The sequence below is a fragment of the Rhinatrema bivittatum genome, chromosome 19 (genome assembly GCF_901001135.1).
Source record: "Rhinatrema bivittatum chromosome 19, aRhiBiv1.1, whole genome shotgun sequence".
Classification (NCBI taxonomy): Eukaryota; Metazoa; Chordata; class Amphibia; order Gymnophiona; family Rhinatrematidae; genus Rhinatrema; species Rhinatrema bivittatum.
In genome coordinates, this window is record NC_042633.1 from 35,766,605 (window position 1) to 35,835,904 (window position 69,300).

Genomic DNA, 69,300 nt, shown 5'->3' on the forward strand with positions numbered 1-69,300 from the left:
TGCTGCTCCTACCTACCATGCCCTGCCTCTAGTGCCTGGAGGTCAGAACTGCAGCTAAGAAGGGTCATGCTGCTTCTACCTACCATGCCCTGCCTCTAGTGCCTGGAGGTCAGAACTGCAGCTGAGAAGGGTCATGCTGCTCCTACCTACCATGCCCTGCCTCTAGTACCTGGAGGTCAGAACTGCAGCTAAGAAGGGTCATGCTGCTCCTACCTACCATGCCCTGCCTCTAGTGCCTGGAGGTCAGAACTGCAGCTGAGAAGGGTCATGCTGCTTCTACCTACCATGCCCTGCCTCTAGTGCCTGGAGGTCAGAACTGCAGCTGAGAAGGGTCATGCTGCTCCTACCTACCACGCCCTGCCTCTAGTGCCTGGAGGTCAGAACTGCAGCTGAGAAGGGTCATGCTGCTCCTACCTACCACGCCCTGCCTCTAGTGCCTGGAGGTCAGAACTGCAGCTGAGAAGGGTCATTCTGCTCCTACCTACCACGCCCTGCCTCTAGTGTCTGGAGGTCAGAACTGCGGCTGAGAAGGGTCATTCTGCTCCTACCTACCACGCCCTGCCTCTAGTGCCTAGAGGTCAGAACTGCAGCTGAGAAGGGTCATGCTGCTCCTACCTACCACGCCCTGCCTCTAGTGCCTGGAGGTCAGAACTGCAGCTAAGAAGGGTCATGAGGCTCCTACCTACCATGCCCTGCCTCTAGTGCTTGAAGGTCAGAATTGCAGCTGAGAAGATGAGATGGCTGCTAGTGACTGCGTCCTCCTCCTAGCTATCGCATTTGCGGGCTGGTGATATGGCCAAGTCTATGAAGTCTGAATGCTCGAGTACAGAAAAGCACACCAGATCATGTGTATTAAGGTTAAAATGATGAGACTTGCCAGCATTAAAATCTGTCTCCCATGCCCTTGTGCTTTCCCATTTTGACTATTGTAATGCCTTGTATTTGGGGCTTCCCTTGAAATGAATACAGAACCCCACAGCACGTATCGTCCCAGGCAGCCCTAGACCTCTGATATGGGACCTGTGTCTGAACGGTGCAAATTTAAAAACTTGCTATTGGCATTTAGGATATTGCAGGGCTCGCGTCCCCCGCATTTGGAAGGAAGACCTAAGTGGTAAGAGGTGGGCAGGAGCTTGCGGCCTGTAAGGAAACATCTTTCGCAGACCCCCATCGTTAAGGCCTTTCATTATCTCAGGCTGTAAAATAGGTTCTTCCCTACTGCTGTTCTAGGACCAGCTCAGACCCACAGGGCCACATGTGTCAATATTTGGTAATGATGCGGCCCTGTTATTCCAAGAAACATAAGCATGCTTTTGTGATTTGGGTGGCGGGTCATGGGGGTGAATGGGTGGAGATCACGGCTGCCTAATTTACTGCACAGAATCGGGTCACCTAGCTTCCGGCTGCTGAAACTCCTGTCTCTCACTTTCCCTCCCCTTCTCCCTCTCCCAGTGTACCACATGAAAGAAGACGGCTGGATCAAGGTCAGTAAAGATGATGTCAGTGCGCTGCTGTACAAGTACACGGAGGAGAAACTGTAGAGGGAAGCCGAGGACACACCCAGCGCAGAGGCTCAAGACGGGAGTGCAGCAATGCAGGCTGATTCCTGACATCTGTGTGGAACCTGCTCACATCTGTACGCCGTGCAACTGATAAAAGCGTAATCACTCATGTAATTAAGCGGAGTAAAGTTTCAAAGGTTCTGTGTGCTAAAGCCACTTTTAACATTTGAAAAAATAAACTGAATGGTTGAAGTAGCACATTTTGTTTTCATATCTTATTGTTGCTAGAATGACAGCCTAGTGCTGACTGCACAGAGCTGTGACACCTGCACACCCAGGCTCCAATCCCACAGCTGACACCAACTCTCCCTGTGTGACAGTCATAAGAACATGCCATACTGGGCCCAGCCCAGCATCCGGTTTCCAACAGTGGCCAAACCAGGCCACAAGTACCTGGCAGAATTTCAGACAGTAAATAAATCCCATGCTACTAATGCTGATAATAAGTAGTGGCTATAAGTCTACTAGTTAACAGCGGCTCATGTACTTCTCCTCCAGGAACTTGTCCAAATGTTTTTAAATCCAGTTATGCTAACTGCCTTAATCACATCCTCCGGTAAGGAATTCCAGAGCCTAACTGAACTGAGTGAGAGAGAACTTTTTTCCAATTTGTTTTAAATGTGTTACGTGCTAACTTCATGGCATGCCCCCTAATCCTTCTATTATCTGAAGGAGTAAATAACTGATTCACATTTACCTGTTCTAGACCTCTCATGATTTTAAACACCTCTATCATATCCCCCCTCAGTCATTTCTTCTCCAAGCTGAACAGCCCCAACCTCTTTAGCCTTTCCTCATAGGGGAGCTGTTCCATCCCCTTTTATCATTTCTGTTACCCTCCTCTGTACCTTTTCCAGTACATATCTTTTTTGAGATGTGATGAGCTGAACTGCACATAGTACTCAAGGTGCGGCCTCACCATGGAGAAACACAGAGGTATTATGACATGGTGCTCACAGTACTCCTGCACACCCAGGCTCCAATCCCACCACTGCCATTAACTTTCCCTGTGTGACAGCCTCATGCCTGTAGGCTCTAACCCCACCTCTGCCACCAGCTCTCACTGTGGGTCAGCTTAATGGGGAAAGCAGTTTTCTTATGGTTATAAGAATGAGCAAAGATAGCCAAAAATAACTTTTATTAGAAAATTTAAAAGAGAAACATCAGCACTACTATTTTGCCCGGTTGCTTATCTACAATTAGTGGAAAGTTCAGACCTGCGCTGCCCATAAATTTTTTTTTCAAAGCCATAAAATGAAGCAATAGGATCCGATAGCCCACAACTGTGCAAAAACAGAAATGTTTGGCTTCCCTGTGTCAGTTCCATTTCCATGAGTTCTCCAACAGTCTGGACACAGAAACGTGACGGCAGAAACCCTACAGTCCATCCAGTACTCCCATCCACACCAACTATTCAGCTTTACAATCCCCAGCGCTCCCCCGGAGCTCCCCTGGGCTCGCCCCATGCTTTCCTGAATTCCCCATCCCCAGGGGGAGGCTGTTGCATGCATCCACCACAAGGTAAGGGGAGGGCTGCTCCTCCAGGCTGGTTCCAGAGAGCTCACAGAAGGGGAACCGACACTGGTAACCGCCTCCACCCGTCTGAACACGTGGGACTCCTCTGTGGCTCAGGCCATGCAAAGGGGATGCACATGGCATTGTGCAAGCCTCTGAAATCAAAAGGCCATTCTCCCCACCTCGGATAATGCACCCTAGAAGGATCCGTGCTGATTGGCTCCTGCAATCCCTTTACTTTTCATTCATGTGTTTGTGAGTGGGGGCAGCTGACAACGGAAGCCGGAGTGCCTCAGGAAGGCCAGGACGTATTAGGAGGGCTGCCCTTACGTGGAGCAGGGGACGAGGATAAACTGGGGTGATTGCCCCCCGGTCACGCTCTTCCGTCTGATGTCGCTTGGGAGTGGCGACCCCCGGTGAGGAAGTATCAGCGCCGAGCCAGGCCGTATCCTCCCTCCTTCCCTCCCCCACTCTTCAGACTTTGCCTGCTGAGTCACCCCACCTCCCACATCCCCTCTGGGATTAGCCTTGCAGATAAGGGACCATAAGGCCCATCTTGGCTGCCCAGTCTACTCTATTTGATCCCTGGCTTCCCTATTTCTTGGCAAGTAGGCATCCTTAAAGTCGTCTTCTAAAAGTCTCTACGGGTCCATGGGGAGCAATCAGATAGCAATAATTTGATTATTTCCTGAACTAAAAGCAGCGTGTGTGCAGCAAACTGTGCTGAGCCTCCGAGCACAGGGCGCTCTCTAAAGCATGAAAAGCATCAAAAAGGCTTCTCTACCAGAACCTGGACAGTCAGGAACCCCTGCAATAAATTACTATCAGAGGAGGGTTCAGAGTCACCGAGCAGGTTCCTTGAGGGTTTGTTTCATCTCACCCACCTTCACACAACAAAGACAGACCCACAGACAAGTGCCTATCCCTGAAATGCAAGTCATCTCCCTACACACACCTCAGGGCTACAGGCACATAGGGACGCACCTAGGTAAGTGTATCTATCTGCTCACACCACCCCCGACCTTGCTAACCCGCCAATGGAGATCGTGAGGCCATCTGAAAAATATACAGTGCCAGGGCAGTTGGACAAGAGGAGGTCTGTCGGCCCTGGGAGATCAGCAGCACAATAATCACCTTTGCCTGTGTCTTCCTTGCTCAGCACTGTTCTCTCTAGAATTATGAAATGTTTTGTCCCCAAGCCACCTTCAGCCTGTGACGAACAACCAAAGCGAACTGCAGATTTTACACCTGGAATCTCAGCAGATCCGAGTTGGGACAAACACATCTCAGGCTTTGCATGTCAGGTTCACTCTGCAGTATCAGAATGCACAACAAAAATGACTTTTAAGTGTCTGGAGGCTAGGAGAGAGGAGTCCCAGCACACGCCTCTCCCTTCCTCATTCTTCTCCTTTGGCAGGGTCTCGCTGGAAGCCCTGCTCGTGTTTCTGCACCATGCGGCTGTAGCTTCCCTTCTTCTCCAGCAGCTCCTGGTGCGTCCCCTCCTCTGTGACCTGCCCTCCCTCCAGCACCAGGATCCGGTCTGCCCTCTCCGCCGTGCTGAGCCGGTGAGCGATCACCAGCACCGTCCTGTGCCGGAAGCCGTTATAAACCGCCGTCTGCACCTGTGAAGGAGAACTCAGCATAAGAACTGTAGCACTAATAGTAATTACATGTACTCGAGTCTGGCACTGCTGGGGAGAACTACATCTCCCATAAATCCTGTGAAACTCCACCACAGTACGGGGGGGGGGGGGGGTTAAAAACACAGCTATGACTCTCCTTTACTCCGGATTGGCTGAGAGTAGTCATGTGATGAGTAGGAACACCATCCACCCTTCTCAGAGGAAAACATTACTAAATGTATTTCAACCAATAGGATTTCAGTTTGCAAACTGCATCATTCCACTGGCTCCTAAGACATTTTAAGTCCAGACCTCTGACATCATAAAGCCATTGTCATTCCTGACTTCTAATTGGTCCGAGAGGGTAACAGAGCTTGCCTGGGAAGCAGTGATGTCACCAGCCCCAGCAGGGTCACAGTAACATCCACATCTGTCTCCCAAACACATGGCACTTTTTTGGGGTGGTGGGGGGCAGTTTCCCCCTGCTCCTTTGGGTTTCCAGCTCTAGCAGAACTGGCCAAAGCAGCTTCCATGTGTAACTACCCGGGGTTTTATCCCACATTCTCTAATTCCCCCCCCCCCACCCCTCCAACTGAGGCATCACAGACCTTAAGTGGGGGCCACAAACTGGAGCTCCTTCTGGAACCCGGATAACATGGACCTTAAGTCCAGCCCCTAGCGTCACCATTGTGCAATGACTGGGACTTCCTGCACCCCCTCCCCCCCAGGTTTCTGACCGCTGCCCCCAAAGCACCCCAGTCCAGGCTGGCCCGGGAATCAAACTGCACTTAACTGCTAAGCCACCAGGTTGGCCCAGATGTGCCACTTCCATAGAGCTGGAACCCCAAATACAGTCCTGGAGTACCCTCCAACAGGACTGGTTTCCAGGATAACCCATGTATTCAAATTATCCTGGTACACAGACCAAATGCATGCAGATCTATCTCATGCATATTCAGTGTGGATATTCTGAAAACCTGACTGGCTGGGTGGTCCCCAAAAACTGAGCCATATCACAGATCGCATGGAGCTAACTGCATGAGGCTAGCGCGGAGCCCCGCTCCACTGTAACCTTTGCCTGCCCTCCTGTGACCACGGATGCTGCTGGTCACACCCTCACCTGCCCTCTTGAGGTCACACTCACCAGATGTTCAGTCTCCATATCCAGGGAGCTGGTAGCATCATCCAGGATGAGGATCTGAGGGTCCCGCAGCAGCGCACGGGCGATGGCCACCCTCTGCTTCTGCCCCACGGAGAGCTGTCCCCCCTTCTCGCCAGCATCTATGGGGAGGGGAAAATTCAACCCAAGTGGTTAGTGGGACAGTTTTATTAAGCACCACAGATCCGTGGAGCCCCCACCTCTGCACAGAGGCTCCCAGGGCAGCCAGAACACAGCTGGAGAGCTGGGTAAAGGATTTGAAACAGGGTAGTAAAGGGACCAGCTTGGCACGGGTAGAGAGGTGAAGGAAGTTACTAGCCAAATCATTTCCAGGGGGAGCTGTCTGGTCACACGGGGGAGGCTTCACCTGTCTGGTAGCCCTTATTCAGGTCAGAGATGAAGCCGTCAGCACTGGCGCATTTCGCCGCTGCCTTCACATCCTCCAGGGGCACCTCTCCCAGCCCGTAGGAGATGTTCTCCTGCACGGAGCGGGCAAACAGGACCGGTTCCTGGCTCACCAGGGCCACCTGCAAGCAGAAGGCATGCCCAGATCACAGGGGGTTCTGACGAGGAAGACGCAAGAATCGGAGAATATATATGTGATTTATTCGCAGCCCAAGCCCACTCCGTTTATTCAAGAACCTGTCCCCCAAATCTCTCCCATTCTTTTGCCTGTATCAGTCACACTGCAGTGCAGATAAGATACCTGTGTAATCAGGACATGCACCAAATCCAAGTATCTCTGTCACAGGAGGGTTTAAATAGCAGATTAGACAAACCTGCCAGGGATGGATTCGGCACAGCAGGGATCCTGCTTGGAGGCAAGGGATGGCCTAGAGTAGATAATCTCCTGAGGTCCCTTCCAGTCCCATCTCTCTAATTCTGTGGTAATAGGGTAATTTTGATATTGCTGTGTGGCTTTTGTTTTAAGGTCAGCAGAGCGGTGCCAGGGAAGGGGGAGATCTGTCTGTGCTGAAGGTGGGCGGGAGGACAAATATCATCGCAGGGGTATACGCCTCAACATTCATTGGTTTGCAGAAGTGGGGGGGGGGGGGGCGGTTAAAACTTGTATTTATTGATGGAATAAACCCAGATTTCAGAGAATGTTATGTCTGCTGTGGATTCCAGCATCACGAGTTCATTCTTTGGAAATTATCTTTGGTAGTCTGGATACAGAAACTCCCCTGTCCCTTTTGTGGGGACCTTTGTACTAAGGACAAGATCTGGGGGTCCTGCAATCTATAGCACTTGTAAACTGGACTGTGAAGGGTTTGTCTGTTCGGAAGATGACAGCAGCTCACGCTTTCATCCGTATTCAGAATTAAACTTGACAGAAATAACAGCTGGACCCTGAGCCGAGTCTCCTCCTCCTTGCAGCATGCCGGTGCGGGATAGGCAGGGGAGGGCCTGGATTTAGACCCCCCCCCGACCCATGTGATATAGAAAGGCTGGATGATCTCTCGTCGCTCCCCTCGCCCCCCTACCTTGCTGTGGAAATACTTCTGCTCGTACTCCCAAATCGATTTTCCGTCCAGTAAGATCCTTCCCTCCTGCGGCTGGTAGAACCGCTCCAGGAGCCAGACGCAAGTGGATTTCCCTGCGGCAGAGGGGCCCACCAGGGCGGTGACCTCACCGGGCCTCAGCTGGAAGGAGACGTCCTGCAGGAGTGAGGGGAGAGAGAGATAAGACAGAGACTGGAGGAGAGCAGAACGTGAATGACTACGGAAGACAAAGAAGACAAGATGAAGCTATTGGATGTCCTTCACCCCTGCCCTCTGTCCTTCACAGCTGACCCCCAGAAAGCCCGTCAGACCCTGCAGGACTGAGCCGTGTTACAGGCAGACTTACTCCAGGAAGGATGGGGGTGGGGAGGGGGTGTCTGCACTCACAACACGACACTGCGCCTCCCGCACCGATCCCTGCCATACCTTCAGCACCGGGGTGCCCGGGCGGCTGGGGTAGGAGAAGGACACGTTCTGGAAGGTCACGTGGCCTTCCAGGGTCTCCGGCGCCAGGCTCCCTGTGGCTGCGATCCTGGGACTCCTGTGCATGTACTCAAAGATCTTCTCTGAGGCTCCCACTGCCTTCTTCACGTCGGGGTACATCCTGAGCAGCACCTGAGAGAGACACACAGGCCGATACAGTAAAAATCGCGGGAGAGCACGCGCACAGGCCACTCTCCTGTGTGCGCGATTCAGTAAATAAAAATATTCAAATTAGGGCCCGCGGTAAAAAGAGGCGCTAGGGACACTAGTGCGTCCCTAGAGCCTCTTTTTTGACAGGAGCTGCGGCTGTCAGCGGGTTTGACAGCCGACGCTCAATTTTGCCGGTGTTGGTTCTCAAATCCGCTGACAGCCACGGGTTCGGAAACCAGACGCTGGCAAAATTGAGCGTCCGGTTTTCAACCCAGGAGCCGCAGGTCGATTTTAAATTTATTATTTTTTAAATTTTTTATTATTTTTAACTTTTGGGACCTCCGACTTAATATCACCATGATATTAAGTCAGAGAGTGTACAGAAAAGAAGTTTTTACTGCTTTTCTGTGCACTTCCCCGGCACCGGCAGAAATTAACGCCAGCTTTGGGTAGGCGCTAATTTCTGAAAGTAAAATGTGCGGCTTGGCTGCACATTTTACTTTCTGTATCGTGCGGGAATGACTAATAGGGCCATCAATATGCATTTGCATGTTGCGGGCGCTATTAGTTTCGGAAAGGTTGGCCGCGCGTTTTCGACGCGCTATTACCCCTCCACACCCTTTAACACCGACAACGAACTGCGCTCTCAGGCACCAAGATTGTAAAGCAGAATTAGATGGTGTGGATGGGCAGACAAGACAGGCCGCGTGGTCTTCTTCTGCCATCACTTTTCAATGTTTCTAAGAGAGGGAGATCCTCAGGGACTGGATACGGTCTCACTACCGAAGGCAAGGAGGATTAAACCGCAGCGCAATCAGATATGTACATTCACATTTCATTACAGAAATTCCCCTTAACCCTGCTCTGAAGGATGGGGAGGCGGGCTTCCATATCCCCTCGGCTTTTTTCCCCTCTCTTGCTCTGTTCTGGTGAGAAGGAAGGGAGGGCTCTGGGTTCTTATGCCCCCCACCTCAGTTCTTGCCCCTCTCTGCCCGGCTCTTGCAGTGAAAGGCTGCAGGTTCCAGCGGATGACGAAGCCTCGTCAGTGTGTCCGAGGTCTCGGGGTGCACTTACCTCCATCGCGGGGGTGAACTGCAGCTCATACAGAACAAATGCCACCAGGTCTCCGCTGCTGACGTAGCCGGCGGTCACCAGGCGGCCCCCATAGTACAGGATCCCCACTTTCAGAGCCAGCCCGGAGAGCTAGAGGCAGTGAGAGGCAGAAGAGGCTGTCACATTACATCCCTGATATACAGAGCCAGCCCGGGCAGCTGGAGTCAGTGAGAGGCAGAAGAGGCTGTCACATTACATCCCTGATATACAGAGCCAGCCCGGAGAGCTAGAGGCAGTGAGAGGCAGAAGAGGCTGTCACATTACATCCCTGATATACAGAGCCAGCCCGGGCAGCTGGAGTCAGTGAGAGGCAGAAGAGGCTGTCACATTACATCCCTGATATACAGAGCCAGCCCGGAGAGCTAGAGGCAGTGAGAGGCAGAAGAGGCTGTCACGTTACATAAGAACATAAGAACATAAGAAAATGCCATACTGGGTCAGACCAAGGGTCCATCAAGCCCAGCATCCTGTTTCCAACAGTGGCCAATCCAGGCCATAAGAACCTGGCAAGTACCCAAAAACTAAGTCTATTCCATGTAACCATTGCTAATGGCAGTGGCTATTCTCTAAGTGAACCTAATAGCAGGTAATGGACTTCTCCTCCAAGAACTTATCCAATCCTTTTTTAAACACAGCTATACTACCTGCACGAACCACATTCTCTGGCAACAAATTCCAGAGTTTAATTGTGCGTTGAGTAAAAAAGAACTTTCTCCGATTAGTTTTAAATGTGCCCCATGCTAACTTCATGGAGTGTCCCCTAGTCCTTCTACTATCTGAAAGAGTAAATAACCGATTCACATCTACCCATTCTAGACCTCTCATGATTTTAAACACCTCTATCATATCCCCCCTCAGTCGTCTCTTCTCCAAGCTGAAAAGTCCTAATCTCTTTAGTCTTTCCTCATAGGGGAGTTGTTCCATTCCCCTTATCATTTTGGTAGCCCTTCTCTGTACATCCCTGATATACAGAGCCAGCCCGGAGAGCTGGAGTCAGTGAGAGGCAGAAGAGGCTGTCACGTTACATCCCTGATATACAGAGCCAGCCCGGGCAGCTGGAGTCAGTGAGAGGCAGAAGAGGCTGTCACGTTACATCCCTGATATACAGAGCCAGCCCGGAGAGCTAGAGGCAGTGAGAGGCAGAAGAGGCTGTCACGTTACATCCCTGATATACAGAGCCAGCCCGGAGAGCTAGAGGCAGTGAGAGGCAGAAGAGGCTGTCACATTACATCCCTGATATACAGAGTCAGCCCGGAGAGCTGGAGCCAGTGAGAGGCAGAAGAGGCTGTCACGTTACATCCCTGATATACAGAGCCAGCCCGGAGAGCTGGAGTCAGTGAGAGGCAGAAGAGGCCGTCACGTTACATCCCTGATATACAGAGCCAGCCCGGAGAGCTAGAGGCAGTGAGAGGCAGAAAAGGCTGTCACATTACATCCCTGATATACAGAGCCAGCCTGGAGAGCTGGAGGCAGCGAGAGGCAGAAGAGGCTGTCACATTACATCCCTGATATACAGAGCCAGCCCGGAGAGCTGGAGTCAGTGAGAGGCAGAAGAGGCTGTCACGTTACATCCCTGATATACAGAGCCAGCCCGGGCAGCTGGAGTCAGTGAGAGGCAGAAGAGGCTGTCACGTTACATCCCTGATATACAGAGCCAGCCCGGAGAGCTAGAGGCAGTGAGAGGCAGAAGAGGCTGTCACGTTACATCCCTGATATACAGAGCCAGCCCGGAGAGCTAGAGGCAGTGAGAGGCAGAAGAGGCTGTCACATTACATCCCTGATATACAGAGCCAGCCCGGGCAGCTGGAGTCAGTGAGAGGCAGAAGAGGCTGTCACGTTACATCCCTGATATACAGAGCCAGCCCGGAGAGCTAGAGGCAGTGAGAGGCAGAAGAGGCTGTCACGTTACATCCCTGATATACAGAGCCAGCCCGGAGAGCTAGAGGCAGTGAGAGGCAGAAGAGGCTGTCACATTACATCCCTGATATACAGAGTCAGCCCGGAGAGCTGGAGCCAGTGAGAGGCAGAAGAGGCTGTCACGTTACATCCCTGATATACAGAGCCAGCCCGGAGAGCTGGAGTCAGTGAGAGGCAGAAGAGGCCGTCACGTTACATCCCTGATATACAGAGCCAGCCCAGAGAGCTAGAGGCAGTGAGAGGCAGAAAAGGCTGTCACATTACATCCCTGATATACAGAGCCAGCCTGGAGAGCTGGAGGCAGCGAGAGGCAGAAGAGGCTGTCACATTACATCCCTGATATACAGAGCCAGCCCGGAGAGCTGGAGTCAGTGAGAGGCAGAAGAGGCTGTCACGTTACATCCCTGATATACAGAGCCAGCCCGGAGAGCTAGAGGCAGTGAGAGGCAGAAGAGGCTGTCACGTTACATCCCTGATATACAGAGCCAGCCCGGAGAGCTAGAGGCAGTGAGAGGCAGAAGAGGCTGTCACATTACATCCCTGATATACAGAGCCAGCCCGGGCAGCTGGAGTCAGTGAGAGGCAGAAGAGCCATCACATTACATCCCTGATATACAGAGCCAGCCCGGAGAGCTAGAGGCAGTGAGAGGCAGAAGAGGCTGTCACGTTACATCCCTGATATACAGAGCCAGCCCGGAGAGCTGGAGTCAGTGAGAGGCAGAAGAGGCTGTCACGTTACATCCCTGATATACAGAGGCAGCCCGGAGAGCTAGAGGCAGTGAGAGGCAGAAGAGGCTGTCACGTTACATCCCTGATATACAGAGCCAGCCCGGAGAGCTAGAGGCAGTGAGAGGCAGAAGAGGCTGTCACGTTACATCCCTGATATACAGAGCCAGCCCGGAGAGCTAGAGGCAGTGAGAGGCAGAAGAGGCTGTCATGTTACATCCCTGATATACAGAGCCAGCCCGGAGAGCTGGAGCCAGTGAGAGGCAGAAGAGGCTGTCACATTACATCCCTGATATACAGAGTCAGCCCGGAGAGCTGGAGCCAGTGAGAGGCAGAAGAGGCTGTCACATTACATCCCTGATATACAGAGCCAGCCCGGAGAGCTAGAGGCAGTGAGAGGCAGAAGAGGCTGTCACATTACATCCCTGATATACAGAGTCAGCCCGGAGAGCTGGAGCCAGTGAGAGGCAGAAGAGGCTGTCACATTACATCCCTGATATACAGAGCCAGCCCGGAGAGCTAGAGGCAGTGAGAGGCAGAAGAGGCTGTCACGTTACATCCCTGATATACAGAGCCAGCCCGGGCAGCTGGAGGCAGTGAGAGGCAGAAGAGGCTGTCACGTTACATCCCTGATATACAGAGCCAGCCCGGAGAGCTAGAGGCAGTGAGAGGCAGAAAAGGCTGTCACATTACATCCCTGATATACAGAGCCAGCCCGGAGAGCTAGAGGCAGTGAGAGGCAGAAGAGGCTGTCACATTACATCCCTGATATACAGAGTCAGCCCGGAGAGCTGGAGCCAGTGAGAGGCAGAAAGAGGCCGTCACGTTACATCCCTGATATACAGAGCCAGCCCGGAGAGCTGGAGTCAGTGAGAGGCAGAAGAGGCCGTCACGTTACATCCCTGATATACAGAGCCAGCCCGGAGAGCTAGAGGCAGTGAGAGGCAGAAGAGGCTGTCACATTACATCCCTGATATACAGAGCCAGCCCGGAGAGCTAGAGGCAGTGAGAGGCAGAAGAGACTGTCACATTACATCCCTGATATACAGAGGCAGCCCGGAGAGCTAGAGGCAGTGAGAGGCAGAAGAGGCTGTCACGTTACATCCCTGATATACAGAGCCAGCCCGGAGAGCTAGAGGCAGTGAGAGGCAGAAGAGGCTGTCACGTTACATCCCTGATATACAGAGGCAGCCCGGAGAGCTGGAGTCAGTGAGAGGCAGAAGAGGCTGTCACGTTACATCCCTGATATACAGAGCCAGCCCGGAGAGCTAGAGGCAGTGAGAGGCAGAAGAGGCTGTCACGTTACATCCCTGATATACAGAGGCAGCCCGGAGAGCTAGAGGCAGTGAGAGGCAGAAGAGGCTGTCACGTTACATCCCTGATATACAGAGGCAGCCCGGAGAGCTAGAGGCAGTGAGAGGCAGAAGAGGCTGTCACATTACATCCCTGATATACAGAGCCAGCCCGGAGAGCTAGAGGCAGTGAGAGGCAGAAGAGGCTGTCACGTTACATCCCTGATATACAGAGCCAGCCCGGAGAGCTAGAGGCAGTGAGAGGCAGAAGAGGCTGTCACATTACATCCCTGATATACAGAGCCTCCAGCTGGAGCAGTGGGAGAATCAAGAAGCTGTCAGATTACAAGGCCTTTATCTCTGGGATACAGTACAGGGGGTGAGGATTTCTAAGCAGGAGCAAAGGCTGGGCACCTTCCAGCTTCCCTCTCTAAGAAAAATCATTAGTCGCTTGGGATCCACAGGTCACAAGCAAGGAGACCCTTGACAGAATCAGCCTGCAGTCCATGCTGGAAATGTGTCGGCTTTGCCTCAGGATCAACGGCTGAAGGCTGTGCTTTACGGCCAATTTAAGGACCCGGCCGGGACACAGAGGCAGGTTAGAGCTCAGAGACAGCCACCGTTTCAAGCATGGTCTGCAGACATTCAGCTTTCCCACTGGTAACTGGGAGAACACTGCCCACGACCGTTCAGGGCTCAGAAGCTGGGTCAAGGCTGGGCCAGGACAGTAATGTTTCACATTTCGGGAAGATCTGTGGCCAGCGGTAGAATGCAGCTCTCTGTAGAGGCACTTCCACTGCTCGACCACTAGGTGTCACTGTGCGAGCAGCTTGGTCCCTTCCTTCTCTCCCCGGGACTGGGCGCCTAATCGTATCATTATTATGGTTAGTTAAAGTTAAAGTCTCACACTGTTGGTCCACATAAAGCCGGCGTAGGCCGCGGCCTCCTTCTTGTTCAGCAGGTACGTCTCGCTCAGTCTCTCGCTGTAGCGCTCGGCCTCCTCCTCCTCGGCCGCGAAGCTCCGGACCGTCTTCATGTTGGCCAGGGTCTCCGAGGCCGCCTGGTTAGCCCGGGCTAGAGACGCCTGCACGTGGATGGCCAGTTCCTGGGGGAGGGGGGAGAGGAGCAGATCAAGAAACCCATCACACTCGGATTAAAAACTCCCGGCGCAGAGGCCTTTAGCGAGGTCTCGTCGGAGACTCCGGCGATGCAAATCCATCCAGAGAGGCAAACAGCAGAGAGCCTGCAGCCTGCTCGGTCCCCCATAACCAGGGAGCGTCACGGCCACTGCAGAACGGAAAGACGTGTACAGCGTGTGAACCTCCTCACGAATACAGCGGGTCGAGGGGTGCGGCAGACGGAGGGAGGCTGTCTGTATTATACACATGGGATTTAGAGGGGGGGTCACTAAGAGCTGGGAAATGTGAGGGGGATAAGAGGAGATGAGAGGTGCGACAGCACTGGAGGTGAGGGGTGATAGCTTCATAATGGGGGGGTCACTAAGAGATGAGGGGGAGCTGGGAAATGTGAGGGGGATAAGAGGAGATGAGAGGTGCGACAGCCATATACTGGAGGTGAGGGGTGATAGCTTCATAATGGGGGGGGGGGTCACTAAGAGATGAGGGGAGCTGGGAGATGGCATCGTTCTGCTCTTTGAAGCCTTTTTCTGCTCATGCTCTACACCTCCTTCTCTTTGTAATGCTTTTGTACAGTGCTGAGTACACTGACAGCCTGTTATAATTACACCCTGTGGCTTTCTTTGCCATTAATGTTATCTTGCTCTGGTGACCTTTTCAGGGTGTGGCTGGGACTCCAGGAGCCCAGGTTAGGGCCCCCCCCCCCCCCCCGAGACCTGCACTCGTGAGATTGATGGCGATTATACCTGGTAGAAGGTTCCAGAGAGTTTGGGGATGACCATGATGACCGGGAGCCCGAGGAGGGTGAAGAGGGAGAGTTTCCAGGACAGCCACAGCATGGAGGCGAAGAGAAAGACGGCCCTCATCAGGTACCACATGACAAGGCTCAGCTTACTGCTCAGAGACTCGCTCATCTCCTGCGTGTCTGCCGTGATGCGCGAAGTGATGTCACCTGGGGACGCAAGAGAAAGGCAGAGACGGGAGTCACAACTAGAGAAACCAGAGCCGTCGCTGGGGGTTCCGGAGTCACAACCAGAGCAACCAGAGCCGTCGCTGGGGGTCCCGGAGCCACAACCAGAGCAACCGGAGCCGTCGCTGGGGGTTCCGGAGTCACAACCAGAGCAACCGGAGCCGTCGCTGGGGGTTCCGGAGTCACAACCAGAGAAACCGGAGCCGTCGCTGGGGGTTCCGGAGTCACAACCAGAGCAACCGGAGCCGTCGCTGGGGTTCCGGAGCCACAACCAGAAAAAACAGAGCCGTCGCTGGGGGTTCCGGAGCCACAACCAGAGCAACCAGAGCCATCACTGGGGGTTCTGGAGCCACAACCAGAGAAACCGGAGCCGTCACTGGAGGCTCCAGAGACACAAACAGCGGTACTGGAACCTTCACCGGAGATACCGGAGACAAAACCAGAGATACTGGAACCGTTAATGAAAGATACCAGAGCCAACACTCGAGATCCATTATCTGAATTCAAGAATGCATGGAACGAGCACAAGGATTGTAGAGTTGAACAGTTGCGTGGATGGGCAGATTAAGGCTGTATGGTCTTTTTCTGCTGTCATATTTCTATGTTTCTATACTGGAGTCATAACCAGAAGTACTGGAGCCACCATCAGAGATACTGGAGATGCCAGAGAAGCAAACAAAGATACCAGAACCATCATCAGAGATACCAGAGTCACCACCAGAGATACTGGAGATGTCAGAGAAGCAAACAAAGATACCAGAACCATCATCAGAGATACCAGTGATACTAGTCCCATTAATGAAAGATACCAGTACCATCAGTGGCGATAACGGAGCCACTACCAGAGATACCAGAGTCACCACCAGAGATACCAGAGCCACCATCAGAGACACTGGAACCATCACCAAAGATATCAGAGTGATAATCATAGATACTGAAGCCATCACTAGAGCTACTGGAACTATTAGTGAAAGATACCAGTCACCAGCAGAGATACCAGAGTCTTACTGGAGCTATCACCAGAGATATTTTTTGTAATTTATACAGTATTCCTGAACTATATTTTGTATATTGGTGGTCTATGACCAAGGTGCTATTTTTATGTATATTATGCTGTGCTTTTTATTATATTCATCACTTTGGTTTGAATCCTGGGAATCTAAAAGCTGCTGTATAAAAATTTAAATAAATGAAATAGAATGAAATTCCAGGGACACTATCAGAGATACCGGAGCCATCACTGGAGATACCAGAGTCATAGCCAGAAATACCTGAAGCACTTGACGAGATACTAGAACCATTAATAAAAGATACTGGAGACATCATCAGAGATACTGGAAGTCCTTACCAGGGATACTTAAGATCTGCTCGGAGATCCCACAGTTCACTGCCCTCCACCCCCCCTGGGTCTGACACTATGACCTCTGGGTCAGACCTTTGCCTCCCCGTGTGTTGTGCATGCACCACCGGGTCGACAAGGATGTTTCAGCCTGCAGGAAGTGGAGATATGAACTGTTGGGCAAATGAGTGACGTTTTGACGATCCCACGCAGGGCAAGTCGCCTTGGAGACGAGCAACGCATGCGGTGGGGGGGGTCACCTGTCTGTATGGTGTCGAAAAAAGCCAACTCCTGCCGCAGCACGGACTGGAAGACCCGGCTCTGGATGCCCATGTGGACGAGGCTCATGGTGATGTTGTAGAGGCAGTCACAGATGAACTCCGTCACGGCGCTGAGGAGAGATACAGAGACAACCCCACCGCACCCCAAAACAAGGTTATTTTACTAGGAGAATGACCCCCACCTCACTGTAACCCCCTTCCCTCACCTCCCCAAGCTGCATTAAGTCCTCCTGCATGAATATTGTTACCTGTATTTATTCATCTAGGAAATATCCAAGCTAAATCCATAGAAAAAAACCCAGCTAAAGGAGAGAGCGAGCGAGCGAGCCCCTGAAAGATCCACTCTGGTGGGGAGAGGAGGGAGGCCTGGGGGTGGCTGAGGCACCACGCTGACGGGGAGGGGGAGGGGAAGGTGTGTCCGAACAGGAGGGCTTCTTACCTTCCAATGGTGAGGAGGGACATTATCAGTATGGCGGTGCCGAACGCCAAGGGGTTCTCCTCGTTCAGGATCCAGTCCGTCATGCACCCCGTGTAATGAGGGATGGCCATCTCGCCTGCAACAGGGAGGTGGACCTCAGTAAATGTACGTCGGAATGGCAGGGGGGGGGGGAGCGAGGGAATCGGCGGAGGGAGGGAGAGCAATTTCCATGATCTCATCCCGGGCCGCCTCTCTGATAAAAGCCATTACCCCAGGGGCACACAACGGAGTGACCGTGCAGCCAGCCGTGAAAAAATCCCCAAAACCTAGCAATTTATTACATTCACACTGGCAATCTCTCTGTGGGCACAGCCAAGCTCACGGCGCAGTGACAGCACAGGATGATTTAGGGTGCCTGTTTGTTCCCATTTTGTAACGATGGGATAAAAGTTTAGCGTGTCTGGCCCTAAGTGATTTCCTGAAAGCCGCATGACGAGGTGGCAGCGGTGGAACTGGAACTCGGGTCTGCAGGTGTCACAGCCTCTGTGCTCTCAGCAGGAGGCTGCCACACGGTGACAGCTGGTGGCAGTAGTGGGATTGGAACCTGGGTCTTTCCCACCAAGACCACATTGCCAGCCCACTTAACCTCTCTGTGTCGCACATTGTACCGAAAAGTGCTGTGTATGGAACTTACCCAAGGATGACACCACCACCAGAACAGCCACGACCAGAAAGCGGCCAGCATAGGGGCTGATGCAGGACAGAAGCTTGCCCAGAGAAGCTGAGGACTGCTCCTTCGTCTCACTCTCACGCTCAAAGGGAGAAAAGTGGTGCCACAATACAGCCGCGACCACGGTGATGAGATAGGTGAATGCCAATACATCCCACCGGCCCCATCCACAGAGGAGCTCTGCCGTGGCCTGAGGATCAATGAAAGAGATCAGAGTGGCATAGCAGGGGAGCAGCAGGGAGAGGAGAGTCAGGCACAGGAGCAGCACCTGCCGCTGTAACCGGGCAGGAAGCCCCCAGGCCGCGCACACAGCCTGCGCAGTAACAGCCAGGAGGCCCAGGCGGGCTAGTGAGGAGATCCAGGTAATAGCCAGAGGTTCCTGCAGCTGCAGGAGAGGACAGAGCAGCAGGAGTAGCTGAACAGCTGCAAAGTCCAGAGCCGGGAGCAACCACAGGGCCAGTGCTGGCTTCATCCTCCCAGACTGCAGAAGGGTCCAGCCAAGAGACCTAAGAACGAAACACACAGACAGTCAGAGCCCAGAAACACAGAGCAGGCACAGGCAATTAGTACACAAGCAACACCCAGAGACAGAGGCCAGTAACAGCATGCAGAGACATTACACAGAGGCAAAGCATACACAGAGACAGTCAGCACCCACAGAGAGACATCACAAAGTGACAGACAGAAGCCAGTGACAGAGACAGTACAGAGGCAAAGCCCACACAGAGACAGTCAGCGCCCAGAGAGAGACATCACACAGTGACAGACAGAAGCCAGTGACAGAGACAGTACAGCGACAAAGCGCACACAGATTCAGTCAGTGCCCAGAGACATCACGCAGTGACAGAGAGCAGGCAGAGACAGTAAACAGAGACAGAAGGAGCAGCATCCCGTTACAGCAGAGAGATCCAAGAGAAGCTCACACTTAAGGATGAATTTATACGGAAACAAAATCCGATTACTGCAGAGACCGTGTTATAGGCACAGGGATGCTGAGGGGAGGGGGGCGGTTCTTAACCTGTGAGGGATAATCACCCCATCCCCTATAGACCGAGGGTGATTTATCTCTATACATGGCTCCGAATCTGCCAGATGTTTATTGGCACCCGGACAGATGTTCGGCTGTCCTGCCAGCCCAGGATCGGGGGGACGGGACTGAGCCCTTAGTGCCACGGTACCGGCAGACTGCGGTCAGAGCGTATACCGTCGCGCTTGGTAGATGAGTCCTAAGCCCCGTCCGATCCCTGCTCGCCCAGGATCCTTCTCACCTCCTCCTGCCCTCCCTCGCCCCGAGTCAGAGAAGGAGAACGGTGCAGACCCCGCCGGTGTCCGTCTTTCCCGGGAGATTCCCCCGCAGCAGAGTGAAAGCGAAGGCTGCCGGTGTCCGCCCCGCCCCCTCCCCCGCCGCAGGTGTCAGTCTGGCCGTCCGCCCCTCCTCGGATTTCCCCCGCTCTCGGGGCAGTTACGGGAAAGTGAAAGTAAAAGCGAAAATGCGGAGGGAGTCGGGGGCGCCCTCTGGCGGGGACTCGGCGGGGGCTCAGTGCGAGAGGAGCGGCGATCGGCGGCGGCAGCTTCCTGGCGAGGCTCTGCCGGGCTCACCCCCGCATTGGACCCCGAACCCGTTCCGAGAGGCCCGAAAAACTGATCTCCCGGCCCGTGCTTCAGCCTGGCTTTTGCATGTAAGTGGGGGGAGGGCTGGGGCAGGAGGGATAAGGAGTGAAGTGGATAAAGTGACTGGGGGGATTGTGCTTTTTGTATACAGATGCAGACAGATAAACCTCTCTTGCATTCAGCAGTCTCAGGCGAGTCTAGTGCAGAGAAATGCATCAGACTGATGCCCACCCCTAACCTGCACGTTTTTATTAATGTCATACATACTTAATGCCAGAGGATGTGGTTAGTGCAGTTAGTATAGCTGTGTTTAAAAAAGGATTGGATAAGTTCTTGGAGGAGAAGTCCATTACCTGCTATTAAGGTCACTTAGAGAATAGCCACTGCCATTAGCAATGGTTACATGGAATAGACTTAGTTTTTGGGTACTTGCCAGGTTCTTATGGCCTGGATTGGCCTCTGTTGGAAACAGGATGCTGGGCTTGATGGACCCTTGGTCTGACCCAGTATGGCATTTTCTTATGTTCTTATGTTCTCCATGCCAGGCGCCCTGACTCCTTCCTTGTGATGACGAAGATGAAGATGATGAAGGCCGCCCCTCTCCTCCTGGCGCTCTTCCTCCTGGATGCCACCCTCACCTCCCTCCTGACCTGGCTGTGCCTGCGCTTTTATCCCTTCTCGCTCCTCAGTGCCACCTGGGCCCTGGCACTCCTGCGACTGGCGCTGCTCTGCGGGGCGGCACGGACGCTGCCTCCGGCCCTGGGGCGCCCGCCGCCCCGGCGCGTGTTCCTGCACCTGCTGGTCCTCACCCTCGCGTCTCCTGCCTGTGACACGGCCCGCTTCCTCCTCCTCCGGGAGCCCGTGGACCTGCGCTCCGGGGTGGCCTGCGCCCTGCTGCCCCTGCACGCAGCCTGCCTGCTCGCCGGCCTCTTCTGGGAGCTCCTCGTACCCTGGCGCCCGGGGAAGGACAGCGGCGGAGCCGGGACGGAGGGGAACGGCAGGAGGAAGGCCCGGGAAGCTCTGGGGCGGCTCTGGGTTTACTCCAAGCCTGACAAAGTGCCTCTGTCCGGGGCCTTCATCTTCCTCACCCTCGCAGTTATATGTAAGTGTCTCTGTCCGTGTATGTGTCAGCCTCGGGTCTCCGGATGCGTTTGATCTCCTCATTCTGTAACAGAAGGAACCCCACACTCATTACCTCTCCGGGTCGCCAATGCCTGCCAATGTTACTGTGTACAATTCTGGTCGCCGCATCTCAAAAAAGATATAATTGCGATGGAGAAGGTACAGAGAAGGGCGACCAAAATGATAAAGGAGATGGAACAACTCCCCTATGAGGAAAGGCTAAAGAGGTTAGGACTTTTCAGCTTGGAGAAGAGACGGCTGAGGGGGGATATGATAGAGGTGTTTAAAATCATGAGAGGTCTAGAACGGGTAGATGTGAATCGGTTATTTACTCTTTCAGATAGTAGAAGGACTAGGGGGCACTCCATGAAGTTAGCATGGGGCACATTTAAAACTAATCGGAGAAAGTTCTTTTTTACTCAACGCACAATTAAACTCTGGAATTTGTTGCCAGAGGATGTGGTTAGTGCTGTTAGCATAACTGGGTTTAAAAAGGATTGGATAAGTTCTTGGAGGAGAAGTCCATTACCTGCTATTAAGTTCACTTAGAGAATAGCCACTGCCATTAGCAATGGGAACATGGAATAGACTTAGTTTTTGGGTACTTGCCAGGTTCTTATGGCCTGGATTGGCCACTGTTGGAAACAGGATGCTGGGCTTGATGGACCCTTGGTCTGACCCAGTATGGCATTTTCTTATGTTCTTAACTCATGCATGTTCAGTTGTGGATATCCTGAAAACCCGACTGACTTGGGACAGGTTTGGGAAGCCCATGGTCCCCGGTGATCACAGCTCCTTCATTCCTTGCACTTCTCCCAGGGTCGTGGTCCCAGTGCTCTTCTGGCAGTTTCCAGTGGATGGGCCTTGTTGTGCCTGTCTGCATTCAGCCCCTCTGACCTCAGCACGTCCCAGGCATGAGGTGGGGCACAGCCTCCAGTTCTGTGCACAGAATCTGCACTTGTTGCTGGCTTTTTTTTTTCTTTCTATACTGGCTGTGACCCAACCTGTCCATAACCCACTGTCCTGTGACTCTCATCTTTAGGTTCAAGTGCACTTCTCCTTAGCCATTCCTGCATCAGGTTTTGTTCTGCCGGTGATTGCTGAAGTCACTTTAGTTTTTCCCATTGTCGTTTCTGCATTTGCCGCTTGTTTGTCTTTTTTCTGATCCCAACTGTTTAAAGAGGGGTTTTTTTTTTTCACCTGGAACATTTACATCATGGCAGTGACGTAATTCTCTAACCGCAGCAGATAAAGGCCATTTTATGCCCAATTCTCTCTTTCCTTTGGGATGATTCATTTGCCTTGTTCCTGCTCATTCTGTGAAAGCAATGTCTTTGAGACCCTAAATCCTCTTTATTTACACCCTCCTCTTCTTCCAGGTGAGATGTTTATCCCTTATTACACGGGGAAGGTGATTGATATTCTGGGATCCCGGTACAGAGAGGCCAAATTCTACACCGCCATCTCACTCATGGCTCTGTTCTCCATGGCAAGGTCAGTACACAGGGGGACCCCCAAAATCAAGAGGGGGGAGTGTACCCCAGGGTTGCATCTCTTTCATGGCTGTGTACTCCATGGCAGAAGCAGTGGTCATGGATGACTTACAGGGGATTGGGAGGAACTCACCGTAGAAGGTAGAAAAATGTCTCCTTTTGATAAGGTAACTTCATCTAAAAAGAGAAATTCTCCTACAACTGAATCATCTTCTTCTTCCAGATTTTATGCTCCTATAAAATATCTCCTGCTCTGTCGGCCTGGCATGGTTATTAAGTTTATAATATGATGTCTGTGTTATCAGTGCTATGTTTGGGCTTCTCCAGTCCTAGCACATCTGTATTCACCTCTGTACCTTCTCCCCACCAGCTCCTTGTCCGCTGGCTGCAGAGGTGGCCTATTCACGCTCACCATAGTCCGGCTTACTCAGCGACTCCGGGTCCTACTCTTTCGGGCCGTGGTACAGCAAGAAATCGGATTCTTTGAATCCACCAAAACAGGTAACCAACACAGCTGATGGTTGTGATGTAATAGGTTAAGATTGCGATTGAGTTCTGGGGTCCACACTTCAAGAAACCTGTTGGGAAATCAAGTCCAGAGGAGGCCTGAATAGGGCCTATGAGGAAAGTGTGAACGAATCAGGTTTATTAGGCTGGAGGAGAGAGGACTGAGGGCTTTGTCTCTTTTCAAATCTGTGGACAGCCCTGAGGGGGCAGACAGGATGAGAAGTGAAGTAAGAAAGCTCGAGGGGTGGTGAAATGCTTACCAGCTAAGATTCAATGCAAAATACTGCAGAGTCCTGTATTTGAGGTGCAGAAGTCCAGAGGAGCACTACACAATGAGGGGGGCGAGATGCTGCTGGGTACCAACCAGGAGACGGACCTCAGGGTGATCATGCTGCCAGATAAGGTAGCATGGCACCTGATATCTGCACGATGGGATTTGTAGTGAGAGTTGTCACAAATTACATCACATGCATACTGGATCCCAGTCAGTCCAGACATGTGGGTTATGTCCCTCTCTACCAGCAGATGGAGACAGAGAGAAAAAGCTCAAGGCAGACCTCACCTCCCCTCCCCATATAGAGGTCTGGTACTGCCTTCAGCTCTTCAATATCCTATGTCAAAGCTATTGTTTGCTTTGGTTTCCAAATCAACATCGCAACCAGAAGCTGATGCAGCTAAGAAATTTCACTCCCTGGTCATTAATAATGCACCGGAAGCAAACCTTTTCCAGTGGAAAGAAAGCTGTAGAACTTGGGGTCATGATATGAGAGTGCACTGGGGTAGACTCAGGAATGACGCGAGCTGCTTTTTCAAGGAAAGGGTGGTGGATGCCTGGAATGTCCTCCCGGAGGAGGTAGTGGAGACTCAGTAACTATCTAACCCCCAAAAGGCAGGGGATAAACACAGAGCATCCCTAGTGGCAAGAGGATTGTAATCAAGCACTGGGGTAACCTGCACGGAGCGGCAGTTACTGCCCCAAGCACCTTGCTGGGCAGACTGGAAGGACCATTTGAGTCTTTGTCTGCCATCATCTACTGTGTTACTATGACCATTATGTCCACTGGGAGCTGGTCTCGGGTCTCCCATCGAACAGAATAGCAATCTGCTGCTGCCCCTTGCAACTTCCTGACATGGTGGATTCTGTCGCAGGTGAGATCACCTCCCGCCTGGCCACCGACACGGCGCTCATGAGTCGCTCCATTGCACTGAACGTGAACGTTTTCCTGCGCAGCCTGATGAAGGCGGTGGGGATCTACTGCTTCATGCTGAACCTCTCCTGGCAGCTCACGCTGTTCACGCTCATCGACACGCCCATCACCGCGCTGATCCAGGAGATCTACAACCGCTACTACGAGGTATGAGCCCCCAGACCAATCCCCTGGCCCACGTTGGGGTCTCCTTGAAGATTCTTGCCGTCTGCTCAGTCTTCCCATTACTTATGTTGCTTAATTACAGTTATGTTCCATTTTCAGTAAACTGATGATTAGATTTTTTTAAAATTAACCCAGCTGGCATGGGGGCAGCCATCTTGTTGGTCAGCAATATCACAGACGGCGTATGTTATGTCTCACTTCGTTATCAGGAACATTTTACTTATCAGTATTGCTTTGAATCGTAAATCTGAGGCAGACCCGTACAATGTTATAAAGATAAGAGAGACTGTGCTGTTTCACTGGGCTCAGACCGAAAAGAAATAGAACATTTTGTCATCAGTGACAGCGTCCCCTGGTAAACAAGATGGCCGCCCCCACGTCCTTAAAATAATTTCGCTTTCACCACCTTGTGTGGCCTGGGTAAATATCTTTGGAGACTTCCCTGCCTGTGCTCGGTGGGGTTTAAAACCAGGACTGGGGGCAGCTGTGACCCCAGCACCCACAGAGCACCCACAGCTTGAGCAGATGCTTGGTTTGAAAATGATGCACGAGGGCCGTGGTTTCGTTATGCCGTCTGAACCGTGGGAGTTTCCCCCCTCTTGTCGTCTCTTCGCAGAGCGTAGTGAAGGAAGTGCAGGACTCCATCGCCCGATCCAGCCACCTGGCCGGGGAGACCGTTCACGCCATCAGGACGGTGCGCAGCTTCGGCACGGAGCAGGAGGAGGCAGAGCGGTACGGCGCCCGGCTGCTGGAGACGCACCGGCTGAAGACCCGACGGGATATGATCAGGGCGCTGTACCTGCTGGCCCACAGGGTGTGTATGCACGATCCTTCTCGCCCTGGGCACCGTGATGTGACTGGTTCCAAGGCAGGGGAGGGGATGTAGGCCTGGGATGCCTCCCCCCACCCCATTCCGCTGAGTGATGTTTGTCTGACTCCTGGGATTTGATTTCCGTTCCCTGAATACCGGATCACTCCTCCTGGCCGAGAGCTCCTGAGGAGCAGAAGGGAGAGGGGACAGTTATTCACATCGGTCAGTAGCAGCTGGGTAAACTGGCACGGGACTTACCCCACCGTCATACACAGAGAGTGAGTGACAGAGCCTGGGATTAGAGCTGAGGCCCAGGAGGTCACACACAGAGACTCGGTGACAGAGCCGGGGATTAGAGCTGAGGCCCAGGAGGATAAAGGGACTCACCCTGAGGTCACACACAGAGACTCGGTGACAGAGCCGGGGATTAGAGCCGAGGCACTGGGAAATAAAGGGACTCGCCTCAATGTCACGTACAGAGAGTCAGGCACAGTGCCGGGGATTGGATCTGAGGCTCGGGGGGGTGTATGATAAAGGATCAGTGGCAGAGCTGGGATTAGAGCCCAGGATTTCTCATTCTAAATGTTATTTCCCTGTAGCTCACGAAGTTAGCCGTGCAGGTGATCATGTTGTACTGTGGGCAGCACCTGATCCGCACGGGGCAGATGAGCAGCGGGAACCTGGTGTCCTTCATCATATACCAGGAGGAGTCCGGGCGCTACATACAGGTAAGCACTCTCCGTCTCCTGCAGCCATCTCAGGGATGGAACGCCGCCAAAATTACCTGTGCACCGGGGGGGGGAACAGAGGGAGGAAAAACCAAGGCAAGCACAGGGCCACGCTGCCAGCCCTGACAGGAGCACGCAGAGGAGTAGATCGTACTGACCCAGCCCTTCCCTCTCCCACAGAGTCTGGTGCATATGTACGGGGATATGATCCATTCCATGGGAGCCGCAGAGAAGGTTTTCCAGTATCTGGATCGCAAGTCGACAGTCCCCACGGAGGGGGACCTGAAGCCGAAAGACTTCAAGGGCCACGTCCACTTCCAGAATGTCTCCTTCTCCTACCCCACCCGGCCAGATGTGTCCGTGTTGAAGGTACGGGCAGGGCTCTGGGGGCTGGGGGAGGGGGGGGCCTGTTCTCATGCTTAGGGGTGGGGGGTTCTTAGGGGTTGTAGAGGATGCGCAGCTGCTTAGGATAGCAGAAAGCCCTGAACCAGGGCTGGCGGAAGGGCTCCAACAATGACCGCTGACATCACAATACAGTTAGCCAATGGCAGCACAGCAGCTCTTAACAATGGCCGCTGATGTCACAATGCAGCTAACAAATAGCAGCAGAGTAGCTCTAACAGCAGCTGATGATGTCACAATCTGCTGTGCTGAACCTGTAAGTACCGTGAGGTCATTAATAGCGATGGGGTTTGGTTTGAAACAACATTGTCTGTATCATTTCATGTCGGTTTTTTAAACAAAAAAAAACCCCACAAAATTTTCAGGGTTTTTTTAGTTTGTTTTTAGTGCGCACTAATTTGAAATAGTGCGCACTAAATCAAATAGCGCGTTATATTCCAGTTAGCGCATGCTAATATGAATTACCATACGCTAAAAACTACACTTAAATTGCAAAGCATTCCAAACAAAACTACAAACTCCCAAAATTAAACAAAAACCAAAACGAAATATTTTGCCATGCACCCCCCTGGTAATTAACAGGTTTACATCAGAACTGGAACAGGAGATATGAGGGGGAGAGCTCGCAGGGCTGGGCTGGAAGAGTCAGAGCCGTCTTGTATCCGAGCCACCACAGTGCCACAGCTCCCTCGTAGAAATGTTCCTCGTAGAAATGTTCCTCAGTCAGGTCATACGATGCCCCCACATCAGACATGGCCCTCGCCAGGTGAGAAGACCTAGCAGCCACCGACCAGGGATGTCACAAGTACATGACAGCCTTGTTGTCTCACTCTGTCTTCCAGGACGTCTCTTTCGAGCTTAGGCCGGGGAAAGTCACGGCCCTGGTGGGGCCCTCGGGAGGCGGGAAGACGACCTGCATCTCTCTGCTGGAGCGATTCTATGAGCCCCAGGCGGGAGAGATCCTGCTGGACGGGAGACCCCTGAGGGACTACGACCACAAATATCTCCATACCAAGGTGTGAAAATGAGGGACTAATATCAGAGTAGAAATCCCCTGATTCCAGGGACAGATATCCAGTGTCCCCCTCACGTCACACTCTGTGCACAGATCTGGCAGGCGGGTAGGAGCTGGTGCGCATGGCTCAGTGATACCCTTTCTGCGTTATTTCATGTTATCACACTCTCTGTCTGCACAGATCTCACTGGTGGGACAGGAGCCGGTGTCTCTCTCTGGCTCAGTTACACTATGGCTTTATTTCTCATGCCGTCATACTCTCTGCACAGATCTCACTGGTGGGACAGGAGCCGGTGTCTCTCTCAGGCTCAGGGACGCTATGGCTTTATTTCTCATGCCGTCATACTCTCTGTCTGCACAGATCTCACTGGTGGGACAGGAGCCGGTGTCTCTCTCAGGCTCAGTTACACTATGGCTTTATTTCTCATGCTGTCACACTCTCTTTCTGCACAGATCTCACTTGTGGGACAGGAGCCGGTGTCTCTCTCAGGCTCAGTTACACTATGATTTTATTTCTCATGCCATCATACTCTCTGTCTGCACAGACCTCACTTGTGGGACAGGTGCCGGTGTCTCTCTCAGGCTCAGTTACACTATGGCTTTATTTCTCATGCTGTCACACTCTCTGTCTGCACAGATCTCACTGGTGGGGCAGGAGCCGGTTCTCTTTGCTCGCTCGGTGGCAGAGAACGTTGCGTTCGGGCTGCGAGATTACTCAATGGAGGATGTGGAGACAGCAGCTCAGGAAGCTCATGCCGATCCCTTCATACAGCAGATGGAGAGGAAGTACAGGACAGGTGACATCCCCACCCTGCAAGCAGCACTAACCCCTTTCCCGCCGGCACCCTCTGTCCTCTCCCTGTTTGCTGGTGGGCTGCTGGGCTAGGGCCACATTTAGAGTAGTCTGGAGCAAGTGGAGGACCAGGGCTCCAGTGGCTCGCAGGCCCCGCTCGCCAGGAGAAGCCAGACGGCACGAAAACCGCCCATCGCCTGATCTCTACCAGCTGGCGCCATCGGCTGTTTCAGCACTCTCCAGCTTTGCTTCCCGTTGGCCATCTCTTGGAATGGACCTCTGCAGAGGGAAGCGGCCGGCTCTGGAGAGGGCCAGCCCGAACAGCCTCCCAGCACCCTTCCTGAGGGTTAAAAGGGGCAAAGGAGTAGGAATGTAACCGGAGATCTCTCCGGTCTACTGGGAGCCAGCCGAGGCAAATGTTTCATCACCTGACATCATGACTGGATCGGACGACCGTGAGCCTCTCTCGTGTTGGATGACCTTTACGTGTCTCTCTCTCTCTCTCTCTCTTTCCCATGCAGATGTGGGTGAGGCTGGTGGGACACTGGCCGGGGGACAGAAGCAGCGAATCGCTATCGCTCGCGCTCTCGTCCGGAGACCGCAGCTCCTCGTCCTGGACGAGGCCTCCAGCTGCTTAGACATAGAGAGCGAACACAAGGTACTCTCCACCTGTCTCTCTCTCTCTGCTCGCGCAGGCCAACTCTGCGACTGTGTTTGCCCGCTTCTTTTGCTCGAGGTGGGCGCTGGCTCTCTCTTCGGGTTTTTACCCCCCCCCCCCCCGGCGATGCTGACCGTGCCTTTCCCTCTCGCGTTGTCAGGTCCAGGAAACGCTCTCCCGGATGCGGGGGCAGACGGTGCTGGTCGTGGCTCATCGGCTGAAGACGGTGGAGGACGCCGATAAGATCGTCGTGATAGAGGAAGGGCGCGTGGTGGAGGAAGGGAATCATCGGCAGCTCATGGAGAGGGAGGGCGCGTACCACCGACTGGTCCAGAGGCTCTTCACCCAGAACGGGGACGTGAACTGAGGGGGGGAATTACTCCTCCCAGCTTCCTTATCAATCTCCCGTCTACCACTGAGGATTATAAGGGGTATCAAACTGCAGAAAGCGTCTGCATGTGTGCGCGTGTGTGTATATACTGTACATATATATCCGATCCAGTCTAAAAGCAGATACAAATGAAAGCTGTAAAACTACATATCTCCGCTGAGGAGCTAGGAATTCAAATCCCAAAACGTACAAATGGACACTCCAGAACAGTCCGATCTGTGGGATGACTACGGTAAATTGTGCATTTTCCTAATTCTTTATTAAACTTGTGAACTTTCTGATAACTTATTGCCCAGATTCATTTAAAGGGTTAAAGGGGCTCTTAGGGAAGATCAGGCCATTGCGGAAAGACTAAATGAATTCATTTCTTCCGTGTTTACTAATGAGGATGTTGGGGAGATACCAGTTCCGGAGATGGTTGACAAGGGTGATGATTCGGATGAACTGAACCAAATTATGGTGAATCTGAAAGATGTTGCAGGCCAGATTGACAAACTAAAGGGTAGCAAATCACCTGGACCGGACGGTATTCACCCCAGGGTTCTGAGGGAACTAAAAAATGAATACACGTGTAATATTACGTGCACACCCATGGTATGTGCATGCTTTTACACACAAAGGGGAGAGGAGTCTGGGGGGGGGGAAACGCATGTCTTATTTTAAAAAATTATGTGTGTGAGCTAAAAAAAACCCAAAAAACCCTCTCCCCACGCTACGCCCTCCAAAGATCAGTTGCAACTTTACGTGACGTAATGTGCGCACGTTCGGCCGATTACCTGCCGATTTTCAAAGCAGACGCGTGCATGAGCCCTCACTTTGCAAATTCTCGGCAAATTCTGCAGGCGCGAAGACTGTTATCGCTGTGCGCGGGGTGGCATAAACTGACCCTTCCCTATGCTATAAACAAGAGATGATAAGCTGTAAGCTTTTATTTGTATAAATTCTTAGACTGTATTCGCTCTGCTCTGACCCTGAAATCGTTATCCCTGTGCCTGACGTTTCGAGAAATAGAGAATTTAAACCAAAAAAAAAAGATCCTCACGGATCCGTGTGCTTTTATACTGCGCCGCAGACCGTCAGCCAATCAGGTCGCTGGGCTGGCTCTTACTCTTCCACCTGTGAGCTCGGTTCACCCCCCCGTAAGGGTGTGATCATGTATCCTTCCGCTCCTTGCATGGGAGGGACTATTTTATGACACCTAAAAACTTTCCCCAGTGTACAATAACAAGGCAGGAGAGTCCGGCCACCCTTAGGAGTCACGGATCCATGGGCGCCCCACCCCCCGCATCAGGACATGCCAGCCATGTGGCAGGCTGCTGGGGGACGTGGGGAGGGTCCTTGAAGATTTAATAATAATGCTCATTGTTTTACAGTACTACGGGACGAATGCAGCACGGTACAGTGGTAATAAGTATTCGGGTAGAAGTCCTTGCCCCAAAGAGCTTACAGTCCAAATGGGTACCCAAGTCAGTGGGAGATAAAAGACATTAAACACCAGAGTCGTTTCCGTGGCAATCGAAGGCAGAAGGGATGAGCTCCTGTCCTGGGGGTAACAGCAGATTCAGGTGTTGAAAAACATCTCTCCGAAGGCTTCCGCTGAAAAAGACAAAACACAGGGTGAGCTCTGAAACCGAGGTCGAAAAGCTTTCCTTAAAGTCTCCGACGACTGTAACTACCAAGGGGGGGCCGAGTCACTGATGACACCGCGCGCACGCCCTCAGGAGCAGAGGAATACCGTGGGGGGGGGGGTCCCCCAAACCTGCAGCTGCCCAGCAAGCCCAGCCTGCCTCCAGCCTCCCCCCCCCCCCCCCCCCCCCAGCAAACCTCGTTCTCCGCTCTGATGTCCCCCGGCAGGCCCCGGATCTGCTGCCGCTGCCGGCACCGCGCAGCTCCCCGTCCTCGGGCTCTGGTCTGAGACCGCGAGGGCGGTACGAGAAGGCCGGCGGCTGCGCGGCGCCGGCCTCAAGCCGCTCCGAGAACGGCTGGAGGCTTCGCGGCGGCGTTGAAAGCCGGTCGCGCCGTGACCCCCCACCTGGCACGTCCCCATTCCGCCTTAAGGCGGTGACATCATCTAGAGGCAGAACGCAGGCCCCCGTGGCCACCGGGCGGCACATTAGGTAGCAAAGGTTCCAGGAGGGGATGGCGGCTGACGTGCCGCGGTGCGGAACTTTCCAGTTTGGAGGGTTCGACCGGAGGGCACCGCGGGAGGGGTGGGCTCCAGCCCAATAGAGGGAGGTGTCCCGTGAGGGTCCGGGCTGGTCTCTGAGGATGGGGTCTCTGGGTAGGAGTCCCTGGGGGGTGGAGGCGTCCACGCTGGTTGGAGAGGTTTAAGGTGCCACCCGCTGCCACGTCCCACGTGCGAGGAGAGAGCGTCGGGGAACTTCGCAAGCCTTCAGGGAGGGACCCAGGCTGGGGGCATGGAAAACTGGGGAGGGAAGGCGTTGAGAGGAAGCCTCGCGGTGAGGAAAGGGGTAGAGAGATTCTGAACCTGACTTTGACATTTTTTTGCTAAGCTGCCTGTATTTTTGGAGCACGTTTATGGTGCGGGCAGTGCTTAAATACAAGACACAGTTTTTGCACGGTTAGAGGAGGGGGTTTCCCGCTGATAATCCTCCCCCTGGACCCCTCTCTGGTCCCCACTGGTGAAAGACGCCCCCCTCCCCCCCTCCCCTCCCTCTCTTACTTCTCCTCCTCTTCTGCCAGCTGACCAGCCCCAGCGTCAGGGCAGACACAAAAACCACGACAGCTACGACCACGCCGATGATGCCTCCCGTGGACAGGCCCTGCTGTGCTGTGCCCGTGCCTTTCCCCGGCTCCGGTGATGGCTCCGTCCTCGGTGCTCTCTCTGCAGCAGGAGACAGGAGGTGGGAAGTGGCATTGAGACATCATCGCCCGAGACCCGTCTGTACGTTAACCTTATTGTAATGGTAGGTGTCAGCTCCGGGGGGAGGGGGGGGTGCTTGAATACCCCTCGTACCGGATCTGCCTGCCACATCCCTATCCCAGATCCACTGCAGCCGAGAGGAAAGACTCACGATGTGGAGGCAGAACCGGGGGGAGGGGGTGGGGGGGCGCTGGAGGTCCCAGAGCACCTGGCACCCGTGATGGTAACTGCGGGCTCTGATCCTGCCCTGCCCCTGGCACTCACCCCAGGGCACGATGGCGTCCTCCCGCAGGCTGCTGTGCTGCACCAGGCAGGAGTAATTCGCTGGGGTCTCGGATACGATGAACAGGTAGACGAAGGCCTGGTACGTCCCGTCGGGGCTGGGCAGGACGTCTTCCGGCGCCAGCCTGGCCTGCGTCTCCGCTCCGTCCTTCAGCCACGTCATCCGGATGAGGCCGGGGTGGAACCCGTAGGCGCGGCAGTACACGGACATGGTGACGTTGGAAAGCCGCCTTTCCGTGACCCGCACTCTGGGCTTTTCTGCAGGCGAGGGGAGAGAGAGAGAGAGAGAGACGCGATGAGACGGGGAAAGGGAAACACGACGCGTGCACTGGAAGGAGGGGGGGGGGGGGGCGGGTGTTCAGATCTGAAGGGGTTAATTATAAAGGCGAGGGCGAGATGCCTCGGTGGGGCCCGGGGTGAGGCCGCCGTGACGGCACGGGGCCCCGGGTGACCCCCTCTAAGGACGGCCCCGAGGCCAGGTCACGGTCACCACCCCCCCGGAACTGCATTAAATCTGAGCCGCAGGACCTTAGACCATTCCTCCAGCTTCGCTGGATCCCTCCTCGCGTTTTCCACTCCTTCCTGGCTGCCCACCCCGTGACAGAGTTTGGTATCAGCAGCAGAAAGACAAACCTTTCCATTATGTCGCTCTCAACAAGGAGCGCTCCCTGAGGCAGCCCGCTAGTGACACCCCCCCCCCCCCCCTCAGAGAAACCTCCCTTTACCACCGCCCGCTGTCGCCTCCCACTCAGCCACTTCCTAACCCGGTCACTCACTCTAGGATCCATACCAAGGGCGCACAATTTATTTATAAGTCTTCTGTGCGGAACCGCGTCAAAGGCCTCGCTGAAATCCAAATGCACTACACCTAGCGCTCTCCCCTGATCCAGCTCTCTGGTCACCCAATGAAAGAAATTGATCAGGTTCCTCTGACAAGATTGAGCTCTGGTAAAACCCAGGCTGCCTGGGATCTTGCAGTCCACTGATGTGTCCCATCCGGCCCCGTCACTTTATCTCATTTCAGTTTAGGTAGATCCTCACTGTTCTGAAAATTGATTACCTCGCCTCCAATCTTATTTGTGTTTGCTTTATGTGGTCCTGATCCAGGCCTGAACACAGAACAGAAAGATTTGTTAAACACCCGCTGTCCCCTCTCTCTGTCTTTACCTTTTCGTTGCAGTGTCTGATTCGCAAATGAAGCTAAATATTTGGCGTAGTCACAGAACATGTTCAGATTCTTCAGTTCTTGCTGAGTTATGGTCCAGTTAGCATTGCGGGCCTCTACTTCTGCCTCAGCCTGCGGCATTTCAGCCGTCCAGTTCATGGAGGTTGTGTTGATGTGCAGGAAATTTTCCATGTCAAACGCACTCCTGTAAAAACCGACAGTGGTGTTGTGCTCTGTCACATTACAGCCCTGCATAACCTGATAGGTGTGGACACCTGAAAAAAGAGATTTACAGCCAGATGTTATCAACCTGCATCACCTAATCACAAACACCTGAATAGAAAGATATACAACCAGATGTGCTCAGCACATATCCCCCAATCACAAACACAGAGATATACTACCAGATGTGTTCAGCACATATTTCCAATCAAAAACCACCAAACATAAAGATATACAACCAGATGTGCTCAGCACATATCCTCCAATCACAAATACTGAAACACAGAGATATACAACCAGATGTGTTCAGCACATATCCTCCAATCACAAATACCGAAACACAGAGATATACAACCAGATGTGCTCAGCACATATCCCCAATCACAAACACCCAAACATAGAGATATACAACCAGATGTGTTCAGCATGTATTCCCAATCACAAACACCCAAACACAGAGATATACAACCAGATGTGTTCAGCATGTATTCCCAATCACAAACACCCAAACACAGAGATATACAACCAGATGTGTTCAGCATGTATTCCCAATCACACACACCCAAACACAGAGATATACAACCAGATGTGCTCAGCACATATCCCCAATCACAAACACCCAAACACAGAGATATACAACCAGATGTGCTCAGCATGTGTCCCCCAATCACAAATACCCAAACACAGAGATATACAACCAGATGTGTTCAGCATGTATTCCCAATCACACGCACCCAAACACAGAGATATACAACCAGATGTGTTCAGCATGTATTCCCAATCACAAATACCCAAACACAGAGATATACAACCAGATGTGTTCAGCATGTATTCCCAATCACACGCACCCAAACACAGAGATATACAACCAGATGTGTTCAGCATGTATTCCCAATCACAAACACCCAAACACAGAGATATACAACCAGATGTGTTCAGCATGTATTCCCAATCACAAACACCCAAACACAGAGATATACAACCAGATGTGCTCAGCATGTGTCCCCCAATCACAAATACCCAAACACAGAGATATACAACCAGATGTGTTCAGCATGTATTCCCAATCACACGCACCCAAACACAGAGATATACAACCAGATGTGCTCAGCACCTATCCCCAATCACAAACACCCAAACACAGAGATATACAACCAGATGTGCTCAGCATGTGTCCCCCAATCACAAACACCCAAACACAGAGATATACAACCAGATGTGTTCAGCATGTATTCCCAATCACAAACACCCAAACACAGAGATATACAACCAGATGTGCTCAGCACATATCCCCAATCACAAACACAGAGATATACAACCAGATGTGTTCAGCACATATCCCCAATCACAAACCACCATACATAGAGATATACAACCAGATGTGCTCAGCACATATCCCCAATCACAAACCACCATACATAGAGATATACAACCAGATGTGCTCAGTATGTATTCCCAATCACAAACACCCAAACACAGAGATATACAACCAGATGTGTTCAGCATGTATTCCCAATCACACACACCCAAACACAGAGATATACAACCAGATGTGCTCAGCACATATCCCCAATCACAAACCACCATACATAGAGATATACAACCAGATGTGCTCAGTATGTATTCCCAATCACAAACACCCAAACACAGAGATATACAACCAGATGTGCTCAGCTCATATCCCCCAATCGCAAACACCTGAACGCAGAGCTATACAGCCAGATGTGCTTGGGGTCCAGTTTTATTTAATCCAATGGTTAAAGGTGTGAATTAAAATTAACTTTTACCTGTAACCACATAAATTTAAATAATGGTAAATGTAGTGCTCTTTTTAACTTTACTACTTTTGTTAGCTTGCTTTTATGTTTTGCATGTTGTTGTTTTTTACAACCAACTCATTTGCATACAATTAGCTTATTGCATCACTAGTAAAGATTGTTTAGCGCGGCAGTAAAGCGTTATTGTTGCACCTGCGTTGTTACGTGGGCCTCTCAGAGATGAGTGGTCATCCTTCACCCACGGTCCACTGCCCCATCTGAATGGACACGTGGATAAAGGAACCCTGCAATCGATGGACGGATCAGGGTGAGCCCTCGGCGGGGCCCGGTGGGACTCACCTTCCGTCTGGTTCGTGCTGTTCATGGCGCCGTCCAGCATGTAGAACGAGAGCTGCTCCTGGTACCACATCAGCGCGGTTCTTCTCACCCAGTAGCCGGGTCCCACCGCCTCCTTCATCCAGGCGGCCCGGGGCTCCATCACCTGCGTCAGGCTGTCGTACCAGCCCAGGGGGATGTCGTCCAAGAGCAAAACGGCGTAAAAATAGGAATAGCTGGAATTCGTGTCGGTGATGGCGCTCGACAAATATCTCATGGAGTCGCCCACTGGCAGAGAAGGAGAGAGACAAGGAGGGCGTGAGAGACGAACCAGAGAGGGCCAGAGAGAGAGAGAACGAGAAAAGGGGGGGTGGGGGGGAGAAGGGTGCCACCCAATTAAATCCATGAAAAACTAAAATGAATTATGCCAGATGGGGAGCAATAAGCGTTCCCGAGGTGGCTGAGCCCTGCAAAATTCCAGCACAGCTTCTTAAAATATCTCAGACAATTCCTGATAGAAGTTTTCTTGGTGGGGGTGGGCATGGGCAGGGAAGAGAGAAGAAATTCTGGGGGGGGGGGAGCTCTGGGCTGCTAGACCCAGAGCAACCCCCACAAAGATCCGGATGCTCAGAAAACAGGAAGTTTCCTTCTGTACCCTCAGGCACCACCGGCGCCTGCAGGAGCCCTCTCGCTGCCTGCAGGAGCAGGAACCCCCCCACCAACTCCCCTGCCAGTCTCTCACCAGTTCACATCCATTACTGTAAAGCCTGCCTGGTGGGGTTACTCACGCTCTCTCTTCACGAGCTGGCGCAGGGCACTGACATTTCACAGCGAGACTCTCCTCTCCCCCTGGTACTCACCAGACAAAACTCCCCGAGCACAGAGGCTGCTGAGGAGCAGCGGCAGCAACAGCGGATACATCCCGGGCTCAGGTGTCCCCCCTCTCCGATCACTGACACCCGCTTGCAGCGGGCACCGCAAGGGTCCCCCCCGTGCCAGCTCCGGGCACCGGCTGCAGCTCTATCCCGAAGCACAGGATGGTGCGGCAGAGAGCAGCTGGGCACTGGCACTTCTGCTGCTGCTGCTGGCACTGATAAACCCAAACAGCAATTATCTAATAAAAAAAAAAAAAAAGATAGGTAGAGACATGCAGGAGGTGCGATCGGCAGAGCCACTTACCTGGGTGTTGGCACAGATTGCAAGCTGTCACCTGGAATCCCTGAAATCAAAACGTGTCCTCCGTAAAACGGAGTCAGGAGAGGGATAATTATCCGAGTCCTTCCTCCCCATCAATGGGTGGGGTAGAACCAGGTCGTTTCGCCTTTCTACAAGCAGGAAAGCCCCAAGCATTTTGGAAGGAGGTGTGCATGGGGGAGGGAGGGAGGGGGGGGCAGGGAAATGAGAAGTGACCCCCCCACACACACACACCCAAGACATTCCTGGGAGCAAAGAACGTGAAACGAGAGGGTGACCCACCCAGTATGAAGGGGTCCCCACCCCTCACCCGCAGCACCAGCAACCCCATCAGATCCCGTGGCGCCCCCTCCCTACCCCCGGATTGTGACCTCCAGAATCATTGCCCCATGGCGCCCCCTCCCTCCCCCCGGATTGTGACCTCCAGAATCATCGCCCCGTGGCGCCCCCTCCCTCCCCCTGGATTGTGACCTCCAGAATCATGGCCCCTCCCCTCCACACACACAATGATCCCTTCCTTACACTCTCCAGGGCCACGCTCTCCAGGGCCACGCTGGCTGGGGAGTGGGGGGGGGGGGTCCCCACTGAGGCCCCGTTACCAGAAGAACGTTTTTCAAACTCATTAAACCTGTCTGAAGATTCGCCCCTCTCAACCGGGGGATGCAAACGTCTGCACCCTGCCAATGGACCTCAGGAGTTGTTTTGAGATAATTGAGGACCTTTCAGACAGAGCCCGGGAGCGTGACAAGGAGTCACTGCAAGTCGTTCTCACTCTTCTGGAGGACGAGCCACTCTAGGAGGGGGGGTCTCCCAGTGGTGCTGCTGCTTCAGTCTCAGAGATGGGCCCCGGGTGGCCAGACGTGGAGCACGTAGGGCAGAGCGACACTGACAAGTTTACAAGAGTCGAGTTAAGAACTCGTCTTGCTCTCTGGATCCTTCTCCTTTTTTTTCTTCATTATCGGCTCGATCCAGTAAGGCCGCGGTAAAAACAGTGAGGTAGTGTCAGGCGCACCCTTCCCCCCCGCACGCACAGTTCTCTTCACTAACTCCCCGATACTCTCCTCTAATCGCATGCAAATGCATGCCGCGGCTGTGAAGCGTTAGGGAAGGGTTATGCCCGCGCAACCCATTTTACTGTATAGGCGCTGTAACAGCGCCTATACAGTAACCTGGGTGCGCTGGTACCTGTCATTTCAAATGACATTTGAAATGACAGGCACCAGGAAGTGTAAAAAAGTTTAAAAAGTGTAAAAAACAAAAAACCTGTGTGTTATATAAAAAAATAAAACAATTTTAGATACCTGTCGGAGGGCCGTGGGTCCAGGCGGCCGGTGGGTGGCGGGCAGCCATCAGCGGCATCCGGTAGTCCCTTCTCCCTTCCTCCCTCCCTCCCCTGCCTGGATGAGCGCCAAAATCGCACGGGCGGGTCGGCAGCGGGGGGGGGGGGGGCGGCAGCAGGATCCGGGAGCGGCGGGTAGGCAGCAGCGGGGTCCGGGGGGGCAGGGGCAGCGGCAGCGGGGGGGGGGGGCAGCAGCAGGGGGGGCGGCAGCAGGATCCGGGAGCGGCGGGTAGGCAGCCGCGGGGTCCGGGGGGGGCAGCGAGATCCGGGGAGCCAGCAGCGGCAGCATGTTCGATCGCGCAGGCAGGTAGGTGGCAAAGTAAAGATGGCCGCCTGCACGGGAAAATCGTGCAATTGGCCGCTGAAGACGTGACGTCACACCCCGTGACGCCAAACGTCGTGACGTCACGTCTTCAGCGGCCAATTGCACGATTTTCCCGTGCAGGCGGCCATCTTTACTTTGCCACCTACCTGCCTGCGCGATCGAACATGCTGCCGCTGCTGGCTCCCCGGATCTCGCTGCCACCCCCGGACCCCGCTGCTGCCTACCCGCCGCTCCCGGATCCTGCTGCCGCCCCCCGCTGCCGCCCCCCCCCCCCCCCGCTGCCGCTGCCCCGGACCCCCCGGACCCCGCTGCTGCCTACCCGCCGCTCCCGGATCCTGCTGCCGCCCCCCCCCCCCCCCCCCGCTGCCGACCCGCCCGTGCGATTTTGGCGCTCATCCAGGCAGGGGAGGGAGGGAGGAAGGGAGAAGGGACTACCGGATGCCGCTGATGGCTGCCCGCCGCCCACCGGCCGCCTGGACCCACGGCCCTCCGACAGGTATTTAAAATTGTTTTATTTTTTTATATAGCACACAGGTTTTTTGTTTTTTACACTTTTTAAACTTACCATAGCAGGCCCGAGCCTTGCTACTTTTTCGTTTGTTTTTTTTTGCCCTGGTCCCGTCCGGTCTCCTGCAGCCCCGTCCGGTCCGGACGGGGCTGCAGGATACCGGACGGGACCAGGGCGGGTAAGCAATGTTTTTACCCTACACTACACTACACTAACTCCTACTAGGGGGAGGCGGTAAACTAGCAGGTTAAGGCCGCGGCAGAACAGCGGGTTACGGAGGAGATAATATCAGCGCCCGTTACAGTATCGCAGGGGAATAGCTAATTCCTTCATTATACAGCTTTTTCGTTCATTTACATGCCGGGTGCGGAAAGGGTTATGCGTCTGTTTTCAGAAGCGATACGGACGCGTGAAACTGGACACTGTATCGCCGAACTGCCTTGCGCGCCCGAATTGTGCGCTACGAGCACGTTACAGACGGGCAATCCTCGAGCGGACGATACTGGATCGAGCTGTTAGTAAGGTAAGAGGAGAGTTTATAGAAACTCTTTGTCTGCCTTGGTTAATTTATCATTGCAAGAGGGGAGACTTCCACCGGCCTTGAAAAAGGCAACTATTTATAAAAATAAAAAAAGGGAACATGCCAGGAGATTCACCAGCGAGCTACCGCCCTAGTTCTGCTTTGCCCACAGTGAGTGAGCTTTTGGAGAAGGCGGTCCACTCTCGGCTCTCAGACCGTTTAAATGAGGATAATGTCCTTCACTCAGATTAATGTGGGTTTAGATCAGGAGAGGGCAGATCCGGCCCCTGAGGGCCGCAAACCGGTCAGGTTTTCAGGATACCCCTCATGAATATGCACGAGAGAGATTTGCATACATTGGGGGCAGAGTGCACACAGATCTCTCCCGTGCATATGCATGAGGGATATCCTGAAAACCTGACCGGTTTGCGGCCCTCGGGGGCCGGAACTGCCCATCCTTGGTTTTAGATTAAAACATGGCACTGAGACTCTTCTCTTATCCATTACAAGAACGTGATAAGTGAGAGGCTGTGATAGACGAATCATCAGCCTTTGATAGTCTCCCATACCCCATGGCTGCAGCCATTACAAGAAATAGGTATTGAAGTCGTTGTCTGTGACTGGTTTAGCTCCTATAGAAAGACAGAGACAGACAGCAACAAGTTAGTTCTGCAGGGCTGCAGTCAGATTTGGTTACATTTATCCTGGGGAGAGCCGCAAGGCCCTGCGCTGTCGGCAGCGGCTTTTTAATGTCCATCTGCGGCCCCTGTGTCTTCTATTGGAGCAATATGAAATACAATTTAAAATACATGCTGATGATTTCAGCTTTTTTTTTTCCCGTACCTGTTGCTGCATCCGAGAATGTTCAGCGTATTAATAATCGGACGATTCAGAATTACCTAACATCAAAATCTCTGCAAAACAGTTGCTTTGCGCGTGACGTTGATCTTCTGCTAGTTTAGCAGTTAAGGGCACTAGGATTGAGTTTAAAAGGTCCGTTCGAAATTTAGGATTTTTATTTGATCTTAGACTGCCATTTAAAGATCACATTCGGCACATTTTATGAGAGCTAGGATTCTAGGACACCTGTCCAAGCATTTGTATTCGATTACTGTCAGTCTTTCTTAATTGGGTCACCAGTTAAGGCTCGTTTAGGCTGCTATACGAGCTTTACAGGTTCTGCAGAACTCAGCAGCTCGTCTGGTTCTGGGCGGCACACGCTGGGCGCACGCTTCACCCTTTCTGCAAGAGTTACATTGAGTCCCAGGGAAGGTTCGGATTGAATTTATAATCATGGTCCTGACCTTTATGCTCATGGAAATGAACCTCTTACGGCCCGAACCGTCTACGAAAAACAAGACCGCGGGCTTTTTATGCAGTCGGTTCCACGTTTAGATGTAAACATACTGTACACCGTTGTGATGTAACTATGAATGATGGTATGCAAAAATCTTTTAAATAAATAAATAAATCTTCAGGAAGCAGTTAAAAGCTTATTTGTTTACCCGAGCTTTGAAACATCTACAAAGCCAGTAACGCGCGAGGTTCGTCATTACTGTGAAGTGCGTTCGCATCCGCAAGCGTTTGTTTATTGTAATATTCACTTTCGTTGCATTTGTATTCACTTGTTATTAATGCTTTTTATGTTAAATTGTAATCCGCTTAGCATGAAAATCTTGATGTAGGCGGAATATAAATATTTAAAAGTAAATAAATGAATGAATGGGCTTGGCCCGGAGAAAGTGAATGACATTTTTCTCTCGGTGTATTGTATATATATATTTTTTTTTGCACTCCATGTCTTTTTTAAGCGTAATGATTGGCCAAGTTAAAATGGTCTCCCTCAACACCAGAAGGGATTTCAGATCCTGTGAAGGGGAAGGTTCCTTGAACCGCTCAAAGCTCAGAGAGCGTTCCTACAAGAGACTCAACTTTCCTGAAAAGGACGTGAACAGTTACAACGGGAGCGGGCTGGGCAGCATCCAATATTTCGCAGAACAAGGGCGTGTGTGTGTTGATGCATACACAGATACAAGGGCAAGGTCAGCGCAGACGCGGCAACCCAGGGGCGGCTGATAAACACTAAGAAGAATCGTGACACTTGGTTGCCAGGAATGAGCAGGACGTGTATCCAAACGAATATTCACTTCAGCCGGATAACTTGTCTACTAACCAGCTTACTGAATAGTGGTGCTTTGAAATGAAGCCGAGCAGCCCTCTTAAGTAATGGCGGCCCCCACAGTCCCTAGGATGCCATTATGCGCGGTTCAGGGGGCTTTCGTTGCCGCAGTGTTTTTCCTCATGGGAAAATACCACGAGCTGCGGCATTTTCCCATGAGGAAAAAAAATGCTATGGGATTCACTAAGTGGCAGGGTGATTCACCAAGCCACCTGGTCATTTACTGGGGCTTGGAGAATCCTGCGGTACTGTATCTTAGCAAATTATTCCCTATAGATTGTAAGCATGCTGGGAAAATATAATAACGACTGTACCTGAGTGTAATCTACTTTGAAGTGGCTGGCTACTAGTCTCAACAGGCAGAATATTAATTTAAAAAATATATCAGCAGTGGCCACAAGGTGTCAGTATAATGGAATAATCAGTCTGCAGTACTTGTAGTGGTGACAAGGTGTCAGTATAAGGAACAGAACAGAGGCTGCAGCACAAGTTTTGCTTAATTTAGTTTATTAATTAATATAATTCAAATCAATAGAAACATCAAAGCAGTGTACAATGAAAATGTATCAGTATAATGAGGCTATATCAACAGAGGCCACAGGGTTTCAATATAATGGATTAATCAGCTACTTCAATATCAGCAGCACCCACAAGGTGTCATAATAGTTCAATCAAATGCTGCAATACCAGCAGTTCCACAGGGTGTCAGGATAGTGCCTTAATCAAAGGCTGCAGTAACAATAGCAGCCACAAGGTGTCAGAGGAATCAGAGGATGCAATACCAGTAATGGCCACAAGATGTCAGTTTAACAGGTTCATTTTTATGCTTTAAAGAAACTTAGGACATTTAAATCTTTCTTCATGTCCTTTTTCATCTGTTGTTTTAGGGGTGAATTCCTTTATATTGGATATTCAACACTTGTTGATTTGGGAGTAAACTGCCTCACTTCCATTCTCTGATCACTGTGGGAAGGGCCCACAGCAATGCAGGTAAATAAAACTCATTTATTCACACGTGGCTGCACCGTGCCGAGTTACAGAAGTTTGGACGACACAGGGGTGGAAGACACTGCGGAAAGGTAAGATCTGTAGGTTTCCTATACGTGGCTGTTCAGTGACCTCAAGCCACCCCTACCTCCTACCATAGGTGCCAGTTCTGTGGGTGTGCCAGCTCCCCCCCCCAATATCGGGCAAACTCCTTCACTGTGAGCAGGGAGAAGTAGTTTGTATTGAGTGTTTAGTACCCCCAATTATTTTCAAACGTCGGCGCCTGTGTTTCTTAAGCCTTCATATTTTCTCTACCCAGGAGCCGATGTGATTAGCTGAGCGTTAGAACTATGTGCTGAAATCCAGTGCACAGTCACTTAATGCACGCACTGCAAGTTTTTTAAACTCCCCACGCAGTAAGCTAGAGGAGGACCATATTCAAAAGCCATTTAGACGGATAACTCACAAGTTATGTTTTCTGCACATTAATCCAACTTCAGGTCCTGGCACCAGAATTCCGGCTTCTGCCCATAGATAGACTAACATGGAGAGCAGGGGGGGGGGGTTTTAAAAATCCTTATTAGTTTTAATTATTGGTGTCATTTGATGTGCCTGCTGTTTTTCAATATTTTATTGGTGATTGGAAAATGTGTATGAGTTTTTAATGATTGGATATTATTCTGTTCATCAGCTGTTTTGAACTATTTATTCTTTTACTGTTGATGTTATGATTGACACTTTATATTTCTTGATTTTATTGTTATATGAGGCATGGTGATGTTTCTGTTTTTCCATTGCTGCGCTGCATACAGAGTTTGGCTTGTTGCAGTTTCCAGTTCAGTTATTGTCTGCGCATTTCTATTTGTACTTTATGGCCTCTTTATTCTGTATTCGGCAAGGGTCTGTCTGCATTCTCCATGTGTGACTGAGGTGAGGTATTGCGCTGGCCTGTAGGTTCTGTGTAGGCATCTATAGCAGCCTGGCTTGTTTTGTTTTGCTAATGGGAGGTGTATTGGTGTTTTAGGGTCTGGTGTAATACTTACAGTGTTGTCTTTTCACAAGTAGGGTTGTTGCTGTTTGAGTGGTGGCAATTAGTGCTGTTTTGGTGTGGGAAGTAATTGTAATTTAGTTTAGCACCCAAAACACACTACAATAGACCTAAATAAATAACACCATATGGGTAGCGGGTATCTTTCTTAGCAGGGTTTACAGGTTGTCTCCAAGGCAATGCCTATAAATATAATATGCATGTCATTGTAAGTGATAATTTTACCTCTGAAGACTGTACTTTGTCATGTAAAATCTGTTGTTATAAAAGCATAATTTGTAGTTGCGTGGGGAGGAGGCGACCGGGAGCAGGGGGAGGCACAAGGCTGTAATATTCGTCGGGCCTGATCTCGGCAAAGGATGGATGTAACTCTGTCCAGTGGTGATAATGTAACTCCCCGCTCAGTGCTTCCCCTTGTCACATGTACCTAGGCTAAGGGATGATGCGATTAGTTTAAAATGATCAATATTTGCCAGTGATCCCCCCCATGGCTGGGCGGATCTACATAAACAACTCCCAACCTCTCGGCTGCCTTATTAAGACGGGGGATGCCGATAGAGATAAGGGACGAGAGGCTGGAGCGGAGAAGTCATTCATGTAAATCTGTGGTTTCCTGGAGGCCTGCGACACCGCTCAGGTGCTCTGGATCGCCGCAGTGAATATCGCACAGGAGGCGGGATCAGCAGCCACCTGCTCCTCATCTGGCCACCACGTGGGATCTGGCTCGTCTGCTTGGTCTGAACCCCAGTCCTGGCAAAGCTCGTGTTCTTACAGTCTTACGACCTTTGCAGTTGTTATGCGCCCGAGCCTGAGAATTGCTTCAATGGCAAACATTATGCTCTAGAGGAGGCAGGGTCACAGTTTCTTACAGTTAAAAGAACATTCATTAACTCAGGAATGCTTCACGTGCGCCAACTGCAAAGGAACAGAAAAAACTCCAGTAAAAACAACAAGAGGTAGAGAGATCCGAGAGCCCAAACCGTGTGTGCGAAAAAACCACGACACCGAAGGACACTGTGGAAAAGTGAGCTCCGAAGCCCTCCCCCGCCCCCTTTAATCATCAGCCTGAATTCATCAAGCATCTGCTCGCTGGGCTGAATTTTCGGAAGCGCGTCTGTACACACAATGCGGTTTGTGTGTGTAACTGGGCTTTTGAAAATTGCCCCGGGGAAAGCGGGAGGTTGTGCGTGTAAAATGCACACAAAAGTGAATTTGTGCACTTTTTTACATGCACTATTAGGAAGAGGCATTGCAGGGGGCGGGCCAACCCTTTACGCGTGCAAACAACTCACACGAATACACACGAACGCTTTTTTTTTTTTTTTTTTTGCGCGCATCCCCCCGAGCAGGACTGATGCACTCGTCTGCTTGGATTTTGGAGCCTGAAGTCTGGGGGTGTTTTCTGTTATCAAATTGCTCCCATTAAGTCTGAATTTGAAATTCTGGCCCGTTTTCGAGGGCACGCGACTGGTAGGAGGCCCCGGATGAATCCCTCCTGGTAGCCAGATGAGGAGCAGGGTGGCTGCTGATCCTGGACACTTGGACGCTCCCACGGGCATTTCCGTTCTCCAGTGCTGACCCTAGTCCAAGCTGCTAGTTTAACTCGCGCCTGAAGCCCCAGCAGGGAGGGACCCTCTCCTTTCGGTTCAGGTGGTGGTGTGTCCGCCTTGAACGAATGAGTCCTCGTTCAGAGGAAGAGCTGAGATTGCTTGATTCGCTTATTCGTAGTCATTTTCCCCCTGCCTCTCATTAGCTAACAGAGAGGAATAATTAATAGCGCCTACAAGGGTGGGTGCAGGGACTCTCCCCTCCTCCCCCAGACAACAAGCTTGCCCCCTCCCCAGCTGCTCCCCCCACCCTGGCTGGACCACTTTGATTGGTTGGAGGGAAAGGCACTTGGTTGCGTGCCCACCTTGAAATTCACTGTGCCCCCCCCCCCATACCCCCCTCCCTCCCATACAAACATTTCTGGAGCCCTCGCTGGACTCCTAAGTTAGGCAAGCAGTAGCCAGCGGCTTTTTGCTCTGAGAAAAACTCCGGAAGCTCAGTGGGGTGGGAGTGGGGACGTCTCTCAATCCACTGCACCCTCCCTGCATCCGGACCTGAACTTCTCCAGGTAGTCCAAGCCTGCCTGTCCAAAGCCCATTTCCGCCCCCTTTTGAAGCCAGAAAAACCCAGGCAGTTGCCCGAGACCCCGAAGGACGAGACGCGCTTACTTCAGCGCAGATTGTGTCCCACGTGTTAGTGTGGATTCTTACGCGCTAAAGTTAACCCTGGAATTTAACAGTGAGCTTTGTGCAAGATCCATGCTAAGACCGCAGGTTGCAACCCAGGCCAAGATCAGCGCAGGTGCATGCAAAAAAAAAAAAAAATCCCCACGTCGCTATTCCCCCAGCCATGCAGGGAAGTGCGTTAAAGGTTGTGTCCCACGTGTTAGTGTGGATTCTTAAGCACTAAAGTTAACCCTGGAATTTAACAGCGAGCTTTGCGCAAGATCCATGCTAAGACCGCAGGTTGAAACCCAGGCCAAGATCAGCGCAGGTGCATGCAAAAAAAAAAAATCCCCACGTCGCTATTCCCCCAGCCATGCAGGGAAGTGCGTTAAAGGTTGTGACCCACGTGTTAGTGTGGATTCTTAAGCGCTAAGTTAACCCTGGAATTTAACAGCGAGCTTTGTGCAAGATCCATGCTAAGACCGCAGGTTGAAACCCAGGCCAAGATCAGCGCAGGTGCATGCAAAAAAAAATCCTCAAGTCGCTATTCCCCCAGCCATGCAGGGAAATGCGTTAAAGGTCCGGCAGCTTTCTTAATGCTGGAAACTGAACTCACATTTCTGGCAGCTCGTGTTTATTCTGTCGCTGTGCCCGTGTGGTAGTGGAAAACCCTAAATGCTAAAAATCAGCACCAGTTTATCCCGCCTTTTATTTCACTGGGCTTTTAGAGAGTTTGTGTGTTTGACCAGTAGTGGTGGCATCCTGTACACCTCCCTGTGATTCACTATTTGGCTGCTTAAAAGACTAAGCAGACTAAGACAGTTAATTAAAAGAGACACAGTAATTGCTTAGAAGCGCAGAGGCTCACAATAGTATTTTGGTATGAGAAGCCCCTTCCCCAAAGAGCTTAACAATCTAAATGGGCACCTGAGGCAGCGGGAGATAAAGGCATTTAATATGAGAGGGAGAGCTGTGCCCACGGCGTGCGATAAAGGGAAGGGTTAAAGCAGGAGGGTCCCAGCCTCGGTGCTCAGAGAGGGAGCCTGGGGGGCGAGGGGCTTCAGAAGTTTCCCCGTCCTCTTGGTTTGGGCCAATGCTAGCGGCTTCAGGTGTTGGTGAACATCTCTCCGAAATCTTCAGCTGAAAAAACACAAAAACCCAGCATGAGCACTGAAATCTGGAAAAAGAAACCTATCGCTATAAGTTAGTGGTAAATAAAACTACCAGGATGGGCCTATGCTGGCTGTGAGGTCACTAATGACATCACACACACATTGTTCTCTGATAGGCCCGTGCTGGGTGTGAGGTCACTAATGACATCACACACACTCTGATAGGCCCATGGTGGGTGTGAGGTCACTAATGACATCACACACACATTGATCTCTGATAGGCCCATGGTGGGTGAGGTCACTAATGACATCACACATATAGGCACCTCCACTCCTGCCACTCAACGTTTTAGTCACTCGAAGGATTGCCAACTGGTACCATTCTTTTGGAAAAGGCTGATCCAGTCCTGGTTTTATCCCACTGCATGCAGGGAGATGTAGTCCCTGTTTTTCTTAGGGACCACAGTAGGGAAATAAGAACTACAAATCGAAATCTATGCATGCAGTGGGACAAAGCCAGCACTGGATCAGCCTGCCCTGGGAAAAAAATGGAGCCGGCTGGCAAACCTAATGGAAGGCAGAGTCCAGGACGTGCTCTTTACTATAACCCGACACCTGCAGGCCGCAGGGCCGTCATTCTCTAGTGATGTCATCGCGTGGTGTGATGACATCACCTAGAGGCAGAGCACACCCTGAGCTTCCTGGGGGCTTCCATGTTGACGATCCCGCCTGGGAGATGTTTTCCCACCGCTGCTAGAATGCAGGTATCACAAGGCAGAATAATTTTTAGACAGGGCCGAGAGCCCCCCAGCCCCCACCACAAGTCTCGCCTCTTCTTACTTCTCCTCCTCTTCAGCCAGCTGACCAGCCCCAGCGTCAAGGCAGAAACGAGAGTCACGACAGCAAGGGCTATGCCGATAATGCCCCCGACGGGCAGACCCTGGTGCGCTGTGCCCGTGCCTTTCCCCGGCTCCAGCTTTCTCTCTGCAACAAGACACAGAAGGCGGGGAAGCCGCCATGAGACGCGAGTCCTCCCTCCCCCTATTGTTAGGGTAAGGGTGGGCGCCGGTTCTGTGAGGTGTCGGGTCAGCACCAGTACCAGATCTGCCTCCCGCCTCAGTGACCCAGGCCCACAGCAGCTGAGAGGACAGGAGAGAGGGCAGATGCACCTTGCGAGGTGGATCCTGGTACTGGGGGTGCAGAAGGGGCGGGGCCACTCGGGGCCTGATTGGCTCAGGGCCCTACAACTCCTAGAGTCAGCCCTGCTCAAGGACCCAGCGTACCCATGCAGCTGGCACCTGTGATGGTAATAGCAAGTCGTGATCCTGTCTCATTACTGGGGTTCACAGGCTCCTGGGGGGGGGGGGTGAGAGGGGTGAAATCTAGAAGCAAAGTCTGCCAGGAATCCCACTGCATGACTGGGAGTGGAGAGCACAGGGACTCTGAATCAGGGCTGGGAGTGGAGAGCACAGGGACTCCGTGCCAGGGCTGGGAGTGGAGAGCACAGGGACTCTTAATCAGGGCTGGGAGTGGAGAGCACAGGGACTCTGAATCAGGGCTGGGAGTGGAGCGCACAGGGACTCTGAATCAGGACTGGGAGTGGAGAGCAAAGGGACTCTGAATCAGGACTGGGAGTGGAGAGCAAAGGGACTCTGAATCAGGGCTGGGAGTGGAGCGCATAGGGACTCCGTGCCAGGGCTGGGAGTGGAGAGCACAGGGACTCCGTGCCAGGGCTGGGAGTGGAGAGCAAAGGGACTCTGAATCAGGGCTGGGAGTGGAGAGCACAGGGACTCTGAATCAGGGCTGGGAGTGGAGCGCACAGGGACTCTGAATCAGGGCTGGGAGTGGAGAGCACAGGGACTCTGAATCAGGGCTGGGAGTGGAGAGCAAAGAGACTCTGAATCAGGGCTGGGAGTGGAGCACACAGGGACTCCGTGCCAGGGCTGGGAGTGGAGAGCACAGGGACTCTGAATCAGGGCTGGGAGTGGAGAGCATAGGGACTCTTAATCAGGGCTGGGAGTGGAGAGCACAGGGACTCTGAATCAGGGCTGGGAGTGGAGCGCATAGGGACTCCGTGCCAGGGCTGGGAGTGGAGAGCACAGGGACTCTGAATCAGGGCTGGGAGTGGAGAGCATAGGGACTCCGTGCCAGGGCTGGGAGTGGAGAGCACAAGGGACTCTGTCCCAGAGCTGGGAGTGGAGAGCAGAGGGACTCTGAATCAGGGCTGGGAGTGGAGAGCATAGGGACTCCGTGCCAGGGCTGGGAGTGGAGAGCACAAGGGACTCTGTCCCAGGGCTGGGAGTGGAGAGCAGAGGGACTCTGAATCAGGGCTGGGAGTGGAGAGCATAGGGACTCCGTGCCAGGGCTGGGAGTGGAGAGCACAAGGGACTCTGTCCCAGGGCTGGGAGTGGAGAGCAGAGGGACTCTGAATCAGGGCTGGGAGTGGAGAGCATAGGGACTCCGTGCCAGGGCTGGGAGTGGAGAGCACAAGGGACTCTGTCCCAGGGCTGGGAGTGAATCAGGGCTGGGAGTGGAGATCACAAGGAGTCCGTGCCACATTGTTTGGGGGGGGGGGGGGGGGTAGTGCAGGTGCCTTGTTTTGAGCTTGACTCCTTGGCTGTGTATATTGAGGGACAGAGCTTACTGCGGAAGGGGAAACATTAAGGACTTGCCTTATGTCCCAGCTCCATCTTTCCCTGGTCAGCCCCCCCCCCCCCCCTCCCTCCTCCCCTCCTCCACCAACCCCCTCCCCCGGACGTTGCCATTTCAGACCCCATGACAGTAACACAGTAAATGTTAGACGATAAGAGCCAAAGTCTGCCCAGGTGACCCCCCCCCCCCCCAGCCTACCCTGCTGTAGCTAAGGATCTCTCCCAGCTGCTTACCCTGCCAGCTGGACCACCTGCAAGAGATTGCAGCTTGATTTTGCCCGTAACTGGGGAGCGCAGCCACGTCAGCCTGCTGCTCGCGCTAGGAGAGACCTGTCGTCCTGCCCCTCCCCCCCCCCCCCCCCCCCCACCTCACCCAGGGTTGGATTGAACTACAGTGTAGGCCCTCAATCAAATATTAAAGAGTTAATAAATTGCGTGTTTTACGTTTTTCAATAATGCTATTGGGCCCCTTTAAACTTGATGTAAGTTTAGGAATGCCTTGACCTGGCCCGGGTCAGGGCCTTGACCTGGCCCTGACCCCCATCCGTACTTTTCCTTGCACTTGATACCATTCCAAGGTCCCTTTGCTCGGCCTTCCTTATCCGCACCCCCTGTCCCACTGCTGCTTGACCCTACCTCCTCTCCCTGGGGGCTCCGAGCAGCCGTGGAGCCGCCCCGGGCCGGATGGTTTCCTTGTCTCCCCTTCTGGTTCTCTGCTGCTCCGACTGCGCATTAAACTCTCCGTAACTGAAGCAAACGCACCCAGGGGCCGCTCCCCCACCACCCCGTTTCTTTTATCTAACACTACCCTCCCTGTCTGTCCTTGCTTCTGTCCTGTCACGATTTCGGTTCCCGCCAGCTCCGCTGGGGGCCGCCGCGGGCGTCCACCGCCCTCTCAGTAAAGGATTTCCTCCTGTGTCCTCCCTCCACGCCTCTGTGCGGGGGGCTCCCCTGAACCGCTTCCATCCCATCCCCGCCCGCCATGGCGATGGCCCTCCCCCCCCCCCCCCCCCCCCCCCCCCCGTTTTCTGCTCCCCTTCGTACGAAACCTTTCAAGCCCACTCTGCCCGGCTTCCCGGGCCCCCCTCACCCCAGGGCAAGATGGCGTCCTCCTTCAGGCTGCTGTGCCGCACCAGGCAGGAGTAATCGTCTCGGCTCTCGGGCTCCAGGCGCAAGGTCAGGACGGCCTTGTACGTCCCATCGGGGTTGGGCAGGATGTCCTGCGGCACCAGCTGGGCCTGCGTCCCCGCTCCGTTCCTCAGCCACCTCATCTGGACGTGGCGGGGGTGGAACCCGTGGGCGCAGCAGTAGAGGAGGGTGGCGGAGTCGTTGGAGAGCCTTTCCGTGACCATCAGGCCGGGTTTGACTGCACGCAAAGGAGAAGACGCGATGAGGCGGAGATGTCTCCTGTGACTGCTCCTTACCTCGGCATTTCTCACTCGGGGGGGGGGGGGGGGGGGGGGGGCGGGGAGAGCGAGCCCAAGCCAAAGGCATTCATTACATAGACAACAGCTGGATACCTCCCCCCCCCCCCCGGCCAGGAACAGCCTAAGGAGTATGAATCGTACTGGGGGGGGGGGGGGCAGTGAGGAGGGATAATTATGGTCATCACGTGCCCCGCCGCTCTCCTTACCTTTTCGCTGCAGGGTCTTGTTGGCAAATGAAATTAGGTATTCGGCAACGTCGCACAGCCAGTGCAGGTACTCAAGGTACTGCTCGGTTCTGCTCGAGTTGACGTTGTTGGCCCGCGCCGCTCCCTCGGCCTCTGGCATTTTTGCCGTCCACTCCCTGGTGTCCGAGTCAAGGTACAGGAAGTCCTTCATGTCAAAGGCAGACTTGAAGATCCCCAGCGTGGTGTTCTGCTCTGTCACCTCGCAGCCCTCCATCACCTGGTAGGTGTGGACACCTGGAAACAAGAGATGCGCAGCCAGATGTGCTCAGCGCGGATCCCCCAGTTACAAGTGCCCGAGCGCAGATACGGCCAGATGTGCCCAGCACGCATCGCACGATGACAAGCACCTGGAAACAGAGCTATACTTCCAGATGTGCTCAGCACGTATCCCCCAGCCACAAACACCTGAACACAGTGATAGGCAGCCAGATGTGCTCAGCACGTATCCCCCAGTTACAAGTGCCTGAGCGCAGATACAGCCAGATGTGCCCAGCACGTATCGCACGATGACAAGCACCTGGAAACAGAGCTATACTTCCAGATGTGCCTAGCACGTATCGCACGATGACAAGCACCTGGAAACAGAGCTATACTTCCAGATGTGCTCAGCGCGTATCCCCCAGTTACAAGTGCCTGAGCACAGATACAGCCAGATGTGCCTAGCACGTATCGCATGATGACAAGCACCTGGAAACAGAGCTATACTGCCAGATGTGCTCAGCGCGTATCCCCCAGTCACAAACGCCTGAGCACAGAGAGATTCTGTAATGAATGCTTTCAGCTGAGAGGGAGCGCGGAGCCAGCGCGGAGCTGCCTCGGGGTGGGGAAGGCAGCCACGGGAGTGGGATATTGACGAAAGAGCCAGGGAGGTCCGTAAGGGTAAGAAATCAAGGTCTTGGAAGGGGATTTGCCAGAGTTATTTGGAAATGGTTCACTTTAAAAATCCTTATCTTTGGAATGTAACAGGCCGCTGGTTCCTAACAATGAAATATGTTTTAGTTCACTTTGCAGGCTCGGTTTCTCTGACTTATTACCGGGGGTGGGGGACGACATTGGACAGTGGGCAGCCGGAAAGCCCAAATGCTGTCACTGGACCCAGCAAATATGATATGGTTTGGTTTATGGTTCACAGTTTTGTTGGAGAAGATGAAAAGCAGCGATGCGACCGAAACGTTTATCTTTGCACGCCGTGTATTCCTCCACAGAATAAAGTGCCGCCGACAGTAACATAGAATCTCCGTTTTTATATCCGACTGACCGGGGGCCATCCTGGCGCGATTTGCAGGTCGGGAAAAGGCGGGCTGTTAAGTTTTTTTTTTGGAATGATATTAAATTGCAAGCTCATTATTCCTGGCCAAGTCAGTCTGGAGGTCTTCCTGCAGAGGACTCTCATCAGCCTGGGTGGCCGAGCCTGCAACGTCTTCTAACCCCGCAGCTTTCTACCACCTTTACGAGGCCTGGCGCCCTTCCAGCAGCCCTGACCAGGACTCCCCCCGGCGCATTTCCACCAGGATTTCCAACAGGGTCGCGGTGCCCGCTCCGCCGTTTCCTTCTGAGGGGCCCCCGGCGTTTATAAGGCAGGGGCCACTTTAAAGGCGAGCCGCTGGGGGGGGGGGGGGGGGGGAAGGAGTCGCAAGCACCCGAAAGCTCCTTCCTTCCCCCGCCGGTGGCGCAGCGGCTCAAACCCGTTCCGTGAGATTCGGATCCAGGAGACTTTCCCTGGCCAAGACGGTGGCCAAATCAAGGCACAAAGAGCTGCATTTTTAAAAGGCTCGGATGCCTTTTCAGGCCAATAGAAATGGGAGCCAGCCCTGCCTGGATCAGCTCCGCACGGCCAAGCAGAGTTTTAACCCGCGGAAACCCCGCGGGGGACGTTTCACGTACGTCCCGCGTGTGGGGGTGGGGGGAACCCGCGCACACGAAGATCGATCTGGCTTGTGTCCCGCCTGGAGCCCCGGGGAAGTGCTTAAAACCGTCAGAACGGAAACGAATGAGGGCGGCCGGGTCAGATCCCCGGGGGCGGGCGCTGTTCAGTCTCGGGGCTCGGGCAGGAGGCGACGGATTTCGCTGCCGTCTCTCCTCTTTCGCCCCAGGATGGGTCGCGGGTTTCGCCCTCTCCGATAACCTTTGCATTTTGCACAGGGGGACGTGCATTTCTGGGTTCTCCGGCTTCTTGTTGGGGGGGGGTTCCCGGTTGGTTTCCTCTGCAGCCTTCTCATTCCTAATTTCTTTTGCCGTCCGGTGTCCTGGGTCCGGTTCCGGGTCTGTCCGGGTTCTGCCTGCGTGACCGGGGTGAGTGGGGGTTTCCGCCAGCCTGCGCGTTGCGCCTTTCCGCTTCGCGCCTTCCTCACCTGCCCCTGCTCCTTCCGGTTCTCATCAGGGAGCCCCCCCCCCCCCCCCCCCGTGCGCGGCCGCCCTCGTTAAGCCGTCCTCACAGGGAGGGCGGTAATCGAAGGCGCTTCGGTGGGTGAAGGTCTTTGATTATTGCTCACCCCGCAGGAGCTTCTCCACTATACCTGCGTTGTTATCCGCCTACGGTGGAGGCGTCCCTGGGGAGGGGAGCAGAGCGGGAATCCGGAGCAGTGCACAAGGCACTGCAAGTAACTTCCCTCTGGGCAGTAAGCAAAGCAAACGTACGCGGCCCACTCACCTTTATTTATCCATCACACATCAGGGAGCCATCATGCATGGCCTCTTCCCTTATTCTTTTCTCCCACCTGGCTCTCATCAGGGAGCCATCACGCAAGGCCTCTTCCCTTATTCTTTTCTCCCACCTGGCTCTCATCAGGGAGCCATCACGCAAGGCCTCTTCCCTTATTTTTTTTCCCCCCACCTGGCTCTCGTCAGGGAGCCATCACGCACGGCCTGTCTCCTTGCCTCTGTTACTCTCCGGGGGCCGGGCGTTCTAGTAAAGGGGAGCAAGGTGCCACCTCCTTACTGCGCCACCCCTGCACTCAGATAAAGTTTGAGCTGGGACTCACCTTGCATCTGGTTCGTTTGACGCATTAGGCCGTTCAGGATGAGCATCGAGCTCTTCTGCAGCTGCCTCAGCACAAGCGTCTCGTGCAGCCAGAAATCGGGGCCCACCGCCTCCTTCATCCACAGGGCGCGGGGCTCCAGCACCTGCGCCTTGCTGTCGAACCAGTCCAGGGCGATGTCGTCCAGGTACGAAACGGCGAAAAACTTGGGGAAGCTGGGCTCTGCGCCCTCGATGGCTGTGGTGAAATACCGCAGAGAACTCCCTGGCACGGAGAGAGAGAGAGAGACAGGAAGAGACCGACAGGCATCAGCGGGCGTCAAGTCAAATCGTGTAAAAAGATTGGGAAAAAAAAAAAGGTTTTCCCGAAGCCGGGAGAGAAAACGGGTGAATATCCACCAGATCTTCTTAAAACGCCCCCCTCCCCCCGTGAAAAATAACAGCTTCACTCACGCCAACGCCTACAGCCTCTTCAGAGATTTCCCCCTCCCCTCGGGTGATCCTCTACCCAATTCCCCCATCCCACACCCCCCTCTCCCGAATGACAAAGTTAGGCGTTTACTACACCCAGGAGGTGTTTGTGACTTCACCACTCCCCCCGGCACCCCGCTCTACCCCCCCCCCCTGCAAGGTTGGACCCCACCAATCACGAGCAGCATGGGTGCTTGAGCACCCCTAACGCTGAGCAGGCTCCTTCACTGTGTCCCGGGGAAGGGGTGGAGTTGAGCGCCCCCAAAGCTTTTCGAAAGGTTGGGATCCTGTAACACCCGTGCAGTCTGGGATCTACGCGGCTTGGGACGGAACCCCAGTGTGTGAACCCCGCACCTGGCGTTCTAGAAGCATCCACTGCATCCTCCAAAAAAACCCCCCACTTCCTCAGGATCAGCCGAACTAGGAGGCTACCCCTTACAAATCACCATACAAAAAAAAAAAGATATTTAAATTCTGCTGGCGCCTCACTAAAAGCAACACAAACTCCCTCCGCTACCAGGCACTTGATGAAGTAACAAAAAAAAACCCCCCCAAAAAAACCACACTCCGCTCCCATTGTAGGAAACCCACCATACCATAACAGCACTAACCGCCAGGACTCAAACAGCAGCAATCCTACCTAGGAAAAAGGCCACACGGCGGATATTACACCGGGCCCTAGAACACCAACACACCTCCTGCTGGGAAAACAAAACATGACGGACCTGGATTGCTACAGATCCCTAGACATGAAAGTGCGTGCTAGCAGCATCCATCACCTCGGTGACCCATGAGCGTAGAGCCCTCCCCTCCCCTCCCCCCCACACACACACCCCCCTTCTCCTTTAAGATCCCCGTTGGAACTGGACCCTAATCCAGGAGCTGTGAGGGAAGCCGGAGCCAGAGGATGCCCCTGTGTGGTTGCTGCTCAGGAAATCTGTAAATCTGTAGTTGAGGAAACGGAGCCTCGGCGGGATTTGAACTCTGCCTTCGCTGGCTCTCAGCAGCCTCTTGTGCTAACCAAGCAGGCTGCTGCTCCACAGCTCAAACGGAGGTGGGATTTCTATTCGGAGCAGGGATGTAACCGTGAGGCGATGTGTGCGGCGCCAGTTCATAGCAACTGGTGCAGTCGCTCGTTAAACTCTTTTCATTTGGAGCCCCTAATCCTGAGTGTCTCGCCCGAGTTACTGGCGCTTACATGCACCAGATCTGCATCCAGAGATAACCCCCGCAGTAAGGTCTTCCACTCTGTGCCCCCTGCCCCCCACCTTCTTAACACACCCTAGAAAAAGGCTACATGCAGAACGCAGAGAGACCCTCACCAAATACAGCAAAAGGGACCGAAAGCTGGAAATGGAAACGTGCAGATAAAACCTGTCCTGGAAACCCCCAAGAAGCCGAACTCTGCGTGCATCCCAACGCTGGAGAAATGAAAACGTGTAAGATAATGAGAGATGCCACGCTGAGTCAGACCAGACGTCCATTCAGCCCAGCAGCCCGTCTCCAATAGTGTCAAATTTAATTGCATTATGACCACTAATGCTGAGTGGCCCCCTTGCACTAGGGTTTTTGGGTTCCCCTGAGGATCAGATCTAAAGTAATTCCCCCTCTTGTTGGGTCCAAGACCGGCTGCTCCATGAAGCAATCATTTATGGCGTCTTCGAACTCTGGGATCAACATTCAGCTGCAGGCAGTCAGGTGAAGTTACCTGGATAACTTAGACGGCGCAGCTTGCCCTGCTGTATATACCTGGATAAATGAAAGCTAACGGGATAACTTTAGGACTGTCTTGCAGCATGGCCCAACTTGGAAAACACTAAATAACGGCAATAACTGAATAAGTTATCCCCTCCTCAGAATGCACCTGATTTATCCAGCTAAGTTTTCATCCCAAAAAACACCTAAGCCAGATAAACTAGCGGCGGTTGCCACAGCAGGAAATTAAAATCCCACAGTTTATCTGTCTAGGTCTGAACTTAGCCGGCCAAACTGCTTTGAATACGGACCTCTTTGTTTCCCTGGCTTGTCCTGATGCGACATTTACCCAATCGATACTGGCGTAATTGAAATCTCCCATCATTATCGTGTTGCCAATGTTATTTGCCTTTCTAATTTTTGCTAGCATTTCACTGTTTTTCGTCTTGGCCAGGTGGATGGAAGTATACACCCGCTACTATACACCCCCCCCCCCCCCCCCACCCCGTCACAGATAGAATTTCTATCCATAAGGATTCCACAGTGCATTTGCTTCCTGCAGGATTTTTATCCTGCTTGACTCTGTGCCATCCTTTACGTAGTGTGCCACCCCCTCCACCAATCTGATCTGCCCTGTCATCATGTCGATATAATTTTCCATTCTCAGCCCCCTACACAGCCCTCCCATTCCCCCTGTTTTTCACTCCTTCCTCAGCCTATTTCCCTCTTTCCTTTCATCCACTCCCTAGACTCCCATTTTTATCTTCTCTACTCATCTCCTCCCCTGCCCCCTCATCCCCTCACCAATGCCAGCACTTTTCTCCATTTCCCTTTTTGTTGGAGCTTGTGACTGCTGGATCTAAACTAAGCCCGCAAGGATCCGGATGCTCGGATAACAGGCGGCTTCCTGTACCCTCATGCACCACCGGTGCCTGCAGGAGCAGCCTCACCTCTCCTTCCCCCCAGGTTCATATCTGCTAGTATAAAGCTCCTCTGTTGGATTTACTAATATATATATGATATATATATATCTGATTTTTCTTTCCTACACATGGTGTCTCTTCTCTCTTCACCTTTCTCGAGCTGGCACAGGGCACTGACATTTTACAGCGAGACTCTCCTCTGTCCCCCTGGTACTCACCAGACAACACTCCCCGAGCACAGAGGCTGCTGAGGAGCAGCAGCGCCTGCGGCGGCAGTGGATGCATCCCGGGGGCAGGTGTCCAGCACCCGGGTGGGGGGGGCGCCAGCTCCTGCTCTCTCCCGAACCACAGGTTGTGCGGCAGAGAGAAGCAGGGCAGTTCTGGCAGTTCTGCGGCTTGCATTAGGGGAACAAAGGGGCAGTTATCCAGTAAGAACAATAGGTAGAGACTTCCCCAGGCCTGGGCACCGGTTCCAAACTTTTTCACCTGAAATCTTTAAGCCAACAATGCGTCCTATACAAGAGTGGAAAGATAAACAATCTGTTTCCACATACCCGAATCCTCCCCTCCCCCGCCCTTGTGAGCAAGGGCGCAGCAGGTACTTCATATTTTTTTCAGATGGAAGGAGCTGGGGGGGGGGGGGAATAAAACGTTAAGAGAGGAGGCGAATAATCCGGGGCCGAGTCCCACGCACAGACTTGGAAACCAGCGGCGAAATCCTGAGCCTGAGGCGGTGACCGTGACTTCCGAGCAGGCGTTAGGCGATCGTAACGTTTACGGGGCCGATCCTAAGCGAGCTGCTGCGCTCTCGGTCAGCTGGGGAGGGGCAAACACCCCCCCCCCTCCCCCCCGTGCGCGAAGAGTTGCAATCACCCAGCCGCGTTAGAATCAAGGCTTGGGGAAGAGCAATCGAGTCCTTCCAGGCCAAGAAAAGGACGCGGGGTTAAGCCTCCGTCGGGAGAAAGAAAGATGGCGTCACGACGCTGCTAATATGGGAGCAAAGCGTTAGGCGAGAGCCCGGCACAGCGCCCACCGTTCTGACACCAGCGAGCCCAACGAAAGAAACGTCAGGGCTAACGGTGTTTAAACTTGGATGCTTAATCCACAGGGACCTCTGTTTTCCATTGATTTAAGATGCAAAGTTATTTGATTTCAGCCCTGGCTGGACTTCCCTTCGTCCATCGCCTCTCGGCTAATGCGATCGTTCCCTAAAGAGGAAAAGACCTGGATATCGTCTGTGTCTACCATAAAATCCAGACCCTGGCAGAGTGGAATCCGACAGATATTAGGAACCACAGGAGAAAGAAGGGGTCCTTGGGTCTGAGCTCTTAGCTCCTATTTTAACCAGCTGGATCCCATCCACAAGATACGATTGAAACACATCCCTAATACCTAAAGTCGCAGGTCGGATAATAACAGGTCATGATCTGCCGTATGAAAAAGCTGAACTAAGGTCAGGAACAGAACCCAGGCCCAAAGTCCCTTTGAGATCAGTCCATCCATACGACTTTACTTGTAGGAAAACACGGAACAGGTTACAACAAGGCACTCAATTGCTCTAGATCACCAACGAGGAATGAGCTGACTCTGGGCAAGTATTAGAGGACAAAAAAAAAAGTCAACGAAAGACTTAACAAACCTTTGAGAGGGGTAGACATGTAATGCTGTATAGCTGAAACTGTGCTACATAACAATGTAATGACAAGCAAAGTAACACTGCACTGTACAGCTGAAACTGTGCTACATAACAATGTAATGACAAGCAAAGTAACACTGCACTGTACAGCTGAAACTGTTACATAATGTAATGACAAGCAAAGTAACACTGCACTGTACAGCTGAAACTGTTACATAATGTAATGACAAGCAAAGTAGCACTGCACTGTACAGCTGAAACTGCTACATAATGTAATGACAAGCAAAGTAACACTGCACTGTACAGCTGAAACTGTGCTACATAACAATGTAATGACAAGCAAAGTAACACTGCACTGTACAGCTGAAACTGTGCTACATAACAATGTAATGACAAGCAAAGTAACACTGCACTGTACAGCTGAAACTGTTACATAATGTAATGACAAGCAAAGTAACACTGCACTGTACAGCTGAAACTGTGCTACATAACAATGTAATGACAAGCAAAGTAACACTGCACTGTACAGCTGAAACTGTTACATAATGTAATGACAAGCAAAGTAACACTGCACTGTACAGCTGAAACTGTTACATAATGTAATGACAAGCAAAGTAACGCTGCACTGTACAGCTGAAACTGTGCTACATAACAATGTAATGACAAGCAAAGTAACACTGCACTGTACAGCTGAAACTGTGCTACATAACAATGTAATGACAAGCAAAGTAACGCTGCACTGTACAGCTGAAACTGTGCTACATAACAATGTAATGACAAGCAAAGTAACACTGCACTGTACAGCTGAAACTGTTACATAATGTAATGACAAGCAAAGTAACGCTGCACTGTACAGCTGAAACTGTTACATAATGTAATGACAAGCAAAGTAACGCTGCACTGTACAGCTGAAACTGCTACACAATGTAATGACAAGCAAAGTAACGCTGCACTGTACAGCTGAAACTGCTACATAATGTAATGACAAGCAAAGTAACACTGCACTGTACAGCTGAAACTGTTACATAATGTAATGACAAGCAAAGTAACGCCGCACTGTACAGCTGAAACTGCTACATAATGTAATGACAAGCAAAGTAACGCTGCACTGTACAGCTGAAACTGTGCTACATAACAATGTAATGACAAGCAAAGTAACACTGCGCTGTACAGCTGAAACTGCTACACAATGTAATGACAAGCAAAGTAACGCTGCACTGTACAGCTGAAACTGTTACATAATATAATGACAAGCAAAGTAACGCTGCACTGTACAGCTGAAACTGTGCTACATAACAATGTAATGACAAGCAAAGTAACACTGCACTGTACAGCTGAAACTGTTACATAATGTAATGACAAGCAAAGTAACGCTGCACTGTACAGCTGAAACTGTGCTACATAACAATGTAATGACAAGCAAAGTAACACTGCTCTGTACAGCTGAAATTGTTACATAATGTAATGACAAGCAAAGTAACGCCACACTGTACAGCTGAAACTGCTACACAATGTAATGACAAGCAAAGTAACGCCGCACTGTACAGCTGAAACAGTGCTACATAATGTAATGACAAGCAAAGTAACTCTGCACTGTACAGCTGAAACTGTGTTACATAATGTAATGACAAGCAAAGTAACACTGCACTGTACAGCTGAAACTGCTACACAATGTAATGACAAGCAAAGTAACGCTGCACTGTACAGCTGAAACTGTGCTACATAATGTAATGACAAGCAAAGTAACGCTGCACTGTACAGCTGAAACTGCTACACAATGTAATGACAAGCAAAGTAACGCAGCACTGTACAGCTGAAACTGTTACATAATGTAATGACAAGCAAAGTAATGCACTGTACAACTGAAACTGCTGCATAATGTAATGACAAGCAAAGTAACGCTGCACTGTACAGCTGAAACTGCTACATAATGTAATGACAAGCAAAGTAACGCTGCTCTGTACAGCTGAAACTGCTACATAATGTAATGACAAGCAAAGTAACGCTGCACTGTACAGCTGAAACTGCTACACAATGTAATGACAAGCAAAGTAACGCAGCACTGTACAGCTGAAACTGCTACATAATGTAATGACAAGCAAAGTAACGCTGCTCTGTACAGCTGAAACTGTTACATAATGTAATGCAAGCAAAGTAACGCAGCACTGTACAGCTGAAACTGCTACACAATGTAATGACAAGCAAAGTAACGCTGCACTGTACAGCTGAAACTGTTACATAATATAATGACAAGCAAAGTAACGCTGCACTGTACAGCTGAAACTGTGCTACATAACAATGTAATGACAAGCAAAGTAACACTGCACTGTACAGCTGAAACTGTTACATAATGTAATGACAAGCAAAGTAACGCTGCACTGTACAGCTGAAACTGTGCTACATAACAATGTAATGACAAGCAAAGTAACACTGCTCTGTACAGCTGAAATTGTTACATAATGTAATGACAAGCAAAGTAACGCCACACTGTACAGCTGAAACTGCTACACAATGTAATGACAAGCAAAGTAACGCCGCACTGTACAGCTGAAACAGTGCTACATAATGTAATGACAAGCAAAGTAACTCTGCACTGTACAGCTGAAACTGTGTTACATAATGTAATGACAAGCAAAGTAACACTGCACTGTACAGCTGAAACTGCTACACAATGTAATGACAAGCAAAGTAACGCTGCACTGTACAGCTGAAACTGTGCTACATAATGTAATGACAAGCAAAGTAACGCTGCACTGTACAGCTGAAACTGCTACACAATGTAATGACAAGCAAAGTAACGCAGCACTGTACAGCTGAAACTGTTACATAATGTAATGACAAGCAAAGTAATGCACTGTACAACTGAAACTGCTGCATAATGTAATGACAAGCAAAGTAACGCTGCACTGTACAGCTGAAACTGCTACATAATGTAATGACAAGCAAAGTAACGCTGCTCTGTACAGCTGAAACTGCTACATAATGTAATGACAAGCAAAGTAACGCTGCACTGTACAGCTGAAACTGCTACACAATGTAATGACAAGCAAAGTAACGCAGCACTGTACAGCTGAAACTGCTACATAATGTAATGACAAGCAAAGTAACGCTGCTCTGTACAGCTGAAACTGTTACATAATGTAATGCAAGCAAAGTAACGCAGCACTGTACAGCTGAAACTGCTACACAATGTAATGACAAGCAAAGTAACGCTGCACTGTACAGCTGAAACTGCTACATCTATTCATTACGCGCCTGGAGTTTGTATTGTATTATGTGTGCTTTGGATCTTTTCTAATCCTTATGGGCTGTGGCACACTTTGAATGCTCTGGCTGGAAAAGCACAACATAAACATCGAAGATGATGATGAAACCACAACTTTTACCAAGCACAGGGGCTTCTGTTCTGAATTTTATTTTCAGTTTTTCCATCGCAGCCTCTGATTAAAGTGTTATACAGGCACCCTGTGGCAACAGCTGGTACTGCAGACTCTGCTTCATCTGGGTTTTGGTTTTTTTTTATTCCTTTATATTATTTCAGCTTTTTGATTATTCAAAACATACCAAGTGTAATACTGCTTGGATAGGGGTGGGAGGAGAGATTGTTGTGTTTCATTTTTGTCAGTTGTTGTTTGCGTTTATTACTTGTGGGTGTATTATTTCGCCCCTCACCTTGGTATGTTCTGAATAATCAAAAAGCTGAAATAATATAACGCAGAGTCTGCAGTACCAGCTGTGGCCACAGGGTGCCAGTATAACACTTGGTATGTTTTGAAAAGCTGAAATAATGTAAAGGAATAAAAAAATAAAATTCAGAACAGAAGCCCCTGTGCTTGGTAAGAGTTGTGGTTTCATCATCATCTTCGAAGTTTATATTGTGCTTTTCCAGCCAGAGCATTCAAAGCGTGCCACAGCCCGTAAGGGGAGTTTGTTGTGTTTCATTTTTGGCAGCTGTTACTGTTTGTGTTTGTTACTGGTGGGTGTATTATTTCGCCCCTCACCTTGGTATGTTTTGAATAATCACAAAGCTTTAGGGAGCTGCCTATAGCGCAGCCCCTGTTTACATTTAATTATTTATCAGAATTTCAGCATTTGCAAATTAAAAAAAAACCAAAACAAAAAACCCTTGCTAAGGAAATGGAGAGAGTCCCAGTCTTAGTGATAAATAAACAAAAGCTCAAATCCCTAAGGAAAGACCAACACGCCGGAGAAGACGCGACTTCGGTACAGCCCGAAGTCGCTGGTTTGGGGAGGAAGCAGGAAATCCAGGAGAGCCGAAGGAATAAAACCGTAACGTGCGCCCGGATATGTGCAGAACCTTACAAGGGGCATCGTCTTGGCCTCACCAAGGACCCACCCCCCCACCTGCCTCTGGAAGGCCTCCGGCGCTCTTCTGAGCCTCAAGGAAAACCCTCAGCTTGGTCGGGGACATGGGAATCATGATTGGCCTTGAAATCATTAAGAAGACCATTACAAGGAGGCCGTACCAAAAAAAAAAAAAACGATAAAGGAAGAAGGAGCAGCCAGCGCGCGAGTCTCTTGGCGCATTGCGAGCAACGGCGGCCACCTCGGGTCGTCTCGGCAAGGCCAGAGGAAAATCCGAATCCCTTCACCCCCCCCGGAAATAAAACCTGAGGTTGGGCGAGAACTCAAGACGCACGTCTCGTTCAGAGATGCACAAAGCTGGTGAGGCGGCCCCGGCACCTTCCCTCTCGCCCGGATCTTTCCAGCGGAGCTGGTTATGTTGGGATCGGGCACCTGCGTTCCTGGGCTTCCTAACAAATTGCCATGCTGGGTCAGACCAAGGGTCCATCAAGCCCAGCATCCTGTTTCCAACAGAGGCCAAAACCAGGCCACAAGAACCTGGCAATTACCCAAACACTAAGAAGATCCCATGCTACTGATGCAATTAATAGCAGTGGCTATTCCCTAAGTAAACTTGATTAATAGCCATTAATGGACTTCTCCTCCAAGAACTTATCCAAACCTTTTTTAAACCCAGCTACACTAACTGCACTAACCACATCCTCTGGCAACAAATTCCAGAGCTTTATTGTGCGTTGAGTGAAAAAGAACTTTCTCAGATTAGTTTTAAATGTGCCACATACTAACTTCATGGAGTGCCCCCTAGTCTTTCTATTATCCGAAAGAGTAAATAACCGATTCACATCTACCCGTTCTAGACCTCTCATGATTTTAAACACCTCTATCATATCCCCCCTCAGCCGTCTCTTCTCCAAGCTGAAAAGTCCTAACCTCTTTAGTCTTTCCTCGGCCCTTCGCTGTTTCCGGCCCTCGGCGAGGCCGGTCCGAAGCTGAGGCTTGCCGTTCTCCATTTCTGGCAGCGTGGCCTTGCTCCCGCGCCGGCGGGCGCAGGTACTCGTTTGCAAGACATTTTTATTTTTATTTTTTTTTACCGTCAGAAAGTGAGGTCATGCAGGCGGCGCTGCCGCGTCCCTTATTTTTAAAGCTGCGCCTTTGGAGCCATTCGCCTGGATGTCTCTCGTTCCTGCGCAGGGGCCCCGCGGGCCCTGGCGTTTCGGGGAGCGATGGGGGCGGCGAGGAGCCGCGGCAGGCTCAGCCCTGGATTTGCCAATGGGCACCCGTTATGCCCGTGCCTGGGGCAGAAAGCGTTTAATAAGGGCAGCAGGGCCGGCTAAGATTCGCTGCCTCCCAGCTCTGCTGATCCTCAGCCCAGTCCTCCGGGCCGCACCCAGCCAGTCGGCTTTTCAGGATGTCCACAATGAGTATGCTTGCAAAGGAAGGCGTTTGGCTGGATGTGATTTCAGCTTTGTGTTTTTTTTTTTTTATTTAAATGACGGCTCAGTCTTGTTCCCATGCACCACTGGATCTGGCCTTCCTGAAATTCATTTTTCTGAATACCGCAGCTTTGTAGAACAGAGCGAGGCGATTCTCCCTCCCTTTCACTAGGATGGATTTCGGTTTGTATTTGTGAGAGGGCGAAACTGGCTGATTGAGTTTTGTTTGGACCCAGAGTGAAGAGGCCATCTTGCTGCCTCTTGGGGGTGATCGCGGGTAGAGGGTGCAGTCGGGGAAGCCGTGGCTGGGTAGGTAAGGTTTTCTGGAAACAAGAATCCCGGTTTGTAGTCTGCTGATGCACGGCCGGCACGTTCTGCTTCCCTGCCCTGCGTCCTAAGGGGATCGGGGAGCTTGGCCTCCAGCTGACATTCCTTCGGGCCTCACAAAGCACAGGGCGCGATCCCCCTGGCCCTACAAGGGGGTAAGCAACGTGCGTGGGGAAGGCTGGTTTTTTTACAGACTGCGTTCTCTCAACGCAGCCGTGAGGCCAGCCATGCTTGTGGTCAGACTTCACAACAGATGAAGCTCTTGGTCATTTTACGTGGTTAGCCGCGTATTTACCCGTGTGAAAATTCCTTTTCTAAACTTTAACTCCTGCCGTCCCCGTGCAGGCGGTGTGCGACAATGCGCGCCCACGCTGCGAGGAGTTAAACGCGGCGGCGAGCTGTCACCCCCCCCCCCCCCGGTGAGCTCCTGTATGGGCTCCAATGCCAGGGACGGCGAGCCGTACGTGAAATGGGTGGTTAGGGGGATTTGAGAAGGGGTGAGGTCGGGGGAGCGGAAGGTAGGGAGAACCAGCGGAGGGCGCAGAGGAAGGGTAAGGCAAAGACGATGGCGAGAATAAGAGCGGTGCGCCCCACTGTATAAATCTTATGTTAGGAGCTTGGAAGTGGAGCTTGATGATTAGCTCAAAAAGATAGCACATTTTTACAGCATGCAAAGGTTTGCACTGTAGTTTGTTTTGGTTTTTTTTTTCCCAGCTCCGAACTAAAACCATCAAGCCCGGGTGCTTTAGCTAATTTTAAAGCCTTAACAGTAGATTCAACTTCTAGGAGGGCGAGGGGAGCATTTAAACTTTGAAGCTGTTGGTTTGTAACCTGTGTCAAAGGGAGGCCTTAAAAAAAAAAGTGGATTGGACCTCTTCAAATTCTGAAGACGCTGAGAATAATTGTGAATAAAATACAAGAGACGCTTCCGTAAGCTGGTCCACATTAGTCACAATGTTCCCTGGAGCATTTTTGAAAGCACAGACATTAAGGTTGATGCCATGTATCAGTCATGTTAATAATTATTACCATAATGAAACATTTTACTACGAAAATGGTAATGAGATCTAATTATTCTTTGGTGAAGCAATTGATTCAAAGTGTTCTTAACATCCATCATTTGAGACTTAACTTCCTGTTGCACAGCTCCCATATGCATCACTTTAACGGTTGCCAACTCTTTTTATTCACAGGTAAAATCTCCGCATCATTTTGTTTAACCTTGTAAGCTCGATTTGATATTATATCTCCCCCTTAAAAACCATTTTCCCAGCTTTCCACAGAATAGCTGGATAAATTTCTGGGGAAGCATCAATCTCTTAATAATCTCGTCACTTCTCAGTTAAAAAACACTTTGACATTTTTTATCAAAATAAAGATGGCGGGCTCAATGTCCAATGAATAGCCCGTGAAAAAGGAGCTGCCAACTGCGGCTGGAAGGACGCAGGAGCACGATCAGAAATGGACGATACACCAGTATCAGTTTGTTGGACCATGGGAAACAAACGGCCAACACAGTAATCCTATTAGAAACTATGACAGTCTGACACAGATAATTGTTGAATGTATTCCCCCCCCCCCCCCCGAGGCAGCCGGGTGGCGAAACACGGAACCGTGTTGGGGGATTCTATCTAAGGACTGTATTTAAATAAGGAGTTGCCGTAATGAAACATTAAATAAATAATCGATTTGAAAACCTTCCCAGGAACTCACTCTATCCTTGCACTTATATTTGTTGGTCATATTGAGAGTGCAAGGTTTACTTCGGTGTGTGTTGCATCTATAACCATACTACATAACGGTGTAATGCACACTGTAACACTGTATTCTATAGCTGGAACGTGCTGTATGACAGGGTAATGCACTGTAATGTGTACATCTATAACCATACTACATAACGGTGTAATGCACACTGTAACACTGTATTCTATAGCTGGAACGTGCTGTATTACAGGGTAATGCACTGTAATGTGTACATCTATAACCATACTACATAACGGTGTAATGCACACTGTAACATTGTATTCTACAGCTGGAATGTGTATGACAGGGTAATGCACTGTAATGTGTACATCTATAACCATACTACATAACGGTGTAATGCACACTGTAACACTATATTCTACAGCTGGAACGTGCTGTATGACAGGGTAATGCACTGTAATGTGTACATCTATAACCATACTACATAACGGTGTATTGCACACTGTAACATTGTATTCTACAGCTGGAACGTGCTGTATGACAGGGTAATGTACTGTAATATGTACATCTATAACCATACTACATAACGGTGTATTGCACACTGTAACATTGTATTCTATAGCTGGAACGTGCTGTATTACATGATAACGCACAGTAATGTGTATATCTATAACCATACTACATAACGGTGTAATGAACACTGTAACATTGTATTCTACAGCTGTATCATGCTGTATTACAGGGTAATACACTCTAATGTGTACATCAATAACCATACTACATAACGGTGTATTGCACACTGTAACATTGTATTCTATAGCTGGAACGTGCTGTATTACATGATAACGCACAGTAATGTGTATATCTATAACCATACTACATATCGGTGTAATGAACACTGTAACATTGTATTCTACAGCTGTATCATGCTGTATTACAGGGTAATACACTCTAATGTGTACATCAATAACCATACTACATAACGGTGTATTGCACACTGTAACACTGTATTCTACAGCTGGAACGTGCTGTATGACAGGGTAATGCACTGTAATGCTTCACTGTAGGACTCTAACCATGATATATGCATTTATTTTTTATTCAGCTCAGGCCTTTTCATTGCTTGCTCAAGGTGCGTTTCATTCAGGTTCTGTAGGTATTCCCCTGGCCCCTTTACCAAGTCTTTCCTTCCAATCTGTGTGTATGGGAAAAATGCTTAGTCAGGGGGACCCTAAGTTTGTAACGGAGGCACTGGAGGGTGAAGTGACTTGCCCTGGGTCAGAAGGAGCAGCAGCAGGATTTGAACCTCGGCGTCCTTAGTTCTCCAGCCTCCAGCTCCAAGCACAAGGTTAACCCTCCCCATTCCAGCGTAACGCGCGCTGTAGCCCGGTGTTATGCAGCCGTCACCCCGGGATGTAGCAGTGCAGTGACTGATAATGCACCCCTGTAAGGCTGTGCCAGACAGGTGTAAGGAAGATAAGAAGCGCCAGGCTGGTCGCACCAAAGGTCTCTGGAGCCCAGCATCCTGGTCTCCGACAGTGGCCAGTGCAGGTCACGAATCCCCAGCCAGCAGGACCCCGGGGAGGTGAGATCCGACCCTCCTCCTTTACACGTGCATGGGGGGGCCAGGCAGCTCTGACATTGAGCAGACTTCACCGTGACCAGGGAGGGCTGATTTCTGTCTTGAGTTTAGCACCCCCCCCCCCCCCATGGCTCCCCGTGCTATCCGCTGGGACGAGGCCGATCCGGGACCGACAGACTCCGCCGCGACTCTCCGGGCGGGCTGGGTAACGCGGGCACTCGAGTTACCAGGCTCCGTGAAAGCCCTTCCTGCTTCTTTGGGTGTCCTCTGGGGGTCTGGTTGTGCGATAAGCAGACTTGGGTTGGTTTTTTGGGGTTGTTTTTTTTTAAACTCTTTATGCATAATTTTCAGGTCACTGTGATGAGCACAAAATGGAAGAAAGATGAACCCCAGGAACCTGATCTCCCCTGCCCTCCTCCAGTCAAAGAACGGCAACAATCAAAATCTTTCTCTGAAGCCAAAACAGCCGCAACAGTAAATATGAATCCGACCGTGCACAACAATTACATTATTTTGGCACATTCCTGTCTCCCCTCTTTTTTTTTCCCGTAGAATAAACGTTGCCTTTGGCACCCCCTCCATGGGTACTGTCCTTAGGATCTGTTAAGGTGGCAGGGAGCTGTCAAGGCAATCGATGGCAAAGCCAATGGGAGAATCAGAACTACAAATCCCTGCAGGCAATGGGGCAAAACCAGGACTGGATCGGGCTGCTCCTTATGACATGGAGCCGACTGGGAACCCAATCAGGACTGCTCCCTCCATGGGGATTCAGTCCCCCAACCCTCCGCCCCCCCCCTCAAAAAAAAATAATAATAATGAAAATTCGCCAGACAAACAAACAGGAAGCTGTGATGAAAATATCAGAGCCGCCAAGTGACCTGGGTCCTGGGGGGAGAGTGCGGGCCGGCTCTTCTGACTGAGCTGCCAGCCCCAGTGCATGGTGGGATTTGTAGGCCAGCCGCCCTCTATTTAACAGCAGCATGGCTGCTCCCAGCATGCAGTGCAGCGAGAGA

The 69,300-nt window shown here is 51.7% G+C and overlaps 4 protein-coding genes across 8 annotated transcripts in view; 2 read left to right on the forward strand and 2 right to left on the reverse strand.

Moving 5' to 3' along the window:
• Positions 1-1,760, forward strand: part of PSMB8 (proteasome subunit beta 8) — an 8,340-nt gene extending 6,580 nt beyond the window's left edge. The window contains exon 6 of the mRNA XM_029585470.1: positions 1,453-1,760. Coding sequence (XP_029441330.1) covers positions 1,453-1,541 — 89 coding nt within the window. The 3' untranslated portion in view covers positions 1,542-1,760. The remainder of the gene's footprint in view (positions 1-1,452) is intronic.
• Positions 1,761-2,683: 923 nt separating this feature from the next.
• TAP1 (transporter 1, ATP binding cassette subfamily B member) lies at positions 2,684-19,328 on the reverse strand. 4 transcript variants are annotated; one of them, XM_029584733.1, is made up of 12 exons: positions 19,184-19,327; positions 17,880-18,421; positions 17,207-17,321; positions 16,747-16,877; positions 14,924-15,129; positions 13,949-14,146; positions 9,068-9,196; positions 7,787-7,975; positions 7,343-7,516; positions 6,226-6,385; positions 5,844-5,980; positions 2,684-4,699 (listed from the first exon to the last, which is right to left on the reverse strand). In XM_029584733.1, exons 2-12 carry the CDS (start codon positions 18,385-18,387, stop codon positions 4,475-4,477), a joined length of 2,172 nt encoding a protein of 723 aa, XP_029440593.1. In that variant the 5' UTR covers positions 18,388-18,421; positions 19,184-19,327; the 3' UTR covers positions 2,684-4,474. The 4 variants fall into 4 exon arrangements, with proteins under 4 accessions (XP_029440593.1, XP_029440594.1, XP_029440595.1 ...); XM_029584734.1 differs by having other exon boundaries at positions 19,120-19,323; XM_029584735.1 differs by lacking the exon at positions 19,184-19,327 and adding an exon at positions 18,839-19,007.
• A 117-nt stretch (positions 19,329-19,445) lies between these two features.
• On the forward strand, positions 19,446-29,103 carry LOC115080527 (antigen peptide transporter 2-like). Of its 2 annotated transcripts, XM_029584731.1 has the most exons (12): positions 19,446-19,594; positions 20,072-20,628; positions 22,028-22,142; positions 22,512-22,642; positions 23,798-24,003; positions 24,638-24,835; positions 25,432-25,560; positions 25,741-25,929; positions 26,805-26,978; positions 27,615-27,774; positions 28,292-28,428; positions 28,589-29,103. In XM_029584731.1, coding segments are annotated over exons 1-12 (2,205 nt in total). In that variant the 5' UTR covers positions 19,446-19,592; the 3' UTR covers positions 28,796-29,103. The 2 variants fall into 2 exon arrangements, with proteins under 2 accessions (XP_029440591.1, XP_029440592.1); XM_029584732.1 differs by lacking the exon at positions 20,072-20,628 and having other exon boundaries at positions 19,471-19,594.
• A 630-nt stretch (positions 29,104-29,733) lies between these two features.
• On the reverse strand, positions 29,734-57,682 carry LOC115080379. Its single transcript, XM_029584524.1, has 12 exons — positions 57,498-57,682; positions 54,195-54,455; positions 51,175-51,447; positions 50,632-50,907; positions 47,731-47,874; positions 47,582-47,643; positions 36,326-36,485; positions 35,490-35,753; positions 33,153-33,425; positions 31,968-32,243; positions 31,503-31,664; positions 29,734-30,415 (listed from the first exon to the last, which is right to left on the reverse strand). The coding sequence occupies exons 1-12, from the start codon at positions 57,679-57,681 to the stop codon at positions 30,381-30,383; spliced, it is 2,370 nt and encodes a 789-aa protein (XP_029440384.1). The 5' UTR covers position 57,682; the 3' UTR covers positions 29,734-30,380.
• Between the last annotated feature and the right edge of the window lie 11,618 nt (positions 57,683-69,300).

Excerpts from the sequence above, each read along its gene's own strand:
- TAP1 (XM_029584733.1), bottom strand. The coding sequence starts at position 18,387 with ATGAAGCCAGCACTGGCCCTGTGGTTGCTCCCGGCTCTGGACTTTGCA. Across the intron at positions 16,878-17,206 it reads TCCCTCCTCACCATTGGAAG|CGCCGTGACGGAGTTCATCT; the intron begins GTAAGAAGCCCT and ends ATCTCTCCTCAG. Across the intron at positions 15,130-16,746 it reads TTTCGACACCATACAGACAG|GTGACATCACTTCGCGCATC; the intron begins GTGACCCCCCCC and ends TTGCGTCCCCAG.
- LOC115080527 (XM_029584731.1), top strand. Across the intron at positions 22,143-22,511 it reads GCTCTGTTCTCCATGGCAAG|CTCCTTGTCCGCTGGCTGCA; the intron begins GTCAGTACACAG and ends TCTCCCCACCAG. Across the intron at positions 24,836-25,431 it reads TGTACCTGCTGGCCCACAGG|CTCACGAAGTTAGCCGTGCA; the intron begins GTGTGTATGCAC and ends ATTTCCCTGTAG.
- LOC115080379 (XM_029584524.1), bottom strand. The coding sequence starts at position 57,681 with ATGCAAGCCGCAGAACTGCCAGAACTGCCCTGCTTCTCTCTGCCGCAC. Across the intron at positions 54,456-57,497 it reads TGCTCGGGGAGTGTTGTCTG|GGAGTTCTCTGCGGTATTTC; the intron begins GTGAGTACCAGG and ends TCTCCGTGCCAG. Across the intron at positions 36,486-47,581 it reads AAGCCCCCAGGAAGCTCAGG|AGCTGCAGCCGGTGCCCGGA; the intron begins GTGTGCTCTGCC and ends GCTTCGGGATAG.